At 35.2% G+C, this 72,089-nt stretch overlaps 5 protein-coding genes across 6 annotated transcripts; 1 reads left to right on the top strand and 4 right to left on the bottom strand.

Annotated features, from left to right (window-relative positions):
• Positions 1-13,778: 13,778 nt before the first annotated feature.
• Positions 13,779-37,064, top strand: LOC136226591 (uncharacterized). Of its 2 annotated transcripts, none has more exons than XM_066015169.1 (8): positions 13,779-14,004; positions 17,054-17,176; positions 17,325-17,380; positions 18,039-18,150; positions 18,238-18,344; positions 19,074-19,143; positions 19,239-19,286; positions 36,937-37,064. In XM_066015169.1, exons 2-8 carry the CDS (start codon positions 17,101-17,103, stop codon positions 37,008-37,010), a joined length of 543 nt encoding a protein of 180 aa, XP_065871241.1. In that variant the 5' UTR covers positions 13,779-14,004; positions 17,054-17,100; the 3' UTR covers positions 37,011-37,064. The 2 variants fall into 2 exon arrangements, with proteins under 2 accessions (XP_065871241.1, XP_065871250.1); XM_066015178.1 differs by lacking the exon at positions 36,937-37,064 and adding an exon at positions 20,632-20,910 and having other exon boundaries at positions 13,783-14,004.
• LOC136226585 (21 kDa protein-like) lies at positions 22,631-23,470 on the bottom strand. The gene has a single exon (XM_066015155.1). It carries the CDS (start codon positions 23,439-23,441, stop codon positions 22,836-22,838), a length of 606 nt encoding a protein of 201 aa, XP_065871227.1. The 5' UTR covers positions 23,442-23,470; the 3' UTR covers positions 22,631-22,835.
• LOC136226577 (21 kDa protein-like) lies at positions 27,687-28,530 on the bottom strand. Its single transcript, XM_066015147.1, has one exon. The coding sequence runs from the start codon at positions 28,486-28,488 to the stop codon at positions 27,883-27,885; it is 606 nt and encodes a 201-aa protein (XP_065871219.1). The 5' UTR covers positions 28,489-28,530; the 3' UTR covers positions 27,687-27,882.
• Positions 31,086-32,542, bottom strand: LOC136226568 (21 kDa protein-like). The gene has a single exon (XM_066015136.1). It carries the CDS (start codon positions 32,510-32,512, stop codon positions 31,901-31,903), a length of 612 nt encoding a protein of 203 aa, XP_065871208.1. The 5' UTR covers positions 32,513-32,542; the 3' UTR covers positions 31,086-31,900.
• Positions 37,065-46,127: 9,063 nt separating the features above from the next.
• On the bottom strand, positions 46,128-46,964 carry LOC136226088 (21 kDa protein-like). Its single transcript, XM_066014423.1, has one exon. The coding sequence runs from the start codon at positions 46,919-46,921 to the stop codon at positions 46,310-46,312; it is 612 nt and encodes a 203-aa protein (XP_065870495.1). The 5' UTR covers positions 46,922-46,964; the 3' UTR covers positions 46,128-46,309.
• Positions 46,965-72,089: the final 25,125 nt, after the last annotated feature.

Here is a 72,089-nt window from a genome sequence, read left to right as displayed (position 1 = left end):
TACCTGTACCCAAGGAACCCTGCGTAGATATTTCCATGGATTTTATTGTAGGGTTACCTAGGACAAAGAAAGGTCGCGATTCTATCTTTGTCGTAGTTGATAGGTTTAGTAAGATGGCACATTTCATTCCTTGTCATAAAACCGATGATGCTACTAATGTTGCCGATCTTTTCTTTCGTGAGGTTGTTAAGTTACACGGAGTCCCTAAGACTATAGTATCCGATCGAGATGCCAAATTTTTTAGTCATTTTTGGCGTGTTTTATGGAGTCGACTGTGTACTAAGCTTTTATACTCTACTGCTTGTCATCCCCAAATGGATGGACAGACTGAGGTCGTTAATCTAACCTTTGGTCAAATATTGCGTACGGTAGTCGGTAAAAATCTTAAGAGTTGGGAAAAGTGCTTGCCTATGGTTGAATTTGCATATAATGGTAGCATTCATTCATCTACTTTGTTTTCTCCGTTTGAGATTGTTTACGGACTTAACCCTCTTACTCCTATGGATTTGTTACCTTTACATGTGGATGCAAGGTCTAGTACAAATGGCATTGAAAAGGCTGAGTTAGTGAAATCCATTCATGAGAAGGTTCGGAAGCATATTGAAGAGAAGAATCGACGGGTTGCTTCAAAAGTGAATCGACATCGTAAATGAGTTGTGTTTGCTCCCGGTGATTTAGTGTGGGTGCATTTTCGAAAGGAGTAGGGATGGCAACGGGTAGGGTACCCGCGGGTAGTGCCAATCCCAAACCCTTACCCGTTTATTTTTTAATTACCCGTACCCGTCCCATTACCCTAACAGGTATATTTTTGCATCCCATACCCTTCCCATTTAATTTGCGGGTACCCACGGGTACCCTTACCCATTAAGAATCAATAAATAAAATAAAAAATATTACAAATTTAACAAAGTATAAATTTAATAAATCATTTATCTAAAAATTGAACAAATTGAACCTTAATCAATAAGAATAAGTAGCTTAATATATCTAAAATATTAGAGTAAATTACATCAATGGTACCTGAATTATACCTCAGTTCACACTTTGATACCTAAATTACATTTTGTCTCAAAAATATACCTGAAGTAACAATGACCGGACAATTTAGTGCGTTTAGCGGGTCACTAACTGGTCAACGTGAGTTTGACCATTTTTATTTAAAATTTTGATTAAATTTTATCTTTAATTTTCTATCTTTCTCTTCCATCATCTCCCTCTTCGCATGCTCATTTCCATTAAAAAAACAGGAGCACCATTCTTCTTCTTCCTTTTTCTTTTTTTTTCTTTCTTTCTCTCTCCCATTTCTTTTCTCTCTCTAAAACTTTAACATTCACAAAATCCATTTTCCTTAAACCTCTATTGTAGTTGGATTAATTTCTCAGATCTACCTTAACTTCATAATTTGCTGTAGACAAATCAGAGAAAGTATGAAGCAATCACAAGCTACTTCGACTTTAACACGCAAAAGAAATAATCCAGTCAATCATTAAGGATCTCTATGGTGATGCATATCTTCCACTATAGGTAGAAGAACAATAAAAAAAAATCTTTGCATACCAAAATATGGCATACATAGGAGGATGAAAGTAATCGCATACATATGTTCATCAAAAGGAGCAATGTTGCATATAAATTAAAAAAATTAATCAATTGCCGGTTGAGCATCTATCCAGACTTCTACTCTTTGGAGCGCCGATTTCTCTGTAATTCCACAGCAAAATCAATGCTTGAATTTTCAATCCATTTTTGTTATTAGCTTTAGTTTTCATCTTCAAAATTGCTTCCCTGCTGAAACTGAACATTCATCTCATTTTTCTTATGTTGATATATACCCGTACACGAACTCGAAGAAGACAAAATTATATCATTAAGACTGGGTTTTGCTAGAATTACAGATAAAGCAGAAAACTCTTTTCATCTTGCTAGAATTACAGATTTGAGGAACGAACAGATTTGAGGAGTAAAAAAAAGAGAAATATAGAGAGAGAAACAGATTTGAGGAGAGGGACACAAAGAAAGAAAGAGAAATAAAAAAAGAGAAAGAAACGTAAGAGGGAGAGATAGATTCAAAGGAAAGAGAAAGTGAGTCTTCTTAATTCTTAATTAAAAAGTTTTAAACAAATGGTCAAATAGTGGTCAAATTCGAGTTTACTGGTTATTGCCAGTTAAAAATACTAAATTGTCCGGTCCTCTATATTTGGAGTATATTTTTGAGACAAAATGTAATTTAGGTACCAAAGTGTGAGTTGACGTATATTTTAGGTACCTTTGATGTAATTTACCTAAAATATTACATCTAAAAACAATAATTTTCTTAATATATAAAAGAATTATGACGGGAAACGGGTACCGGGTACCCTGGGGGGTATTCCTATACCCGTCCCATTACCCTAACGGGTAATTATTTTGATCTCATATCCTTCCCATACCCTTTTATACAGGGTACGGGTAGTCCCATTAGGGTCGGGTAGTGCCGGGTACCCGCGGGTACACTACCCATTGCCATCCCTAGAAAGAAGTGATTTCCTGGACTCCGTAAAAATAAGCTCCAACCTCGAGGCGATGGAACATTTCGATTTTTGGAGCGAGTGAATGATAATGCCTACAAAATAGACCTACCTGGTGATTATAATGTTTCTGCTACTTTTAATGTTTCTGATCTATCCTTCTATGATGCAGATAGTGATTCGTGGGCGAATCCTCTTGAGGAGGGAGGGAATGATGAGAATGGAAATCAGAGTTCAAACTTGGGATCTCACAACACTCAATTAAAGCTTCTCGATGGACCCATTACCCGAGCAAGAGCCAACGTTTTTTATTGAAATTAAATTCAGAATTTCTTCTCTTGAGATTCAAGTGAGGGTTTCTCTTGTGTTCTTTGGGCACTACAGCTGAACAATTCGGAATCGAATCCTTATTAGTTAGACTAGGGATTGGGTCTTTGCAACTTCATTTTGCATGGGTTTTCTTCCGTCTTAATTTATCATTCAGATTTTATTCTTGGTTGTTGGAGATTAGGATTGGGTCTTTGCAACTCCGTTTTACAAAGGTTCTTTTCTATCCAACCCTGATTCGTTAGCTTTCTTAGGGATCAAATCTAGTTGTTGGGTTTTCAAGGCACCGTTCCTCGTGGGTTCACATCAGTTTAATCTACGTGGAAAAATTATATTAGAGTTATAATAAAGGGCTTAAGCCAAACACCAAATTAATAATCCATTTTTATTCATCATTGACGATAAGTTTGGCTGTCTTGACCAAGATCCACAATCCATCAACAATCGGCCGAACTTTGGTTCCACCACCGACCATTGACGATTTGGTAGGATGAACCGTCCAATCCTCCACGAGGACTCCTAGTTTGATGGGCTTTGTGACACTTAGCTATCTGTGTTTACGGCATGCTATGAGCTTTTCCTACCCACGTTGAGTCCAATCACCATACACGCGTTAGCCATACTGAAGTATCCTAACCCTCGACGACCCACTAATTACTACCGAATACCTGCTTTGGCACATCATACATTGTAGCACTACTTGGGAGTAAGAGGTGTGAATCTGGAAAGCACTTTTAAACGACTTAATATTTTATTATCCGGAATAATTAAGTGATACGGCTTTAACATATAATTATCAAGGGTGATGATTTGGTGATCGTTGCTACTTATATTTCACGTTTTACTAAACAATTATAAATCAAAATAAATATAGAGACTCTTGTTGAAACACATTTCCACGTGATTTTGATTTGATAAAATTATTTAAATTATATTTAAATTCCCATGATAAAATATTCCAACACATTAAATTTAAATGCTTTGATTTATTCATACTAATGTGTTTGTTCAATGTTGAGTTAATTGATTTATAAGAACTAAATGTTGAAACACATTTCCACATGATTTTGATTTGACAAAATTATTTAAGTTAATCCATGATTAAGGGGCAATTAAATTTAAGTGTTTTGATTTAATTGTACTAATATGTTTGTTCAATGTTGAGTATAAGTATAAATGAAAACAGAATCAAAAAGTAAGACATGACGAAGTCAGCATGAGAACACAACACAAGCTAAGTGGAGTGCAACTCAGCATAACAGAAGAAAAGCCATCTTCAAAACAAATATTTAAAGATGAAGCTGACCAAAGAAACTGAGTGTAACGTAACTCAGTACCAAAGAAGAAAAGTCCTTCTCTAAAATAAAGCTTGCAGACGAAGCTGACCACGGAAGTTGAGTAAGAGTAACTCAGAAACAAAGAACAAAAGCAACGTCAATAAAGTCAAGCTGAGTGTTCGTCAGGACAGCATGAATGATCCGTTTGCTAGAAGACAAGATCCGACAACTGTCTGCACCAATAATAAAAACCTTGGAATTACGCACAGAGTCAATTTCGAGATGCATGGGTCAACTATCCGTTAGATAAAAGACAAATAGTCACTAAAAGACACACCTACGGGAAGAAGACAAGCCTGACGCCTGCGGAATTCAGACGACAGGATTGGCCTGCAAATCTGAAGCTGACCAGAACAATGTTGTAGGAAAGAGCCGTTTGAATACAACGGATAAGTCCGAATTCAAATGATTATGTCTTCAGATTTCAACTATAAAAGGACAAGTTCATTCTTGGATCCCTTGCCGATTTTGCCAAGAAAAATACAAGAGAAAAAGAGAAAAGATACAAAGCACATCCAAACAACAAAAAGATCTTACACCAAACTTGCATTTCTATGTAAAAGCTAGATTGATTTTGTAATCATCTAAAGTGTTCTTCATCTAGAAAGAACAAGTTTGTATCAATTGTAAAATTGAGAGAGTGGTGCTGAGTACTCGGTTTTAAGTACTTAGTGGTAGAGAAATCTAGGTGTTCGGTTATAGCACTTAGTAGGAGTTGAGTAGACGAATAGAGGAAGGTACTCTTGCATATTCAACTGCCTTGTAAACGGTTTGTGCTCTACCTTTAAAGAGCTCAGTATTGGATTGAAAAAGCCCGGAGGGACTCTAGGGACTAGACGTAGGCGGAGAGGCCGAACCAGGATAAGTCATGCTGAGTAATTTCTAACTCTCTCTCAATATATCTATATATGTGTTGTCTGATTAAATTGCTCAGGATATAAATTGTAAAAGTTGACACTGAGTAATCTTGGTGCTGAGTTGGAAGTTGACCTTAAGTGTTAATTCCCAACTCACAAGTAAAACAGTTCTAGTCAGCATCTGACTAAAGCTGTGTTACATTTCTCGGCCGTGCTGACCTAAACTAAGTTAAGTAACTTAAAGAATTAATTAAGTCAGCATTATTTAGCGAAAAAGTTATATTAGTTCCTAACCCCCCTGGAACTAATCACACGGGACCAACACTAAAGTCATTAAAAGATCAAGGCCCAAAAGCCCACAAGAGAAGGTCAAAGCCCAGTCAACAGATACAAGCCTTGCAACCCAGCAGAACAAAGGATCAACCCAGCAGTTAGAAGAATCGAGAAGGACCAAACACGTCTGACACCTGAGAGAATAGGGAACACACTAAATAGGGAAAATCCCTCTATTACCGGTGCAAAAACGCGACCACCACCATGGAAGCTAGGGTTAGGTTGAGGGAGGAAAAGAAACACAAAGAGAAACATGAGAAAAAAGAGGGTTGCAAGGAATGAGAAAGAAACGGGGAAATATTGCATCTCTCTCCCCTAAAAAATCCAACGACATTCTCAATGGGTGCTGAAGGAAAAGAAAAAGTATGATGATGCCCTTACAAATACGACGATGTTTTGGTGAGGGGCTAAGGGCAAACCAAATGACGATGCTACTCTCCAATTGTGAGTGAAATGGAAAAAATTGGAGGTCAAATGTGTAAAAGGGTGGATTGCACGGATTCAAATCCTCTCCCGTACAACTTAAACATGAGAGGTCCTGTTGAATAGATCTTGGCCTTTCATTTAAGATGAAAGGCCAAGATTGAAACTTTATGTTTATTATTTTTTTTTACCAAAATTCCAATTTTTCTTTTTCATCTCCTGTCTTTTTACTCTATCCAGCTGCTCTCTTTATTATCCTTCTTCTTCTTTTTTACTCTATCCAGCTCCTCTTTTTATTATCCATCTTCTTCTTCTTCTCCACTCTCTCTCAACTTTTGTTAATTGAATATGTCAATGATAAAGGGAATATAAGAACAACAGATTCATTACGAACCAAACATGTACCCTACCTCATTTTAAATTATTTTGTCACTTTGTATTAAGTTAAAATTGTACAATTAAGAATTGTTTGGGATTAAAAAAAAATAAAGAACATGAAATCAATACAAAATACCTTTCAACAACTATAGAAAACTGAGAATCATATGGGTTTGATGAACCAATTATTTTATCCCTACAATTGTTCTTGAACTAAACCTTATATCACTAAAATGGAGCAATTTTTTTCATCCCTCTTATTCAATTGATTTCTCTCTAAAAGAATCGAATTCCATCGAGACCATCAGGGCTGGTGATGGAAACTAATTAATGGATTTAGTGAAATAAAGAATGGGAGACAACTTTGATCATCTTTACCTTTCATTCTTTTATCAATCAATTCAATTGTGAGAAAGAGAGAGACAGAATGGATAAGAAGAGTGACATAGAAAGGAAAGTAGTGGGCTTGATGCAGAGAAAAAAAAGGACAGGAGATTTTAGAAAAAAAATTGGATTTCCGGTAAAAGAAAATCTAATAAACATATAAAGTTTCAATCTTGGCCCTTCATCTTAAATGAAGGGAAAACATTTATTCAACAACCTCTCCCGTTTAAGTTGCACGGGAGAAGATTCGAATCCGGATTGCACTCTCCATAATTTTTATATGTATTCTATCTGTCAGATTATTGAAGAAGGTATTTAAAAATAAATAAATTAATTTATGCCTTTAAAAAGAAGTACGTGATGTTTTTGGTGGTTAGAATTGAAAACATTTTCTTAGATTTTTTTTATTGGAACATTGATTTTTTTTATTTAAACACATTAAGTTTTTTTGATTATTTTTCTTTTTATAATATTAAATTATTACTTTTTAAATTGGTTAGTTGTAAATATCTAATTAAATTAAAAAAACGGTTTTGATATATGCAGCCCTTAGGGCTGCATATAAGCATTAAATACAATAGAATATTCTTTTGTATTTTCAAGATGTATATTTATTATGCATTGAACTTCTAAATACACCAAAAATCATTTAATGCAATCATAAATTCTTTTATATTTTGTATATCTGCATTAATTTTTTATTTTTTGAAAAGATATATGCATTTATTATTGTTACCCTAGCAAGTGCACTAGGTCCAAGTAATAAAGTGATAAGTAGATATCATCTCCACGAGGATAGAACAAGCACGCTCTTACTCCCATAAAAGTATGTATAGCCAAGTTTGAAAAGTAACCAAAAGTTTAAGTTGATTTGAAGGTGGTTTGTTACAATATGAAACGTAAAGAAATCAAAGAGTTTAATTGAAATTCAGATGAGAAAACAACAGGTATACAACATACACAAAACGGTCTTAGAATATGCACTCCTCTCCTTGTTCATTAGGTGGGAACAACTTTGGCTTAAAGTATCTTTCACAAAAATCGGTTGAGTCAGGTGTCCCTTGTTCCCAACGTTCTTTAAGAATAATTAAAATAAGTCTCCTTGAGATTAATGTATTCCTAAGCATTAAGAACAGAAAAGCATTTAGTTAGAACAACTAAAACCTTTAACATTCAATTAATTACATCTCCGTGTCATAATTAAATGTGCTCAATGAAAGTTCAGCTTTGCAAAGAAAGTCTCCTCGTGATTGCTTAGCTTAAAAACAGGTTAGCTACTCCTATTTATCGTTAATTACTCATTGAACAGCCAAACCACACACACTTAATGAGTTTAGAGGGGAGTTAACCTGCCCTATTTACATGTTTCTGCTCCGCTGCATACCTGTTTAGTAAATTACTCACTCATAATTGAATGAGATAAAACAAAAGTGTAATGAATAAAACAACAATATATTAAAACACATAAAACAAAGTTACACAACAAGGCTTCAGATCCGAAAATCTGAATGTCTCACATACAAAATGAGGGCTTCTTAAATAGCCCGAAATTGTTCAGAAAAGATTGTTCAAGATATAATAAAATAAAGAAGATATGGTCTAGCAGACTGTTCTGACAGTTAGGAACAGTCTGCAGCACAGCAGTCCGCCCATGCTTGATGATTTCTTCTGTGAGGGATGGTTGTTCTGCCTCCAGCATTAATTCTTCTTCCGGAAAGGTCTCCAATGATTTAAGGATGATTGATCAAGTTCTTCGGGTACAAATTGTTCCCATGAGTTCTTGTTCTCTTCCTTGTTCTTCGGTTGTCCGCACTCCTTTCCTGCTTGTTCACCGTTTGGATTCTGCTACCGAACAGGCAACTGCTTTATCACAAACAATCTGCGAAAACAACGTATTATGAGAACGATATGTTGCATTATTGTTCGTTTATTCCCAAAAGCTGCTACAAAATATTATACACATTTTTCACTTATCAATTATTTCGACAAGTCATTTGTAACCGTGTTAGTAACAAAATAAAAGTTACAAATAACTCGTCGAAATAACACAGTTACGAATAACATGTCGAAATGATAATGTTTAAGTCTGATAGATAAAAGTTACACACAAAAAATTGCATACAATCCGTCAAAATACAATTAACTGCTTTATTTTATCGACGAACTTCTTTGGAATATCTGATGTGATAGTCAAATAACTGTCAAATCAGTAAGTTCAAAATTTCTGTTGTGTAAGGATAAAATTGAATTTACTTGACATTGTTAGGGATAAAATTGCACAAATTCATAGTTACGAGTAAATCTGCACTTTTTAGAAAACGTTAGAAGTTCAATTTATAATAGGGAAAAGTACAAAAATAAACCTTGTGGTTTGGGCCATTTTCAATCATATACTATGTGGTTTAAAAGTTTACAAACTGGTACCATGTACTTCAATCCGTTAGCAAACATAGGCATTTCTATCTAACGGTGTTAAAAATGCTGAGGTGGCAGTCAAAGTCAAAAGGTCTTAAGGGTAATTTTGTCCTTTCAAATACTTTATATTTTACAATTTATTATATTTTAAAAATTTTAAAACCTCCTCCAATCCCCAATTGACAACTCAGCTCTCCTCTTTCTCTCCTCCTGAACCCCTCTTCCTTGTCTTCTCTTTCTCTTCTTCGTCCTCCTGCAACTGTAAAATAGTGAAATTCTTTCTTTCTCTCTTTTTTATTTTTTTTACTAACTCCATACTTGTCATTTGAGGACCTTCCTAATCTCTAATAATACTACTCCATAGCTATAAACATCCGCTCTTCTCTGTTTCCTAATGGTAAAGTAAAAGCTTAAGATAAAGCATAAATATGGGGTTTTCACACATGATTTGAACCATTTAACGAAGGCCTAAGCCGGGAAAGAAAGCAGCAAGCTGTGGGAAACCTGAAAGCTGACCTAAAGGTTCCGAATGGAGGCTAAAAGGTTACGAATGGCGGCCTAATGGTTCTGATCGGTCAAAGGACTGCAAGTCAGTAACAGAAGCAAGAAATAGGCATAGGATAATCATAGTGAGCTGGTACAGGAAAGAACCTGTGTACGTACATAAATAAGAGGCTGGTTATGGCCTTTACTTGAGAGGGCTCCTTCCCATCTATCTTGACCGGGAAAAGAAAGGGGGGGATAGGCGAACGGGAGCCGACCGAGAACCCGAACTGATTGACTGGCTAACCCCTTCATACTCGATTCATTAGGGTCGGAGATGGATGAAACCAATCAGAAGTGCAAATCGCGCAAGCGAAACCGGAAAACGGACCACAGCGCAACGACAACTAACCTTGCAAATTCCCCATGTTTCCGATCTCAGGAGGTATTTCGCCGGAGAAATTATTCACATTCAAGTACAAATCAATAAGCTCCGTCAAATTAGCTAATTCATTGGGTATTTCTCCATGTCAAGTTCTTCAACCCAGAAATTGCAGGAGAAATTAGCTAATTCATTGGGTATTCCTCCATAAAGAGGGTGAAGAGAAACATCATAAAATCCATTTTTTTTATTTGAGCTCAAAAATGGCAGAAATTGCCACTGGTTTTTTGAGATTTTCTTTGTATGTATTTGAATGTTGGGATAGTAGTTTTCTCTCTCTAGCTGTGAGAAAGTTATTTTTTTCTGATTAGGAAGGTCCTCAAATAGCAAGAATGGAGTGGGTAAAAAAATAAAAAAGAAAGAAAGGAAGAATTTCACTACTTTACCATTGCAGGAGGACGAAGAAGAGAAGGCGAGGAGGACGGTTCAGGAGAAGAGAGAGGCGAGAAAGAGCAGAGGTGAGGTGTCAATTGGGGATTGGGGGTTCTAAAATTGTAAACATATAATTAAATTATAAAATATAAAATAAATGAATGGACAAAAATAACCTTTAGATTTTTTGACTTTGACTGCCACCTCAGCTTTTTTAACACCGTTAGTCATTTTATACCCTATTTGCTAACGGAATCAACCTCAAGGTACCAGTTTGTAAACTTTTAAACCACATAGTATATGATTGAAAATGGTCCAAACCACAATGTTTATTTTTATACTTTTCCCTTTATAATAAATGCAGATATCTTTTCAAAAAATATTATCACTTCGACAGGTTATTTGTAACTGTGTTATTTCGACAGGTTATTTGTAACTTTTATTCTATTACTAACACAGTTACAAATAACCTGTCGAAATAATAAATGTAGATATCTTTTTTTTTGAGAAATGCAGATATCTTTTGAAAAATAAAATATAAAAGAATTTATGATTGCATTAAATGATTTTTGGTGTATTTAGAAGTTCAATGCATAATAAATATGCATCTTGAAAATACAAAAGAATATCCTATTGTATTTAATGCTTATATGCATCCCTAAACCCTAAGAGCATCTCCAAGAGATTCTTAGTGAGCTCTCTAAAAATAATATAAATAATTGACTCTTAGTAATTTAAGAGTGACTAAGATATATGATCTCCAACAATTCTCCTTATATTCACTCCTTATTTATTATTTTATTATTAAGATTATTTTTTATTGTTACATTACCAATAGTGTGAGGAGAGAGACACATCATGTTATTCCAAAAAAACCCCCTGTGGTTTCATGTTATTCCAAAAAAACTCTTGTGGTTTGTTAATACAAAAAAAAGGACTGTGGTTTGCGCCATTACCCGAAAAACGGAAAATGGCTTAACACCGTTAAAGTGCTGACGTGGCACAAGGGTAAGGTTGGAAATTCGATTTTTTTTTTATTTTTTTATTTTTTTCCCTCTTTCTCTCTCTCCTCCTTCTTCTTCTTCTTCTTTCCTCCTTCTTCTTCTTCTTCTTCTTCTTCTTCTTCTTCTTCTTCTTCTTCTTCTTCTTCTTTTTCCTTTTTCTTCTTCTTCCTCCTTCTTTCTTCTTCCTTTTTCTTTTTTTTTCCTCTATTCTTTTTTTTTAATTTCGGACACTCTGAAATTTTCCAAAAATCTGGAAAATTCCCAGATTTCTGGAAAATCTAGAAATTTTCCAGATAAGGGATATTTTATTATAACTATCCATGTTATTCGTGCGGGAATTACGTGTACAACAGAGTAGCTGCTAAAAGCAAGTCAGGGGCTTTTTAAAAAAGGCTTACTCGACTTGTTATAAGTGATGATTTACAGGTGCAACCAACAAGTTCAGCAAGCTTTTCATTTCTTTCAGATATTGGAATCATGGACGCTACTGCAAGTGCGCTTGAGGTTAGAGAATTTTATATTGGAAAAGATGATGTAAGTAAAATGATAATAACTCCTTTTTATATGTCAAAATTTGTTTTTATATTTCTGTCTCATAAAGTTATTAACCTATGATATTAATTACTTTGTTGTTTTCAGGTTATAAATTTGCTAAAAAGCTCATTGGTATCAAAGGAAGCATTGACACAAACTTTGCTTAAGAAAAATGAAATTTTGTTTAGGGAGAGTTCAAAATCCTCCTTCAAAAGAAATTATCGACTAGGAGAGTCAGAAAATGGGAAGATTGATGTGAAGATTTTTGTTAGCAAATCGAAGAAAGTAGTATGTTTTGCAGAAGTTGGTGAAGATTTTGTGGATTTGGTGTTCAGCTTCCTTACTATTTTCAGATTGGTGTTCAGATTTCTGAAAAATCCAGAAATCTGGAAATTTTCCAGATTTCTGGAAAATTTCCGTTCCAGATTTTCGGAAACTTAAAAAAAAAAAGAAAAAAGAAGAAGGAAGAATACGGAGGAAGAAGAAGAAAAAGGAAGAAGAAAAAGAAGAAGAAGAAGAAGAAGAAGGAGGAAGAAGAAGAAGGAGGAGAGAAGAAGAAGAAGGAAGAAGAAGAGGAAGAAGAAGAAGTAAGAAGGAAGAAGAAGAAGAAGGAGAGAGAGAGGGAAAAAAATAAAAAAATAAAAAAAAATCGAATTTCCAACCTTACCCCTATGCCACGTCAGCACTTTAACGGTGTTAAGCCATTTTCCATTTTTCGGTTAACGGTGCAAACCACAGTCTTTTTTTTGTATTAACAAACCAAAAGGTTTTTTTTGGAATAACATAAAACCACAGGGTTTTTTTTTGGAATTTACCCTTATTATTTTATTATTAAAATTATTTTTTATTGTTACATTACCAATAGTGTGAGGAGAGAGACACATCAATAATAAATTATTAATAAAAAATGAAGTTAAGAGGCATTAAGAGGTGGAGAGAGACTCTCTATTAATAGAGAGGATGGAGAGGCTCTTAGTGATTTGAGGAGCCACTAAGAGGCTGTTGGAGATGAATTTTCATTCTCCCTCCTCAAATTTTAACTTAAGAGCCAACTTAAGAGGTTGTTGGAGATGCTCTAAACCATATATCAAAACCGAATTAAAAAAGTATTACTCATTTGAAATTATATTTTTACAAGTTTTTACAATTTTGACATTACATATTAAAAAGGGATAAGGTACCAAAATAGGTCTAAGGTTATTGGAAAAGTACCAATTTAGGCTCAACGTTCAAAATAACACCAATATAGGCTTAACGTTTACAACATAATATCAATTTAGGCTTAACGTTTACTATATAGCATCAATTTAGGCCTCACGTACAAAATAGCACCAATATAGACTTAACGTTTACAAAATAATACGAATTTAAACTTAACGTTTACAAAATATATCAAATTTAAGCTAAACGTTACAATTAAATTAACCATATTATATTCTTTCCATATTAACTTTATATGTTGTCTTTTTATTTAGTTCTATATTCTTATTTATTATAATACAATTAATTAGTATTCTTGCCCATTAAGATCTTATATTTGTTTTTCATCAATGATTCAATGACTACGACATGTATCAATATTCAATGATTCAATGACTACGACATGTACCCATCGGGGCCCCGCCCCGTTTTTTGGCAGGGACGGGGTACGGGGCGGGGCCGGGAAGTGGGCGCCGGGAAGTGGTATCCCCGCCCCGCGGGGATCCCCGTACCTGTACCCGTAATGCCCTGACGGGAATTCCCCATTTATTCCCCGTTTAGATATGAAAAACATATACTTAAAATGCGAATGAGGAGAATCAAACCTCTAACCAGTTGATACACCACCAAACATCTTAACCGTCTGAACCGGTTCAATTTCTTATCAACCATTCTCCAAACAATTAAAACATATTAAAAACTTTAAATATTATAATTTTTTCAAAATTAATTCATTTCTTTTGGTAACCTAAAAACAAAACATCACCAACACAACACAACACGATAACGAACGATTCCTCTGCTTTCTCTACCCTGTCCATTATCTTCTCTTCTCTTCTTCTTCCCAAAGAAAACGACTCCATCGCCGCCGCTAACCTCCACATCGCGCACCACCGCACGGCGCCACTCCGACCTCGCACCACCACCCCGACCTCGCACCACCCCGAAATCGCGGCACCACCACCTCCCCGACCTCGCACCACCCCGACCTCGCACCCCGACCTCAAGGTATTAACATAATTTTTTGTATTTATGTTTGAGCTTGATTTTGACTTGCACTGTGCAAATAAAGTATCCAAATATGGTTCTTAATCTTTTATTTGTATATAAAGTTGCACAGAGATTTTTTTCAGTAGCACATTATCTTTTTTTTGTGTACTTTCTAGTTCTACTGTGTTTCTACTCGAATATATGAGTTTTTTTTGTGTACTTTCTGTGTGATTCGGTCATATCTATGTAATTTGTAACTGTCTCTATCTATATCCATAGATGAGGGAAGTAGCCAAATGCTTTGAATGATTTTTCTGGGTTCCTGCTTCTGCTTGTGTACTAAATGGGTAAACGGGGATTCCCCGTACCCGCGGGGATCCCCGTGGGGCGGGGACGGGACAGTTTTTGTCCCCATTTATTTGGCGGGGACGGGGATGGGAAACCAAATCCCCGCCCCGCCCCGTTTACATCCCTACATGTAATCATTGATGAAAAACAAATATAAGATCTTAATGGGCAAGAATACTAATTAATTGTATTATAATAAATAAGAATATAGTACTAAATAAAAAGATAAGCCTAAATTGATGCTATGTTGTAAACATTAAGCCTATATTGGTGCTATTTTGAACGTTGAGCCTAAATTGATACTTCTCCAAAAACCTTAGGCCTATTTTGGGACCTTATACAACAACAACAACAACAAAGCCTTAGTCCCGAAATGATTCGGGGTCGGCTAACATGAACCATCATATAAAACCGTGAAAATCAAGTCGTGTCAGCGACACAGATTCGCTCCCTCCACTCCGTCCTATCCACTACCATATTTTCCTCAATTCCTAATAAACTCATATCACTCTCGATCACCCTCCTCCAAGTTTGCTTAGGTCTTCCCCTACCCCTCACCACTACATCCCTTTGCCACTCTTCGGTTCTCCTAACCGGCGCATCAAGCGCTCTACGTCTCACATGGCCAAACCACCTTAGTCGGGTTTCTCTCATTTTATTCTCAATAGATTATTTCATTACGCACCCGGTCCTTTCTCGTGTGACCACACATCCATCTCAACATACGCATCTCCGCCACCGACATCTTATGGATGTGGCAGTGTTTCACTGCCCAACACTCCGTACCATATAACAATGCTGGTCTAATTGCCGTCCGGTAGAATTTTCCCTTCAATCTATTAGGCATGCCGGGATCACAAAGGAAACCCGTAGCACTCTTCCACTTCGACCAACCAGCTTTAATCCTATGAGCAACATCTCCATCTACTTCTCCATCCGTTTGGATAATAGATCCTAAATACCGGAAGCAATCCGAGGCCTGAACAACTCTCCCATCTAGGGTGATTGTCCCTGCCTCCCTACTCCTACGGCCGCTAAACTTACACTCCAAATATTCTGTCTTACTTCGACTCAACTTAAAGCCTCTAGATTCTAGAGTTTGCCTCCATAGTTCCAACTTCATCTCCACTCCTTCTTTCGTCTCATCAACCAACACAATATCATCTGCAAACAGCATGCACCATGGTATACCATCTTGAAGTGAACTTGTTAGTTCATCCATAACGATGGCAAAAAGAAATGGGCTTAGTGCGGAACCTTGATGCACTCCAATCGTAATAGGAAACTCTTCAGTCTTCCCAACACTAGTACGTACACTCGTGCATACTCCCTCATACATGTCCTTTATGATGTCAATATATTTCCGCGAAATGCCTTTCCTTGTCAAGGCCCACCAAAGTACTTCCCTTGGTACCTTATCATATGCTTTCTCCAAGTCAATGAAAACCATATGCAAGTCTTTCTTCTTATTTCGATAGTGCTCCATTAATTGTCTCATTAGATGGATGGCTTCCATAGTTGATCTTCCCGGCATAAAGCCAAACTGGTTTTCCGAGATCTTCACCGTCCTCCTTGCCTTTGTTCAATCACTCGCTCCCAAAGTTTCATAGTGTGACTCATTAATTTGATTCCCCGATAGTTGGCACAATCTTGGACATCGCCTTTGTTCTTATACAAAGGGATTAAGGTACTTTTCCTCCATTCTGATGGCATCTTATTGTTTCTCCAAATTTTGTTGAAGAACGTCGTCAACCATTCGATTCCTCTTTCTCCCAAACATCTCCAAATCTCAATAGGGATGCCATCAGGTCCTACTGCTTTCTTCAACTTCATCTTACTTAATGTCATTTTGACTTCACCCTTTTGAATTCTCCGCAGGCATTCATGATTTATCATATCGTGATGGATACTTATATCTCCAACATCTTGTTGGCGATCTCCATTAAATAAGTCATCAAAATAGGACCTCCATCGTTCCTTGATATCCTTATCTCCAACTAGGACTTTCTGGTCCACATCCTTCACACATTTAACTTTTCCGAGATCTCGCGTCTTCCTATCTCTCATCCGAGCAATTCTATATATGTCTCTTTCCCCTTCTTTCGTATCCAATCTTGTATACAGATCCCGATTCACCTTTGCTCTAGCATCTCGTATGACCTTCTTTACTTCCCTTTTAGCCTCTTTGTATTTTTCGTAGTTCTCGTCACTCCTACATTTCCCCAATAGTTTATAGGATTCTCTCTTACTCTTTACTGCTTGTCGTACTTCTTCTGTCCACCAAGATGTGTCCTTACCCGGTGGCATGCTACCTTTAGATTCACCTAGAACTTCCTTCGCTACTTCCCTTATACTATGCTCCATCTTATTCCATATCGAATCTATATCTGAATCCATATTGCAAGTCCAAATATCTTTTTTGGTCATCTCATCCACAAATTTTTGTTGATTCTCCCCTTGCAATTTCCACCACTTAATCTTAGTCTCTACTTGAGGTGTTTGTTTTCTTATACATTTCCTACTTCGAAAATCTAGCACCACTACTCTATGTTGGGTTGTCGTATCCCTATTAAAAATTGTTTCCAAATTTTAAAAATAAAAATTTAACTTCAATGTCCACAAATAAAAATATCAAAATCAGTCGCGCTTTTTGGCTTTCTGTTTTTTTTTTATTGAATTTTTGGCTTTCTATTTGGATGCATCTTTATAAACACAAAAGCTAGAGCTGAGACACGAGAAACGGAGGAGAAGGGAACAAAAAGGAATATGCAGCAGAGGAAATTTGGAAGGCCATCTGGAACTGATGGCTCCGATTTTTCGTACCGCATGGTTATTGATTCTCGTAAGCTTCTTCTTACTTCTCTTGAAATCAAACATGCTTATTGTTCTAACATTTTCAATTCAATTGATTTAGGTTACTTTCTGCCCATTCCTCTCTCTCTCTCTCTCTCTCTCTCTCTCTCTTGTATTTTAATTCTGGATATTTGTAGGTTATACCAAGGTAGCTAAAGGGAAGTCTCGTCTCTCTGGACTGATCCTAACTCAGGTATACTGTTTATACAAACATGAAATTTGAACGTACTACCATAGTTAACAATAATTGTTTACAACTGTTATGGTAAATGCTTGTCTATTCTATATGCTTGGGTGTTGTGTTTCGTTAAAAGATGGTGGAAACCAGTCTTTAGATTTGGAGAAGGGGTTAACAACATGGTGTAGAGTACAGAATGTACATATAGGCTTTAGCTTGATTGGTCTTATTGATGGTGGAGTTGCAAAGTTGAGTTTGTGTATTCATTTTTTAATCATGTGCATTCTCTCTGCTCGTTTTCTTTGGTTCAATAATTGCATATCTTTTTCTGCATTATCTATATCACCTTAGAAAATGAAAGAAAAGATTAATCTCTTTTATTTGATTGGATTGATGAGCTTTCCCTATTAAAGTTTGACAGAAAAAAAGGTAATTAAGACTCAAATAGGAAATCAATCAACTTATTACAGATGTCAAGTAAGAATTGAACCTTGTCCAGCTCTTTTTGGTTCAAATTGATCGTGCTCAGATTTATTTTAGTTTCGATTTATATCTTTTGTTTGTAGATACTATAGCTGAAGGTTTCTGCCTGTCAACCTTTGATAAACTTGATTTTGCTATGTTCTGCACTTTTCTTATACTTAATTTTGAAAGGGTTTTCTTTGGAATGCAGGTTGTCATTCATTTGGTGGGACTTGTATATGTTGTTTTGTCAACACCAAAGGACATGCTTGCTATCTCGTCTTATGTTATTGGATTGGTTTCTCTTTTGATTGGGGAATTAGGTATCTGTCCAGAACATTCTTTTCTAACTTTCTTAAATTGGTTTTAATTGCATCTTCTAATTCTATTTTTTTTTTCGCATGTTAAAGGCCGAAAATGGAGTAAAGTTAGTTTCTTGAGAGTTTATATCACCGCATCGTCTGCACCCATATTTTTCTCAATATATTCTACAATTCGCAGCAATTCGATATCAGAGGTGCATTTTTTCACTTACTATCATTTTCCAAGTAGTTCCATTGGGATATTGCTACCTGTTAAAGAATAATTTAGATGTGCATCCAAAGTTCTAGTTTCTCTTTTAACTTGTTGTTTACTGATAGAGAAAGCCCTTGGTACTTTATTGTTTGGTGCTTCAGAGAAAATAAACTTGGTGATCCCCACCCCACAAAAAAAAAAGTTGTAATTTTTTCTTGCCATGCCTCCTCCATGCCCACTTGCCTCCAAAAGCACCCATCTGTTTCTTAAGGTCCTGTGTTTGTCATCTAGATATCAGTTGATCTATTAAATCAGAATTCCGACCAGAAGAAGTTTTCTGGCTTTTCTTTTATGACCTATTGTCACCAATTGAAAAGGAGTTACATGTACTAAGAGGACCATTTGATTGAGACTGAAATTTCCTGGAAAATAAGTTGCTCACTTCTTTCCTTACATTCCCCTTTAAGTAGTTAAATTTTCTTTAGAAAATAACTAACCGATTGCGCATTAAATATAGAAAAAAACTCTTTTTCCTAGGAGACTTGTTAAAGTTGCATATATAACTAAAACATGAAAAGGAATATGACAGAAGCTAAGCCATACAGCACAATAGGCTAAATTTTTGTTGAAGTGACTAATCTTTTGTGATTGGATGTATTGCTGATACACCAGAATATTGGTTCAGTTTCATTGCTCCTTAATTGTTGATCTTAACTGTATGTCTGACTAGGTTACATGGAACCTGAATGACTGGGAAAGCAAGAAATTTGTGGCCATTGAAATTCTTCTGCTTTTACTCGGTAAATCGTGTGCCTGTACATTTTAATTACACTTGGTTTGGCATATTGTTCTTATTACAGTTTTCACAGTTTCATTATGACTTTTGTGTTCTCAGGATTGCTTGTGCAGATATTTACCACCATCACTACAACTTCTCTAATTGGTAATATGTCTCCACCCAAAAAGGCTTCTTAATGATTTCCTCTAATGTCACCTCAATTTTAGAGCAATATGTTTGTCCTGCTTTATTGTTTCAAATTTTGTTTTATCCTCTTTTGTGCATTGCAATTATATATTATATACATCATTTAAGAACAATTGGTGTTTCCATTAGTGAAATTGGACATTATCCTTTTAAATCTTGACATAGAACATAGCGGTTATAATGCAAGTAGGATTTCTTTTTCTTCTACCTTTTCCCTCTGAAATATTACTAACAGGAAAACTTGAACTTATGTTTGTTATTATGTATCACACTATAGGATTTTCCAAATAGAATACATTTATATCTTTTCATTTATATAATTGAAATCAACTATTTCACCTCGCCGTAGGAGTCAGTAGAATTGTTATGTATAATTAGCTCTCCCATGATAATGCGGGCCTTTAGTAGTCAGTCTAGATGAGAAATGCTGAATGGCGCTAATGATTAACTGATGAATTAAAGCAGGCAAGGTTCTAATATTTATTGGAATTGGACCTACTACCATGTTATGGTTCCCTCTGTAAATAACATAATTCAACCATTTTAGTATATATAAAATTATAATAGTCAGTCCGGCTTCTCTCTTCTTCATTGTTCTGCTACTGATTGGTACCTAATATCCATGTTATATAGTTCTCGCTGTATTTGCTGCTCTGAAAGAATACCCGATCCTGAATGGTACCATAGATATGAAAACCTTGACCAGTTATTGGTAATAAGCAACTATAGAAGTTTGTTATACAAAGATATCATGGAACCATTTGAACCAAAAACTTAAGCTGATAGTAATAGCTTTTATTATAATGTCTGACACACTCCTGCACGTGGATGTCCCTTGATAGTAATAGCTTTTATTATAATGTCGATGTCCCTTGGGCTTGAATTGTGTAAAACACAGGCTCATCCTACCGTGTGTTGAAATTCCACTGATAAATAGAGTTGTCAGGATTTGAACTCTTGACCATTTGATCTAGGAGGATCTGATGATAAATAGAGTTGTCAGGATTTGAACCCTTGACCATTTGATCTAGGAGGATCTGATGATAAATAGAGTTGTCAGGATTTGAATCCTTGACCACTTGATCTAGGATGATCTGATGATAAATAGAGTTGTCAGGATTTGAACCCTTGACCACTTGATCTAGGAGGCTCTGATAACATATTAAAAAGTCGTTTGAACCAAAAGTTTAAGCTGATAGTTAAAGATCAATACTAGTTTCTATTATAATCTCTGACAAAGGTGTTTCTGTGTGTATTTGACATGGAAAACACTGAAATGGATTTTTTACCATCTTACTTACAGAATGAGCTGATGTTTTGGTGGCCGAGACAGCAGTTTACTTTTGTACTTTGTTAGGTAGTTGGGAAACAACTCACGTGGAATTGGCAGTACACTTCAATTATGTTGCACAATATCACGAGAGCTGTAGTGGAAATGATTTTTCTGTAGATAACGTCCAATCATTCTAATCTTTGCACCATCATCCAATTATTCTAATCTTTGCACCATCATCCAAAACTTCGCCGCTAATATGCTGCTATATTTCAACCTTCGCTGTCTTAATTAGCTTTTGCTTATCTATCACCAAGCAAATTTTTGTGGTGGGTTTTGTTCTTAATTAACCTTTGTGGTGGGTATACAATCTGCCAATTTTGGGTTATACCCAAATAAATGTTTTCAGGTTTCAAGGTTTTGAGAACACAGAATTAAAGACAAAAAAAGGAAAAGAAAAATAGAGATTTGGCTTCTTTATTTTTGAACCCAGTTTATGTTTTAGTTAATTCTCATCCTACAATTTAAATAGGATTTATAATCTACCTTTATACTTGGGTGTAAATACTTGTCCCCTATTTTCCAAGAAAGTAGGATGATATCCACATCGATTGTTGATGCTTCCGCTCTATCAATGATCAAGCGCATGCTTGAAATCTTACTTGAGTTAGAGAACCAATTATCTAGCTAGTTTATGTTCAGTAATCAGACCGACGGACACAAAATAGCACAAAAAAATTTAATAAGTAAATAGGATAAAAAGAAAAAACAAGTTAGAAAGCGAAGTATCTTATTGTTAATTATACTTGCAATTCGTTGTTCTTATTTATAGTCATAAATTTTACCCCCTTTTCCCATCTATATGATTTCAAAAAACTTAAATGTGCTTCTTTTGTTGTTTTTGCAAATGCTATCTACTCTTAACCATCTTCTTAAACTAGCTGGAAAAGAGGTTGTTGCTTCTTCATACCATACAACATGCTAGTGTGGGGTCAAGGTTATAGGAAATTGCTTGAGACAAGAAGCTCTTTTAACAGTCTCTATTCTTATTTGGTATTTTATTTAGGCTAAATGCATTTTGAGGTTCTTGAACTCTTCAAGGGACGGGCTTGACATTTAACTATCTTGTTCAAGCCCAACCCACATTATATTCACATCGAACTCGGGCCGAGTTGGGCTAGGCTAGGGAAACTAATTCCCAAGTCTAGCCCAGTCCTTGTAGTAGTGTATTTATATTCATAAAATAAATTAAAATTAAACTATGATTATGAACAATAAAAATGCATCAAATTAGAATTTAGTTAATTAATTTAACAAAAGTCGACAAACATAATCTGAAATAAACAAAAAGATGTTTAATAAAATAGTACAAAATTGAATCTAAGGTTTTAAGACAAATTCCAAGTCAAGCTATTTTATGTGCGGGCTTATGTAGGTCCAACCTGAGCTGAGCCAAATGTTAAATATGTATGTCAAAGTTAACCCATGAAGGGCGGGCCTATGAATAGGTCTAAGCTTTATGCATAAACGCTTGATCAATTATTTTATCACATTGAGCCTAGGACCGTTTATCAATTATTTTAATTGTGCTCCACATTCTGTCAAATGTGAATGAACAATATTTTGAGTTATCGTTAGTAGAGCACCAAAAGTACTTGTTATATTATTTATGGATTGTTTTTCAATATTAACAACCTCTTCACTAACAGTTCAGCTCCAATTGTGACACGTGCTTTTGACGAAATATAGAGCATGATTGTGATGAAATTTTTAGTAAAAGGCTAATTAATGTGAAAAATCAATTGTGAGGGGCTAAATATGATAAATAACTAATCATAGTTTAGGCCCTAGGATGTGTTTTACCTTTATTTATTTTGCTTTGCCTATTTTCTGGTCCATACACACTTTTTCTTATCTGCCGTGAAAGCGCAAACTGATTTTGTCCTTTATTTCTGTGTATGTAAGCACATATTGTGTCTTGGACTCACTTCCCAATTGCCCTTTCTTTTTTGTCTATTTGGAAAGAAAATAAATAGAAATTGCTATTTTAATTTTCACACCAAGCCATATAATACTTTGTATATGCACTTAACCCTCAGCACTCTCTTATGCTCCCCTACTTATACAAAAAACGATACATATCACACAGCATACATGTATGCGTCCAAATGACTGATTATATACTATCTATATATTAGCCATAACTATCCGATGATTAAGCTATTTCAGTACTTCTAACCATGAAGAGTGGCATAATTGTTGACCAAGGACAAAGCATTGCTAGTCAAGTGAGCAATATTCACAATCTGTCCTCTAACATTACTCTTCAACTTCCCATCCATCATCTGCCCGGAAAAGCCGTCACTGCAAGTAGTTTCATCTGTCAAGGCAGCACTAACCCATGTCTGTATATCGCCAATCATCAGCTGAAAATTGGAACCGTTGGCCTTCCCCATTTCATTAATTGATTTAGAAAGCTCGTCTACAGCGTCATTTAGCTCTTCTACACAATCTTGCATAGCTCCTACTTCCCTTGGCTTCATCCCATGTCTCTTAGAGAGTTTTAGCATACTGTTTGAAGTTGATTTAGCAGACAGTAATGTTACATTTAGGGCAGCATTGACTAGAAGTTCTGGGCTGGCATTAATTTTGGTGGCATGGACAGAGAGAGAACTATAGCAAAGTTCTGGATAAGTAGTTGCACTGCAAGATGATCTAATAAACTCTCTGTTTGTTTTTCTGTTAAGATTTCTAGCAGCTAATATGGAATTTAGGTGGAAGCTGATGGAAATAAGAACGACAAGGAATTTGGCTAAACAATTGGAAGAAAAAGCTGCCATTTTTTCTTCAATTTGAGCTTCTTAATAGTTAAGAGCTAATGGGTTGATGATGAATGTGGGAGGAAGGTATTCAATTTATAGGACCAAAAATAATAGCTTGTTGAAGAAAGGGTAATTATGGAATTTGATATTGATATTATATCAAGTAGGAAAGTATTAGTAGGGTCCAAAATTCAAATTATTGTGTACAGAAAGAGATTCCAATCTAGTCCTAAAAGATTGCTAAAGTTGTAGTTATAGTTAAGGCCAATATTATAATGCTTGCATAAACAGTTCGAGTTTGAAGTAGGCGTACTCTGAGACAAAATCTATAGTTTATGCCCATTTAACAGCCGTATACTTTAATTTCTCAAAAAAAAAAAAAAAAACAGCCGTATACTTTTTTTTTCCTATGAAAATGCTTATATAAAAAAGTACAAATATAATCTCATACAGTTACATGTTAAAATTAACACAAGATCCACTAGGGGAATAACAAAGACTACAAAAGAGCAATAAAAGCCATGAAAGATATAACCAACACAAATGAATTATAAGTGATATACTTCTTGTAAATCTAAATTCGCAGAAAAACAGTTGCAATTCAATCTTCATCATTTAAGTTCTTCCGAACGTTCGGATTTGAATCATTTCTTTTATAACAACGTAGACAGTGGTGGAGCCTGGAGAGAATGTTCAGGGAGCTCTATTATGCAAAGAAAAAAATTTGAATAACCATTTAAGGTTTTAATTCCTGCTGAACAGTTGCGTACACATGAACCCTGATGACCACGTAAATTTGGTCATTCACCGTTAGATCTGGGCGGATTAAATATATAAGCCTTAGGATGTTTTGAATCTCAACCTTAGGATTTTAATCCGCCTAGATCTAACGGTGAATGACCAAATTTACGTGGTCATCAAGGTCCATGTGAACGCAACTGTCCTATTGAAAATGTGCTTATATACAAAAGCTGTTCTAATTTTTTTTTTTGGTACATTCATTGTTCAATAATAATTGCTTGAACTAAAATCTTAAAAAATTCAGGTCAAATTTGAATAAATAATATATTAATTCTTACATAGCACATTGTTTAGTTCTCGTATTTTAATAATATACTTTTTAGTTCTTAATTTTTATTATATCAACAGTATAGTCCCTCAAATACGAGGATTAAACAATATGTTATTAAAATACGAGGGCTAAACAATATGTTATTAAAAATGTATTGACTAATAAATTATTTACCCATTTTAAATTATCAATAAAAATTTCTCATAACTATAAATAAAATTAAACACCAAATTAACAAATTTAATTAAAATTTATTAACTAATTTAATTGAAATTCTATCAATAATACAAGTTGAAAACAAATAATAATTACAAGTGAAATGAAAACAAATAAAAATAATAAGAAAACTTAAAACTAAGAAAACTAAAGAAACTAAAAACAAATGATTGAAAATGTATTGATAGTGGAGTCTATGAACTTCTTTGAAAACAAAATAAAAATAATAATTAAATAATTTCTGTTTTTTCCTCCTCTTTTTCGTCCCTCTCTCCATCGCCTATCAGGAACAAATTCAAATCTAAGATTTTGGATCAAATTTAACTCAGTAATCAAATATTGTTGGAGGCTTGCAATTAGAAGTGAGATTAATTGATTAAATCTACTATTTTTGAAAACAAAATAGAAGAAGATGCATCTTCTTCTCCGTTGGCCATGGCTGGAGGGGCTTCCGGCCATGGCTAACACAGGGGTGGAGTTCAGCAGCCAGCCCCACTTAGGGGTTTTCCGGAGGGCCAGGGGTCAGCTGACCCTCCTGGACCCTCCCTTTGCACGTAGATTTAGTGATCTACAGACAAGATTAATTGTTTCAGTTCTTGTTAAATTCGAAATAGGTATAAATGAAAGAATTATAAGTAACAGGTGCAATCAGACAGAAATTCCACAAACAAAGAAAAAGCAAGTATGGAGATAAACACATATTTGGAAGTTCTTTCTTTCTCCTCCAGTTAGATCTACTTAATGCTAGGTTTGGATTAACAGCTCGTCTACTTAATTACTTTCTTGTTTTTCTTTTTATACATTTGAACTACTAGAAAACAAAAGGCTTACTAGCTAGAGTCAGTTTTAGTATACTTCAAACTGTGACATAAAAATCACTAAAGCTTGAGGCTCTTTACTTTTATAAGGAGTCATTATATTCGAGTGAATGACTTTTATGTTAAGTTTTTAAGTTGAGAGACCATATAACATAAAAGGTAACATCTCGAGTGACTTTTATGTTAAGTTTTTAAGTTGAGAGACCATAATGTTAATAAGAATAAAGTGGTGTAATTTACCCGGAAATAAAGTGGGTTGTGTTCCAAGAGAAGGGTTCGATTGTTCAAAGATATTTCATATTTCTGGGAGCCGACAAAAAAAAAATCAAAAAACTATATATTCATTAAATGAACGAAATTAGCATCTGAATGTTTTGAACCCAATATAGACATGCAACTTGGTAATTTGTTCTTTAAAAGATGGCTTGAAATAGAAAAAAATTAGCTTGAATGCATGTGGGTAGGGTCTCTAAACGTAACCATCAGAGAAAGGGACGAGGGGCTTCCTTCTAACAATTAATCACTCTTAATTAGCTCCACAACAATTAAAACTTCATTTGAGCCATAATATCATCTTAATTAAGGTGGCAGCCACAACACGCAATATTTTCCATCTTAATTAAGTATCGTCTTTTTGCTGCTATTGATTGTTAGAGTAATAACTTGTTGCCTTGAAGAAGGGGTCAATTATGCCTATGGTATACAACTTTTAGTCCATTTCATATTTTGATATATAACTTTTAATTTTGCACATAAAAATATCCAAATTTAATTTACTGGTGATCTACTGTGGCTGTTGTACATATGATCGGTTGGTGACTGGTCAACGAGCCACAACATCAGGTTGACCTTCCTAGAGCTTAAAAAACAACCCTTCACATGAAAATACCTTTTTATCCATAAATTTTTAGAGAGATGGGAGGATCGCTGGAGCAAGGGAGCTATCGTGGCGTGGTGTTAATAGACGCGTGGGGGAGAGATGTTTAGAGCTAAGCAGAAGGAATCTGAAGCAGAACCACAAAGTTTACAACCTTTTCGAACCAGTACAAACTCCAGCAAGTTATAGAAGAATATGAGAAAGAATTGGAATTGATTGCATAACAAACTCAAATAACATAAAATCTAGGTATATATAATACCTAGAGTAACTACTACACCAAAATAATAGCTAATAGCTAGGGCAATTACTACTTCTAAATAATAGCAAATTAGCTAAGAAATAACAGCAACATAACTAAAATAACACAAAGTCAATCCATTATGAAGTCGTTGTGCCACCCAAGAACTCGCCTGGAACGGCTTGGCTAATCCCTGCCATTGTCTTGCACGTTCCCAAGCTCGACATTAGTCCTTTGACTACATCAGCTAGTGTAACACTCCCCTCCCCTTCGAAATTCACCTTGTCCTCAAGGTGGAATAAACCGATTTGAACTCTTGCAACTACTTGCATTTTCCGGTTGACTCCCAACACACCAAGACCTGCTCTGCTAACTTTCCGTTGCGCATCACAAATGGCCAGGGGCTGCTCTTCCAGCCGTCCCTGCTTCAACTCCATGGGTACTTCGCTAACAACATACACGTCCTAACCAACTTAAAGTTTTATAAGTAACACATGAAAAACCGAAGGAATATGGCTCGACAGTGGTAAATCCAACCTATACGCCACAACATCTATTCGCTCCATCATAGTAAATGGTCTACAAAACTGCTTGGTCGGCTTGGTCAGCTTGTGAGAAAGTCGAGAAGCCACTGATATGTGATAATATTACAAACTCAACTTCTCTGCACTTGAGATTAGCCAATATCTCATTATGTTTTCTTGAAATGTTTCGTACAAGTTTCCAATAGTTTCGGTTTCGAAACAGATGCAAAAACATGATATCTTCTGTACAAGATAATATTACAGTAGACACAACAGGCTTTAGGATGCGTTTTACCTTTTATTTACTTTGCTTTGCCTGTTTTCTGGACACAACATGATACACACTTTTTGCTATCCACTTTCATATAATTAATGAAAGCGCAAACTGATTTTGTCCTTTATTTGAGTATTGGACTCACTTGCCAATTGCCATTCTTTTTTCTCTTTCCGAACATGATAATGCTCTAAATTTGAACAGGAATATAATCATCAATTGAAAGAAAAACAATAGAATATTGCCGTTTTAATTTCACACCGTTTCCTGTAATACTTTGTATATACACTTAACCATAAACACTCTCCTTTGCTTCCTTATATCATAAACAATATATATCACACTGCATATACGTATGCTTCCAAATGATTACATACTATATATATATTGGCCATAACTACCCAATGATTAAGCTATTTCAGTAATTATCTCTACTTCTAACCATGAAGAGTGGCATAATTATTGACCAAGGACAAAGCATTGCTAGTCAAGTGAGCAATATTCACAATCTGTCCTCTAACATTACTCTTCAACTTCCCATCCATCATCTTCCCTGAAAAGCCGTCACTGCAAGTAGTTTCATCTGTCAAGGCAGCACTAACCCATGTCTGTATATCGTTAATCATTAGCTGAAAATTTGAACCTTTGGCCTTTCCCATTTCATTAATTGATTTAGAAAGCTCATCTACGGTGTCACTTAGCTCTTCTACGCAATCTTGCATAGCTCCTACTTCCCTTGGCTTCATCCCATGTCTATGTGAGAGCTTTAGCATACTGTTTGAAGTTGATTTAGCAGACAATAATGTTACATTTAGAGCAGCATTGGCTAGAAGTTTTGGGCTGGCATTGATTTTGGTGGCGTGGATAGAGAGGGAACTATAGCAAAGTTGTGGATAAGTAGTTGAACTGCATGATGATCTTATAAACTCCGTGTTTGTTTTTGAGTTAAGATTTCTAGCAGCTGATATGGAATTTAGGTGGAAGCTGATGGCCATAAGGATAACAAGGAATTTGCCTAAAGAATTGGAAGAAAAAGCTGCCATTTTTTCTTTAATTTCAGCTTCTTAATTAGTTAAGAGCTAGTGATGGTTTGATGATGAATATGGGAGGAAGGTCCTCAATTTATAGGACCAAAACTACTAGCTTATAGTACCAAGGGCAATTATGGAATTTTACATTATATAATATCAAGTGGGAAGAAAGTATTAGTAGGGTCCAAAATTATTGTGTGAAGACAGATTCCAATCTAGTCCAAAAATATTACTAAAGTTGTAGATATAGTTGAGGCCAATATTGTGATGCTTGCATATGAATCTATCCTAAAACAGTTTTCGAGTTTCAAGTAGGTGTACTCGGGACAAAACTTATAGTTATGCCTATTTAACAGCCGCCTACTCAATTATTTCATTTCTTGTGTCTTTTATACATTTGAAGTTAGAACTACTAGAAAACGAAAGACTACTGGCTAAACTAGAGTCAGTTTTAGTATGCTAAAATATTATATTCTTCTAAATTATTAAATAAAAATAAAAGATACTTTTACAGATAGGTAAATTACACCATGTTCATTTAACTTTTCCCTTACTAATATTATACACATTCAACTTCAAAATCTAACATAAAAATCATTTAACGCTACCCTTTAGAGCATTTCCAATAGGATGACATGACTCTCTAAATTGTCAAATTTACTTAGCTATTTAGAGAGTGAAGCACTCAAACACAGTGACATGGCTCACTAAAATATTGAACTAGCCATTTCCACTAGCTAAATTTGGCTAACTATGTGTATTTTTTTTATTCATATTTATAATGGCTAAATATTGAACTAGCCATTCTCACTAGCTAAATTACATCCATAACCACTCAACTTCATCTTTACACTCAACTCAACTTTATTTTAAGTTTTGAAGTTGAGTGTCCACAATGTCCACAATGTTAGTAAAGATGAAGTTGAGTGGTTATGGATGTAATTTACCTGGGAATAAAATGGGTGGTGGGATCAATAGTAGGGTTCGGTTGTTTAAGATATTGCTGGGAGCCGAAAAAGAAGAAAAAAGAAATCTAAAAACTATGTATTCATTAAGTGAACAAAATTAGACTTGCAACTTGTATGTTTAAAACCCAAATCAAGTGGGATAATATAGACATGCAACTTGATAATTTGTCAGTTTGAAAAGATGCATACATACATATGGATAATTTGATTTGAAAACATTAGCTTGAATGCATGTCGGTAGGGTCTCTAAACTATAACCATAAAAAAAAAGTTGTCTTTGAAAATTAACTATTTGGTTATGCTTTTGTTTTAAATGGTTCCTTGACGTATTCCTTTCATTCTACTATATGTGTTGCGACTTTATAGATTTTTAATAAAATTTTTGTTTTTTTCAATTTTCAATTTTATCCTTGTTTATTCATTTAGTAGAATAAGGAAAGTGTTTCTTGGATTCTAGAACACGTATTTAATCTGTCATTTAGAATTAATAATTAGTTTTAAATTTATGGATTAAGTAAATTATGAATCTTTATAAAATAAAGGTAATTTCATCTTAACCACTAAATTAGCTTTCAAATATAATTTTATTTAATACTCCTACCTGTCTAATTTTAATGAAAGTAATAAAAAGGATAGATACAATAAAATGGAGGGATTAATTATTATGGGTAAAGTACTATATTGGGTGAATAAATAAAATAGTGTCTTGTTGAGAAGCTATCGATAGACACTAGTACTATTATTTTAGATATTTTTAGAAATTTTAGAAATACATAGATATTTTATGTACCGAGCTAAAATATCTATCCAGCAGTAATGGAACCATAATGTATTTCTAAAGGGAGCCTATCTAGGAGCATTTTCATCGATTTCTCTTGAAAATAAAATTTTATTTTACATAAAAGGGGCCAATTATATTATTTAGGTATACTATTACTATCATAAAAAAGTAGTTATGTATAAATATAATATTAATTTAGGGTAATTATATAAATAAATATTGTAGTTTTATGTATTTATAAAATTATTCTCGTAATTTAAAAGTTTACAAACTTGTGGGATTTTCTGCAAAAAGATGAATGCATATGGTAATTTGTCTTCAAGCATTAGCTTCAATGCATGTGGGTAGGGTCTCTAACCATAACCATAAGAAAAGGATGTCTTCTTTCTAACAATTAGACACCAAGTTGGATACTAATATTATCTGTTTGCTATTAATGACTTGTTGGGTTAAGGAGTGTTTTTAACTGTCTCAAAGGGCGGCCCGGTGCATTACGCGTCCCGCCTTCCCCTGCCAATTTTTTTGGCAAGAGGCCGCTCCTAAGACTCGAACCCGTGTCCTCTCGGTCACACGACAACAACGTTTATCGTTGCGCCAAGGCTGACCCTCTGTTTTTAACTGTCTCACATTGGATATTTATAAGCATGATTATAAGTTTACATAAAGAAGAATGATACGATCTAAACAGTTGATCTAACCCACACTCTTCGAGCGAGTGCAAACTCCAGCAAGTTGTAGAAGATATGAGAAAGAATGACAGAATGATTATTCACCAAAATAATAGCAAAATGGCTAGGGAAATTACTGCTCCTAAATAATAGCAAATTAGCTAAATAAGGCATAACAGCAACATAACTAAAATAACATAAAGTCAATGCATTTTGAAGTATTTGTGCCACCCCGGAACTCGCCTGGAATGCCTTGGCCGAATGCTGCCACTAGCTTGCACTCCGCAAGCTCGACATCAGTCCCCTTGACCACATCAGCTAGTGTGACACTCCCCTCTCCTCAATTCACCTTTTCTTTAAGGTGGTAATGAGGATATACTGATTTAAATTCCTACAACCCCTCCTAAGTTGCATATTTAGGTGGACTGTCGATCACGTAACCAAGACCTGCTTCCCTAATTTTCTGGTGCGCAATACTTGTCGCGCATCGCAAATGACCTGCGGCTGCTATTCCGGTTGCCCCCAACGATAACTTAAAACATGACACAACAGGGTTTAGCATGCGTTTTACCTTTTATTTATTTATTTTGCTTTGCCTGCTTTCTGGACCATATACACACTTTCTCCTATCATTTTGTCTTTTACTTCTCTGCGTGCATGTAAGCACAGCACATCTTCTGTCTTGCACTCACTTGCAAATTGCCCTTTTTTATGCCATGAACATCATAATGCTCCAAATTTGAACAGGAATTTGGAAAGAAAAACAATAGAAAATTTCCATTATAATTCCACACCAATTCATATAATACTTTCTATATACACATAACCCTCAACATTTTATCAACAACAAAAAAAAAAAAAAAAAAAAAAAACCCTTCAACACTCTCTCCTATGCTCCCATACTTGTATAAAAAGCAATATATATCACACTGCATATATGCCTTCTACATGACTGATCATACTATCTAATATCTACATATTAGCCAGAACTATTTCAGTAATTATCTCTACTTGGAACCATGAAGAGTGGCATAATTGTTGACCAAGGATAAAGCATTGCTAGTCAAATGAGCAATATTCACAATCTGTCCTCTAACATTATTCTTCAACTTACCATCCATCATCTGCTCGGAAAAGCCGTCACTGCAAGTAGTTTCATCTGTCAAGGCAGCACTAACCCATGTCTGTATGTCGTTAATCATTAGCTGAAAATTGGAACCTTTGGCCTTCCCCATTTCATTAATTGATTTAGAAAGCTCATATACGGCGTCACTTAGCTCTTCTACACAGTCTTGCATAGCTCCTACTTCCCTTGGCTTCATCCCATGGCTGTGAGAGAGTTTTAGCATACTGTTTGAAGTTGATTTAGCAGAAAGTAATGTTACATTTAGGGCAGCATTGGCTAGAAGTTTAGGACTGGCATTGATTTTGGTGGCCTGGACAGAGAGGGAACTATAGCAAAGTTGTGGATAAGTCGTTGAACTGCAAGATGATCTTATAAACTCTGTGTTTGTTTTTGGGTTAAGATTTCTAGCAGCTGATATGGAATTTAGGTGGAAGCTGAGGGCAATAAGAATGAGAAGGAATTTGCCTAAAGAATTGGTTGAAAAAGCTGCCATTTTTACTTCAATTTCAGCTTCTTAATTAGTTAAGAGCTAATGGGTTGATGATGAATGTGGAAGGAAGGTCCTCAATTTATAGGACAAAAAATAATAGCTTTGTTGTAGGAAGAAAGGGTAATTGTGTAATTTGATATTTATATAATATCAAGTGGGAATGTACTAGTAGGGTCCAAAATAAAAATTATTGTATGAAGAAAGTGATACATGCTAGTCCAAAAAGATTGCTAAAGGTTTAGTTATTAGTTAAAGTTAAGGCCAATATTATAATGCTCGTATATCAAGAAGGGGTACACTGGGGTAAACTCTATAGTTATGCACATTTAACAGCCGACTAGAAAACGAAAGGCTTACTAGCTAGAGTCAGTTTTAGTATGTTAAGATATTAATTGTAATCGAGATACTTTTAAATAAATAAATAAAAGTTGTAATTAGTAGGAAAACATTAATCACTATGATATTAACCCAACAATGCTATATAATAAAAATTTATATCTTTAATATATCAAATAGTATAGGAAAGAACTTGACCAACAACCTAAGTACACATGTATAAATACACCAACAACTATTACTACTGTGATAATTATGCTGAAAAAACCAGTGAGATAAGGAATTTAGAACAAACTTCTTTTTTCCCATCAATTTAGGATAATTTAATTGCACATCTACTCTGGATATCAGTTTAACTATTTTCTTAAACTAATTCTTTTGTATGGTATCAAGGTCTCTTAGACCTAGTAGTCAAGAGTTCGAATCTAAAAACCCCATTAATTGTGAAATTCAATTACATGGTACGATGAGCTTGTGTTGTACATGGTTAAAGCAGAAGATGTTCACCGCGAAGATGTGTCAGAGATAAATACAAAAGCTATTATTGAACTTTAACTATTAGCTTAATCTTTTGGTTAATTGGGTTTTTGAGAAAAGCAAATGAATTAATTAATAGCAGAAACTTCATTACAGACAATACTCTAGACAGTAGAAGAACAATCCTCCATCAAGATAATCGGAGTTAATAGGTCCTTAGCCCAACTAGCGATATTATGTGCAACCCTATTATAATCTCTACTTGCAAAAATAATTGAACAACAAGGCAACTGACAGACTAGAGTTGCAATATCAACATAAAGATTATAAAGGACCGTAGAGAAAATCATAAACGACCGTAGAGGGGAAAGAGCCCGATGTAATAATATCCACCGCAATCTTCGCATAGAACTCAATCAGAATGGCATGGGCTTCTCCTGCCTCCACTGTAGCACAAGGACCGATTGGAATACCTGTAGACTTAGAGACCGAAGAAACGCACATTATAATAAATCGGGTTAAGGTGTAAAAATACCCCTAACGTTTTGGACGAGGAGCAATTTTACCCCTAACGTCTAAAATGGTGCAATTTTACCCCTAACGTTGGAAGCCAAGAGCAATTTTACCCCTAACGTTAATAAATTGAGTCAATTTGAGAAATAATTCATCAAACTTTCTTCTCGGTCATGATTCTTGTCATCTACACTTCATACGTGTGTCATTTTATCAGTAACAAATTATAAACATACGTTGAGATGTGAAAATAAAAATAAAAAATAAAAAAATATACTGTCTTTTTGTACAAATTAGACAATAAATTCAAAAAATTCACCAAATTTATAAATATTAATATCAAATTCTATTATTAAATTATAAAAACATGAAATCCTTTTTTTAGAACAAATTGTTATGCAATTGGTGCTGAATAAGGAACAAAAATATCTGTGTTTTATAATAGTGTCTGAAATTGATCCAATTTATTAACGTTGGGGTAAAATTGCTCTTGACTTCCAACGTTAGGGGCAAAATTGCACCATTTTAGACGTTAGGGGTAAAATTGCTCCTGATCCAAAACGTTAGGGGTATTTTTGCACCTTAACCCTAATAAATCGAACTAAATGAATTGGAAACTGCACTTAGTAAGGGTTCTTTGACAGATTCGAACAAAATTTTCAATATTATGGGGTTATGGGTTTAATTTTTATAATATCTGTGAAGTTAGTCAAAGTGCTCCAAATTTGTAAAAAAAAAAAAAAAATTAAAGATACAAAAAACACCCTATAGTTTATTATTTAGTTTTTAATATTTAACGGTAAATGTATCAGTGGATATATTCATAAAAATTATGTAAAACTAAAATGTGATTTAGAATGTACTATATAGTATAAATAATTAAAGGGTAAAATAAGAGTATACCCTATTTATTGTTATTGTGATCCTGATTAGGAAGAGTTTAACACAATATTGTAAAATCCTTATTGCATTATTTGAAGAGTGACATAGTTGAATAAAGTGAGTGTGGTGGGATCAAGAGAAGAGAAGGGTTGGATTGTTGAAGATATTTCGGCTGGGAACCAAAAATGAAACAAATCTAAAATATTATATATACAGTCATTAAATGAACGAAAACAATATCTAAACATTAGTTTGAATGCATGTGGGTAGGGTCTCTAACTGTAACTATACAAAAAAATCTAACAATTAGACATCAAGTTGGTTACGAACTAATTAGATTTAAATTGAGGGAAAAGTATCAAAAAAATGTGGGTGTTTTGCCAATTTTATAAACAGATACCTATCGGTTGTATGTTTCCTTTTGTATGTTTCCTTTACAAATAAAGTATTTTAAATTATATTGTTAAGTTATATTATAACTAGGAGCAATGTTGTAAAAAAACGCTAAACGCGAATCGGTCGGATAGGGCCCTCGAGGATTAATCGGGGACTAGTCGGAGATTAATCGGATTTCTATTTTTTATTTTTTTGTTTATTAATCAACAAATTATTGTATAAATTCGATTAAAATATGTATTATACTATGTAAAAATAATAATATAAAATTATTTAATATAGAAAAACACGTAGATTTGTAACATATAGGGAATAGTACAAAAATAATATCTGTTTCCGACTGCAGGCTTATGGTTTAAAAATTTACAAAATGGTACCTTGACATTCATTCCGTTAGCAAACACATACCAAATTGACTAACGGTGTTAAAAATCGAAGGGAAAAGAGTTAATTTGGTTTTTATACTTATTTATTTTACAAATTAAACCCTCTTATTATCTAATATCACAAACAAATTCCAAAATAAAAAATAAAAATCAAATACATCTTCTCCATATCTCTATTTTTTTTTTTTTTTCTTTTAATTTCTCATTTTTGCTAACGAAATAAACGATGAAATTATAAAAGGAAAAATACGAAAAAATGCTCATAACTTTTACAACTAGGAATAATTTTACTCTTAATGTCTAAAATGGTTCAATTTTACCCATAACGCTGGTAGCTAAGAGCAATTTTACCCCTAACATTGACAAGTTGGGTCGATGGTATCTCCAATTATAGCCCCTCTGGTTTATTTCTTATTATACACCAATTGCACATACCAATGGTTCTAAAAAAGAGATTTCATATTTTTTGTGATTTAATAATAAAATTAAAAATTAATATTTATTAAATTGATGAAATATTGGAAATTTTTTTGTCCAACTCGTGCAAAAGACAATATATTTTTTTATTTTCTTAAAAAAAAAATTCACGTCTAATAATATGTTTGTGATCTGTAACTAACGATGATAAAATCGTGCACATGTGAAGTGTAGATGACAATATTCATGACCAAGAAGACAGTTTGGTAGATTATTTCTCAAATTGACCCAATTTGTCAATGTTATAAAATTGCTTTTAACTGCCAAAATTAGGGGTATAATTGCACTATTTTAGACATTAAAGGTAAAATTGTTCCTCGCTATAAATGTTGGGAGTATTTTTGCACCTTATTCTATTATAAAATAAAAAATGTGTTACACAAATTAATAAAAATAATCTATATAAAAAATAAAAAATTTATTGAACGCAACAAAACCTTGTTTTTCCGGTAATTATGTTGTAGAAATATAAATAATGTTAAAGAACAAACATATTTTGTGGAAATAAGAAGGATAATTCTGTCAATAACAACTAACTACAAACAGCTGTTTATGAAAAGCTCCAAATAGGAGCTTTTCGTGAAACGCTCCAAAACGCTGCAGTTTCCAGAGAAAATGTTAAACGCTGCGGTTAGATAAACATAACTAAATGCTATATTTCCTGCGGTTTGGAGTGAAACGCTAAACGCTCCTTCAAAAAGCTGAAACAAACACCCACATAGTATCATCGTATGTTATTGATCATATTTTATGGTACCAATTACTAATGAATTTCGTTAAAGATTTTTTTTTTTAGCTCTGTAAGCGGAGACAATTTTAACACATATTTGTAAGCTTTTGAACCTCCAATATATTTTTACAAATGTTTAAAATCATAAGATGACTATTAAGGTACGTCTTGTGGTATATACCAAATTCTCTGGCTGCCCGTATCCTAAAAGCCCGCTACTTCCCCACCAGGGACTTCCTTAGTGCAGAAATCGGACACAGCCCATCCTTTGTATGGTGTAGCATTCATGCCTGTCAGCAATTAATTACACAAGGTATGCGGAGGAAAATTGGACGCGGACTATCCACACAGATTTGGGGAGACGCATGGCTCCCGGATGTGGTTAACCCCTGCATTACCAGCCCCGTCGACATCAATCTCCCTACCGGAAAGGTATGTGATCTCATGCTATCTAATGGAAAATGGAACAGACCTTTGATTAGCACGCTGTTTAACTCAAGGGACCTAAAGCTAATCTTATCAATTCCAAGACGTGAAGTCGAGGAGGAAGATAGTTGGATGTGGGGTCTGGACAGATCGGGGATGTATACGGTGAAATCCGGGTACCATATACTAATTAACTCATGCTACCCCTCACAAGTAGCCGCCACTGCAGAGTGGAAAGCACTATGGCTGCTACAGATCCCTCCAAAAATCAAAAATTTCCTATGGCGAGTATTATCTGGCTGCCTCCCAGTCATGAGTAATTTAATTGCAAGACACAGTAATCTTTCCCCAATCTGTTCACTGTGTAATTCAGCCAACGAGAACGAGGATCATGCTATAATCCATTGTCCGACGGTATTACAGGTTTGGCAGCTCTTCTATAACGACTTCCGTATGGGATTGGTTCCAAATTTTATTACCTGGGTTAAAGAGCTAATAATGAGCCCAGATCAGCAGAATCGGGATAGGGCGATATTCCTAATCTGGTGGATTTGGAAGAACAGGAACAAACAGGTCTGGACACAGGGCCGTAACGCCCCATCTGAGCTGGTTCGGCTAGCCACCGCGGACTACCTAGAATGGCGTGAGGTCTGCTTCATGCGAGCAGTAGCAGTTCCGCCTATACAGATCACGAGCAGGTGGGTACAACCGGCGGAGGGCAGTTTGGCGTGTAATGTTGACGCCGGGCTATTCCATGAGGCGGGTTATTGCTCCTTTGGCTTTTTGGTGCGTAATCGCTCGGGTGTTTGTCTGTACGCTCAACATGGAGCAATGGAGGGGTATTTCGAACCAGTATTGGCGGAAGCTATGGCGGTTAAAGAAGCCCTCTCATGGCTCAAGGATAATGGTTATAGGAATATTGAACTGCGCACAGACTGTTTAACGGTGGTGCAGGCAATCAAGCAACAAACCCAAAATGGGCCATATTTTTCTAGTATTATTAGCAGTGTTTTGAAAACCGGACCGGACCGGCCGGTCGAACTGCGAACCAGTAAAGTGTCCGGTCCGATTTTAGCTATACAGGTTCAACTATATTAAACCGCATCAAACCGGGGTTGAACCGCGAACCGGTGTTGAACCAGTGAACCGGATTGACCCTGGTTTTTTGCCATTTTTTGAAAAACATATTGAATTAAGGGAAAAATTTAAAAATTAGGTAGAGAACAACCTCTTTAATAATTGGTGTTAATTAATTTAATTTTAATCTTAATATTGTGTTAAACTATGAGTTTGATTTTAGATGTGTGAATTTTTAATTAATGTGTTAAATTAAGGATTGGTTACCGATGTGTGAATTTTTATATTATCTATATGAATTTTTAATTTTTAATTAATATGTTAACTTAAGAATTGTTTATTATATGTATGAAATTTTTAATTTTATGTTCAATGAAACATTATTTTATTTTTTTTATATATATTTATTTACTTTTTTATCCGGTTGAACCATTCCGGTTGAACTGGTTGAACCTATTGAACCTTGAACCAGTTGTCTCACCGGTTCAACGTCCGGTTCGGTTTTCAAAACATTGATTATTAGTGACTGTATAGCTTTGTTTTAAGAGATTGATAATGTGTCTATCTCTTTTATTAAACGGTCAGCGAACTGTACGGCTCATAGTTTAGCTATAGCGGTCAGTTCTTCGTCTGTCCGTAGCGAGTGGTTTTACACTTCGCCTTTATTGTCTTCTATTCTTTCGACTGAGCTTTTAATAAAGTATTCTTTTATTAAAAAAAAAAAAATCATAAGATTTATTTTTTATTTATCCCTTCTTTTTATTTAGGAGTTAGGGACTTTATTCACCCACAACCTAATCCCTTATTATCTCCACGATAACGTTGATGATAAAATTTTACAATTTCTTATATTTGGGATATTTATACTTTTTTTTTATATAATAATTGGTGTTGAGGATAAAGTTTTAAAACTTATTATATTGGGGATATTTGTATTGGAATTTTTTTTTTCTTTTTTCTTTAATTGGTATGCTGAGATCAAGTGGAACAGAGGATGCCCTACCATGAGTTTGTAAATCAAGCTTTTGCCGACAATTATCTAAGATTGTATTTGCATTCAAACTTTATTTCTCAGCTAATTAACTTTTAGGGTACGTTTTGTTCACAATAGGTAAGGGAAAAGGAATCAAGAAATAGAAACTAAAAAAAATGAAAGGAATAAGCATTAATTTCTCTATGTGTTTGGATATGTTTAGAAAAGGTCCAATTTCCTACTGGGCCTGCGGTAATGGGCTTAACCTAAAGTGGGGTAAACCCATAATCTAAAATGGGTAAAGGGAATTGGTTTTTTTTTTAAACAAACAAAAACAAAGGGAATGAAACCCTCTCATTCACATTCCCATTCCTAAAGACTCCGAACCAAACGCCCCCTTAATATATTATTTGTGCTTGAATTTATTTAAAAAGTTTGATTGGAATTTTAAAGTGTTATGGTAGTTTTTCAACTTTTTAAAATATATTGGTAGCTTTTACAACTTGCTTAAAATATAGTTAATTAATCACTCGGTTGTAAGAAAACAAGTTGCATATATAAAGAGTTTTGCACGCACTTTAAAATATTATTACATAATTCACACAATAGATTAAAACATATTAAAAATGAAATTCTTACTTTCTCAATTCTAAAACCTTTTTTATTTTGATCGTTTTACTTTTTCAAGGCGTATGCAATCCACCTTTCATGTGCAGCTTATTGCTTTATCACCGAGTGATTTTTTTACTACATTTTAAACGAGTTGAGAAGCTATCATTAGACTTTAAAATTTTAGAGGGTCAATCAAATTTTTTTTGGACAACTTCAGAAAGAAAGCAGCGATGATGTATTAAGGCTCTAATTAATTATGATATTGAATGGCACATGCATGTCTTAATTATCTACTAACATATCTATTGAAATGACTAAAACTTGTGCAAATTAAGTTAGAAAGATAATTAATGTTTATTATGTACGTGTTTTCTTTTCCCATATCCATTATTAGATTTAGATATATGTATAACACAGCACGTGATATTTCACTTTCTATAACTCTCTTTACGAAAGCGAAGCTGCTAGGAATAGGATATCAATTCTCTATTATACTCTCTCCCCGTTCTGTTTTTCTTCTGTCGTTTTTGAGAAAAATTCAGATTTCATTTTATTTTATGTGGTTTCAGATTTCCAATGATATTTATTGTTGTTTTTCCAATTGTATCCTCACTTTTGTTATTTTCATTAAGATAAAGGTTTAATACGTCATTTGCAGGGCTGATTCTGACTTTTTGTAGGCCCGGGGCGAGATAATAAATTTGGGTCCCTTCACACATAAATTTTAAATTTTTTTTCTTAAAAGTTGAAGGTTAGAACTTAGATGAAATAGAGGTTGTCGGACATCCCAACTAGATTGGCACCCCTAACGAACTCCCTACACCTAAGTCGGATGAAAAAGAACAAAACAGTTAAGAATACAACTTCAAAAGGTTCTAAACAAAATCAAAATTGTTCTAAATCACTAAAGATCTCTCTATAATGAGATTCTTCGTTTTCTAACTTTTTTCCAACCCTTCAAGATCATCTCTAATTACCCACAAAACAAAATATGTAAATAATCAAATGATCCACATTAGTTGCACCTTTCCCACTTTGACTTTCATGATAATCTTTCTTTTTAATTATGATTTTATCAATAGCTCATTGTTGCGATTTTACTAAAGCATCTAATCGTTTTCTCCTATTTCTTTTTTCACTTCCAGACAAATGTATTTTAGGAGGCATATTATAATTTATAAACAATAACAACAAATACGAATAAAAGTTAATAATCACTTAATCAATCAAAATATAAAAGGAGTTATAACACCTAGATTATGCACGTTTTAATCAATCTTCATTTAGATTATGCGTGTTTTAATCAATCTCTAATTAGACTATAACATGTAATTGTAAATGAAGAGTGAGTATCTAAATGAAGAGTAAAACTTATAATATATAAGGAGTTGAATTAAATTGAAATATTTGAGGAAATATGAAAAACTTAGGATGATGTGATAATGGTAACCAGCTAGACACTAAATATAAATTACGATTCCTATTAAAAATATAAAATTTCTATGAACCTGTTAATACCGTATGATCTTCATATTTAATGAATAGATATTGTAATAAATATGAAGATCATTCATACCATAATCCAATTAAAAATATAAAATTGCTATGAGCCTAACATAATATAGGATCCAAATAAACAATTGCTCACCTGATTTCTATGAAATTAGTAATTGATGTATGTTAAGAGATTTCTTACCAAGTAGCAATAAAAATAGACCCAAATCACAGTAGCATAAGAACATAAAAATTCAAAATAAAAAAAAAGGTTAGGTTAAGAGATTTTTTACCAATAAAAAAAAATCAAAATCATAGCACTAAGACAAAAGATCACAAACAAGTAGAGAAGGAGGAAGAAAAACGGAGAGTAGAGCCTAAGAAAAACAACTCGAAGTCGGAAAAGAAAGATGAAGAAAATAGAGAGAAAACGCAGACGGTAGAAGAAAGAAACCTAAAAAAAGAATGACAAATTTCTAATAAACCCATGCTGCTCTCATTATATATATATATATGAAAAATATTTTTTTGGGCCCCTAAATTCTTGGGCCCTGGGCAGGCGCCCCATAAAACAGGCCTCAGGACCGGCCCTGATCATTTGTCCTTAAACTTGTCTAAAAAAAAGTTGTTTGACCCTCTGAACATTCAAAGTATCCCGATACGTCCCTCAACTTGCATAAAAGTAAAACAATCAAGATAGGAGTATGCGGTTCTAATATTAGAGAAGATAAGTTTTATAGTTGAACAAGTACTAACTTCTTTTTTAATCTATTTTTGAATTATGTAATAACATTCTAAGATGCGTGTAATACATCTTCCTCATTTAACTTACTCTTTTACAACCGAGTGATCAATTGATTACATTTTACGCAAGTTCAGGAGGCTAACTGAATATTTTATGCAAGATGAGGGGACTATCGGAACAATTTGAAAATTCATGGAGCCAATCAAACTTTTTGGACAAATTCAGGGACAAATGATATATTAAGCCAAAGATAAATGAGCGTTAACTAGTCTTAGACGTAGGATAAAATTAAATTATTAAAACTAAAATATATCAAGCTTACATGCAATACGAGTTCGAGGAGCCTATATGAACAAAGGTCATATTGTTAATCCATTGCGCCAAAAAGGAGCACCGATTTAGAACTATCAATGAACCCCCTGCTTATAAAGGCTTTAATACAGTTAAAATCTCCAACAACAAATCACATGTCCGCTACATGATCTTTCAAGGATAATAAATCAGACATAAATAGATGCCTAAAAGATAACTACAGACGACATAAACAAAAAAAGTAGGCAGAATGGAGGACCTATGGAGCGAACTCCTAATAAAAGAAGCACATGTGTGAAGAAAGTGCCTATTTCTATCAAGCATGGTAATATTCACTTATCCATATTCCAAAACAACCAAATTCCCCCATTGAAACCGTCAGTATCAACAACCCCCACATGAGTAAAATAAAACATTATTCTCATCTCCTCCGCACAGGAAGAAGGGAGACGAGTTTCTACAAGAGCAAGAATATTGCTTTATGCAACGAGAGAAAATGTTGAAGAGTCCGATGAAACTCATTACCACTGGCTCCAAAACAGTTCCAATACATGGTTATCATAAAGATAAAGACAAAAAAAGGACCAAACAACAACAGGGGAAAAAGCTATTGATTATCATGGATATAAGTCTGCCCTTGTTCAATGCTCACTATATTCAAATCACCAGGCCCGAGAGAGTCTTTATTAACGAGGCATACACGATTTCTCTTATTCCGGCTAGAGGAGTTCACAAAAATCATTACATTTTCCTTATCACGGTGAGCACAATCAACATTTATAGAAGCATCAATAACATTATCCATTAGGTCCCCAAACAATCCAAGTGAGAGCTAAGGTCATAGAAGCTAAGGAGCCTCATAAGGATGGTCTCGGAGTAGCAAAGCCACTGGACTTGGAAGCAGTGAAGGTAAAACCACTAGCATTCGCACTAGGGCCGTAAACATTGCTCTTTACCTTTGGGTCGCGAGAATTGGTATTCTTTTTATAAACAAACTGCTTTGCAGGACCACTCTTAACAGGTTCATGCAAAATTTTCTTATCAAGAGATGTATCGGTTTTTTTTCTTTTTTAACTCAATAGGAATATTTTGCGGAACAATCATCCACGCTCCATAAATATCATTTGTCGTTTTTTCACTTGGCCCCCCTAGGCATTATTCGAAACTGGTGAGATATTCTCCTCGGTCGAAACTGGTGACTCACGTGCAACTAAATTATGTCTGTTAGTATCAATTGTATCAGGAAAGATTGAGATATCAACTTCTGTTCGCTTTAAGGCACCAGGATTAGAGCATCCCTCTCTAGAACGACCATAGTGACCACAATTATTACATGCAACGTAAAGCCCATCATATTCAATATGGTACTATTTTCCATTTAATCGAAATTGAGCAACCGGAGATTTGGATAGATTGATCTCAACACCAACTCTAGCAAATTTACCTTGCAACTTAGCATCTATATTTTTATCAACTCGAATAGACCTCCCAAAAGAATTCCCAATAAGCAAAAAGGCATCAGTAACTATGAAAACCTAGCCTAGACAAGAGTGAAATCAACACTTGCAGCCAAATGATTTTAATAAACCTCGATCTAACGGTGATCGACCAAATTCACATAGTCAATCACTGACCAGGTGAAAACCACCTATCTACAGGATTATCAAATTTCACAAGATGGAGCCGTACCCTAGGTCCATCATATCAAACTTTCCTTTCGGCTTTCAAATTTCCAGAGCTCGGTTTCTGAGGGGAATAAAGCCCACATTACGACCTAAAATCTTAACAATCAGGGCAGGCCTAAGGCCCAAGGCGGCTGGAGGGGGCCCAAATTTTGTGTGTGTGTGTTATATGTATATATGAAAGTTACTAAGGTGGTTTGGTCATGTAAGACGAAGAGCGCTTGATGCGCCGGTTAGGAGGACTGGAGAGTGGCAAAGGGATGTAGTGGTGAGGGGTAGGGGTAGACCTAAGCAAATTTGAAGGAGGGTGATCGAGAGTGATATGAGTTAATTAGGGATTGAGGAGAATATGGTAGTGGATAGGACAAAGTGGAGGGAGAGAATCTGTGTCGCTGACACGACTTGATTGCACGGTTTCATATGATGGTTCATCTTAGCCGACCTCGAATCATTTCGGGATTAAGGCTTTGTTGTTGTTGTTGTTATATGTATATATGAAAGTTACTTTTTTTCTTAATATATATAGTGATAAAATCATACAGGGCCTAATTCTTTATGAAAAGAAAGGTTGTTGATAAAAAAAAAATTAAAGGACATACCAATCTTTACACTTTAATTAGTAAATTTTATATTAAAAGGGCTTTCATTGTTTATTTTGCCTAGGATCCTTAAATTGTCAGGACTGGTCCGGTTAACAATCAAAGCATCTCACCAAGACTGCGACCATTCATCGACTAGAGTAGTTGAGGTAGCAATAGTGATATATGGGAATAGGGGGTTGTCATCAATGAAGGCAATTTCGCCCATATCAACTGGGTTCCTCAAGCATAGGTTCATCTATCTAACACAGTGTCTCTATATGATCGACGCGAGGGAGGACGAGCAGAAAGCTCAGGGCTACCACTATACAGCGGGATAGCGATGGCAGAATAATAGGGGGAAGAGTCGGGGGCAGCGAAGTCGTGGACATTAAGGCATCAGTTAACATTATGCTTAGAGCATCCCTAATGCTAGTTACAAACTCTTTATGCCACCTAGATATAGATTACTCTTAAAATTACATTCCACTGGAGTGTTTGTCACTTAGTAATTTTGAGAGGGTAAAATAAAAAATTAAATTAAACAAAAGAGTTAAAAATGAAATTTGTCTGACATAAATAGTAAAACTTGATGAGGGACCCACATGTTTTTGTTTTTTCATTATGATGCATTTTTGGTCCGTGTGCCTCACCTCTCTATATATATCTAGACAAATTTGGTGTGTATCTCACCTCTCATATGTTGGTGCTTTTATGTTTTTAAATGTCTTACATTAGCCCTCATTGGTAGATAATCTGTAAATTCTACAATAAATTCTTATTGAGGTGTTTATCCTGACCTTAGGAATGGGTAGACCTACCCTTACCTAAACTTTTTGTAACAAAAAAAATTTATATTAACAAACTAAATAAAGTTACAAGTCTCTAGTGGGTGATTATTACTGAACGGAAGAAAGTAACAAAAAGATTGTACTCACGAGAGATGCTCTTACTACCTTTTATATAAATAAAATTCAGGCGACCTAGCCGTTGGCCTTTCAAAACTATAGGTCAGCTTGTTGAGAAAGATAAGAAGTAGGTCGGCTTGTTGAGAAAGATAAGAAGTACGACAAATTCAACTTCTATGCACTTGTGATTAGCCAACATCTCATTATGTTTTCTTGAAACATCTCGTACCAGTTTCCAAAAGTTTCGGTTTTCAAAACATATATAAAAACATGATAAGAAAGTTTCTGTACAAGATATATTACACAAGACATGCTTTACCTTTAAATTATATTTACCTATAAAAACATGATAAGAAAGTTTCTGTACAAGATATATTACACACGACATGCTTTAGGATGTGCTTTACCTTTAAATTATTTTGCTTTACCTGTTTTCTGGACCATACACATCTTTTCCTATCCACTTTCATATAATTAATGTAAGTGCAAACTGATGTTGTCCTTTATTTCTATGTTCACATGTTGTGTCTTGGCCTCACTTGCCAATTGCAATTCTTTTCAATCTTTCCCCCATCATGAACATCATAATGCTCTAAATTTGAACAGGAATGTAATGAAAAAAAATAGAAAATTGCCCTTTTAATTTCACACCATTTCATATAATTAATACTTTGTATATACACTTAACCCTCAACACTCTCCTATGCTCCCATACTTATATAAAAAAAAAAATACATATCACACATCATAATATCTATATATTAGCCATAACTATTCGATGATTAAGCTAGCTATTTCAGTAACCATGAAGAGTGGCATAATTATTGACCAAGGACAAAGCGTTACTAGTCAAGTGAGCAATTTTCACAATTTGTCTTCTAACATTAGTCTTCAATTTCCCATTCATCATCTGCCCGGAAAAGCCCTCAGTGCAAGTAGTTTCATCTGTCATGGCAGCACTAACCCACGTCTGTATATTGTTAATCATTAGCTGAAAATTGGAACCTTTGGCCTTTCCCATTTCATTAATTGAGTTAGAAAGCTCATATACAGCGTCACTTAGCACTTCTACACAGTCTTGCATAGCTCCTACTTCCCTTGGTTTCATCCCATGCCTGTGAGAGAGTTTTAGCATACTTTTCGAAGTTGATTTAGCAGACAATAATGTTACATTTAAGGCAGCATTGGCTAGAAGTTCTGGGCTGGCATTGATTTTGGTGGCATGGATATAGAGGGAACTATAGCAAAGTTGTGGATAAATAGTTGAACTGCAAGATGATCTTATAAACTCTCTGTTTGTTTTTGGGTTAAGATTTCTAGCAGCTGATATGGAATTTAGGTGGGAGCTGATGCCAATAAGAATAACAAGGAATTTTCCTAAAGAATAATTGGAAGAAAAAGCTGCCATTTTTTCTTTAATTAGTTAAGAGTTAGGGATGGTTTGATGATAAATATGGGAGGAAGGTGCTCAATTTATAGGACCAAAAATACTAGTTTGTTGTAGAAAGAAAGTGTAATTATGTAATTTGATATTTATATAATATCTGTTGAAATAATATTAATAGCTAACACACCCACCCCCACACGCAAATGCCCATTGGGCTTGCAGCGTGCACAACACAGGCCCATCCCGCCATGTGTTTTATTAATTCCACAAATTAATGAGGTTGCCGGGACTCGAACCCTCGACCGTTTGGTCCTAGAGGCTCTGATACCATGTCAAGGAACCGATTGAACTAAAAGCTCGATAGTGAAGGGAAGGCTTAGGAGCGGCCTCTTGTCAATTAAATTGGCAAGGGAAGGCTTGCCCCCAATACACCCTTGTGGTGGGACCCCTCCCCGGACCCTCGCTCAGCGGGGACGCGTAATGCGACCGGGCTGCCCTTTTTTTTATCTGTTGAAATAATAAATTTATAATTAATAGTCTTTATTTAACTTGTAACTATTAGAGTTATATAAGTTACTTTAGAATAACTTATAAGAAGTTATGTGATGTTAAGTTAAATGCTTAACCTTTGTTTGGGAGTTTGGAGGTTAATGGAGGTGAGAGTTAAATGGGGTAATGGAAAGGGAAGGAAAGTTAAAAATTAACATTGTTTGGGAGTTTATAGGATGTAAATGAGGTTAAATGTTTAACCTTGTTTGAGAATTTAAATATGGAGGGAAATGAAGGTTAAATTTACTTTGTAGAGACAAGAAATTTTAAAAAAGTTTACGTTACTCCCATTAACCTCCAATTTGGAGGTTAGAGTTTGGAAGTTAGAGGAAGTAAACATTTAACCCCATTAACCTTCATTTACTCTCAAAAAATAACTCTCAAACAAAGTTATACTTAACGTTCCATTACTCTCATTAACCTCCTCCCAAACAAGAGCTTAATTAGTTATTAAGAGTCGTTGAGTTTATTTATTAGATTTGTAATAGTTACTTTGTTTTTGACAAAGTAAGTTTTACTTTGTATGTTTTCACCATTAGATGGATTTTATACTCCATCATCCAATAATAAAAATAACAAAGTAACGCTTATTTTGTAAAAAACAAAGTAACTATAGAAGGCACCTAAATAGTTATATTGTATAAGTTATCAAGTGGGAAAGTAGTAATAGGGTCCAAAATTAGTCCAAAAAGATTGCTAAAGTTGTAATTATAGTTAAGGCCAATATAATATATTTATGAATTTATCCTAAAAATGATTGTTTAGAGTTTGTAGGCGTACTTTCAGACAAAATCTATAGTTATGTCCATTTAACATCTAGAGTCAGTTTTGGTATGCTAAAATATGAATTCTAATCGACATCTTTGTAGAAGATATTAATCACTACTATAGCAACTCAAGTACACATGTATCAAATATAGTGAAAGAACTTGAGCAACAACCCAAGTACACATGTATAAATACACCAACAACTATTACTACTATGATAATTATGCACAGCGAGATAAGGAATTTAGAACAAACTTCTTTGGAATTTAGAACCCAATAAAATATGTTGGATCCCATATTCTTCAAACAATTTCTATTAGGTTATAAAAAGTAACTACCCATATATTTATATATTTTTATAATTAATTTTTTTTATTAGTTTATGGTTAATGGTTTTCATAATTTATTTATCTATTAAAATTTAAGAAATTTTGATTTTGTCCCATTTCGATTTTGATAATTCTGATTCCAATTTCGAAATTTGAACCAAACACTCTTAAAAGTAATTGGATTCCGATTCCGGATTAAACCAAACAAAAAAAATAAATAGTCATTCCGATTCTGATTCCGTAACATTCTAATTCTGATTCCGTAACATTCCGATTCTGAAATTTGAACCAAACGCCCCCTTATATTGTTGTTGAAATCTTGATGTTCGCACATTTTTAAGATATATGCTACAAATATATGTATTTTTCTATATTAAATAATTTTATATTATTATTTTTAGATAGTATAATACATATTTTAATTAAATTTATATAACAACTTGTTTATTAACAAACACAAAATAAAAAGTACAAATCCGACTAATTCCTGATTAATTCCGACTAATCCCCGATTAATCTTTGAGGGCCATGTCCGTCCGACTAGCGTCTAACGTTTTTTACAACCTTGTTATTGTACATGTTTTTGTAGGTAGATGTTTTCTAGGGTACAAAGAGGGATGTAATTTTGTTTTCGATGTTATTACAAAGAGGGAATAAATTGGCAAAAAAAACAACGATTGCACCTGTTTTTGGTTCGACCTCTGGTCACTGGTTCAACCCCAGTTCATATCGGTTTGTAGAAGGTTCAATAAATCGGCGCAGTTTGGATCAGACTCTTTGCCAGTTCCCGATTGAATCGGTGGGACCTATCAGTCTGATTCAAATTTTATAACATTGAATAAAGTTGCCTTTGAAATAAAATAATTAAAACATAAATAACAAAATTTTCTTTTTTATTATTTATTTATTTATAATACACGCAAGGTTTTTGAAGAACACACCCTCTACTTCACGACACGTCACATGAATAGCGTCCTTGTTCTTTTCCGCAACACTTCTTCAAAATCCAACATTCAGAAAGAGATTATTAATGTTTAAATTTAGACACCCTCCAAAACTGAATACCATTCCTTTCTTTCACTCTAAGGATTAGACAAACATTTAAATTTAGTACCACTAGAGATTATCCTAAAACCAAAAATCAAGTGGGATAATATAGACATGCAACTTGATAATTTGACCTCTAAAAGATGCATACATATATCATACCGATTCCATGAATTTGGGTTGAAATTAAAACGAGATATTTCAAGACAAGGGTTGGATTGGATTGTTGAAGTCAGATATTTCAGCTGGGACCAAAAAAAAAAATCTAAATATTTGTTTTTTTGAGAAAAAAAATCTAAATATTATCCGTTTATTAAATGAACGAAAATAATATCTTAATGTTTAAATAATAAAAACCAAAATGAAGTGGGATTCATAATATAGACATGCAATTCATAATTTATAATGTTTAAAAGATGCATACATATAATAGTGGGAAAATTATACAGAAATTCATATTTTAATAAATATTTACAACTATCAAATCATAATTTTGAATTAGGTTAAACTAGTAAAATCAGTAATTTTAATATATTTTAAAGATTAGAATTTGTAAATTATAAGTCTAGATAACTAAGTCATATTAGTTAAACTTAATTCTTAATATATCATTATTCACTGTATATCATAATATACAATGAATAATGATATATTAAGAATTAAATTTAATAATATGATTTAGTTACAATTTTGTACTTAATTATGTATTCATGTATTTGACCTAATAATAATCCCGCTTCCAATTGAAAAGCATGCATGTGGGTAGGGTGGATGGGCTTCCTCATAGCAATTAGCCACCAAGTTGGATACTAATCATTCTTAATTAGCTTCGCATATTATTTTATGTATTTGTGATATTCATTTATGCCTTTCATTCTACCATACCTATCGTGTTTGAGAAAAATTCAAATTCCATTTATCGATTTTTTTTTTTTGATAATTTTTATTACTAAAAAAAATACACCATTAATATCAACAACTTAGAAAATACAAGGAGGATGATCTCACATACTAGAAAAACTAAAAAATTTCTTTCTTAAAGAACCCAAGACACCATTAACCGCACGTTTGATATGCGGTAGATAAAACTCAAATAAGACTTTCTCTAACCTTAGATACATCAGCCTCCTTACGAAAGAAGTCATCCACCACGTCTTTGGTGTCCATTTCCATATTAATATTATTCATACCTAATCTAGGACCCAATTGAGAGTATCTTAAAGACTAAATGCTTCATTAGCCAAATGCGACTAGCAACTTGGGATAAAATTCGTACGACATGCCAGAACTCTACCCAACAAGTCACATAATACTGCACCTACTCCCACTCTAGAGTTATCAAAGTCAATACCGAACATTAATATTTACTTTCACAAACCCTATCTTTGGCAAAACCCAAGAAGCAGTAGACATTACCTGGGAACTGCCGTTCGGGACTACTGGAGAAAATCGATAGTAGCGAGAACAGTAGCCCGAGAAGGAATTAATTTTTGATTCCAGACTATATTGTTCCACTACCCCTAACCAACCCATAAAACCATCCAAAAAAGTTTCTTCTCGACATCGATAGTCTAGATTAAAGTCGACACCCGATTGCACCATATCCATTCCAAATTGTAACTCGACCAAGCTCCAACACTCCTCGCTTGTTTGCAATCCATGAAGAGATGAACATTGTGTTCTCCTATATCTCCATAAATAGAATTTCATTTGTGACATGAATTCCTTTAAGATAAAGCTTCTCCTTATTGGGAAGAAAATCACTACACGTGCCACATGAAGCTTTTAATTTTAGGAGGAATCTTTAAGCTCCACATTTTCGTTCATTCACCTGCCTCTACTGCCACCTTATCTCCAAACATACATTGAAACACTACATGGTACCTCGATCTCACTAAATAGTTACATTGGTTTTCATAATGCCAAATCAGTCTGTCCTCCGTCTCCTTATTACTAGCATTACTAACATGAAGAGTAAGGATATTGCGAACATCCACTAGGTTAAGAACTTTTTCGAGCAAGGTCACATCCCACACATACCTGTCTTGTCTACGTAATTTGTCAACAGTAAGCTCCTCCCACCCTGGTTTATAGGCGTAAGCTTTCGCTAAGACCAAGCTAAGGACTATGCCAACACTGACATCCCTTGTCAAGAATGATCCAAGATTCGAATATTCTCATCCAAACTAGGCTTGGTTATGACCCAGACTAGCCATAAAAAAAAATGATCCCCTATGATAATATTTACCTTTGATGATTTTACACATAAGCGCATTTTTTTTATCAAAAACTAGGTTCCATGCATGTTTTCCAAGTTGTGCAAGATTGAAAGATTCCAGATGACGAAAACCTAACCCATCACACTAATTGCTTAAATACAACTGGTCCCGAGTAGCCCAACAAATCGTCCTTTTTCATCACTCTTCGAACCCCACCACAAGGAATTCATTATTTTTTGGAAGTCATCACAAACAGAGACATGAAGCATAAAAAAGACTTATACAATATTAAGGGGGCACTGACATTTTAAGAGAGATACTATGATAACACCATGTAGAGAAACAAACCACAACCACCCATAGAGTGACAAACCACAACTACCTATATATGGTGAAATAAGAACTAAAAAAATTATATGGTGAAATAAGAACAGAAAAACTTCAAATAAAAGAGAAATTATAGAACCTACTATAATAATAGATTGATAAAAAATATTTAATAAAGAAAAACCAAAGAAAAATAAAGGAGGGGCTTATCTTCCGACTAAAATCCGAAGAAAACTCCAAAACCTGAATGAAGAATTTGAAAGTTTTCTTGACAGTTAAAATTATTCACTTTCATTTTAACTAGATCTACTTAGAGGAGCTCCTCCCGTCTATATTTTAGGGTTAGTTTTAACTTCACATTTGCATTTTCTTTGCTTGTAGCTTTTAGTTGGTTTGTGTTGGCTATATGTTTGAAATATCTCAATTCTCAACCTTGATATGCGAGTGTGAAGATTAAAAATGGTAAGAATAATGCGGGTGTGCCAGAGAAGCTAGTTCTCGAAGGGTAAAATGATAACAGAATAAAATAAATGCGCCTAATGACTTGATTTTTAATGAGACGATTGGACGAGAGCTACAAGGACTGAAAATAAAAACAGCTCTCTTAGGTCCTCGATGTCGCTTGACAGGTCAATTAGAAAACAATTCTTTAAAATATGGTACCAAAAATAAAAGCAATAAAACCAACACAAAGATATAAATTTTAAATTTTTCTTTTAAATTTTTATTGATTTCATAATTTTTCAATGTTTTTGGATTACAAATATGAGTATAAGGCTTGAAGGTTACAACTGGGAAATAATACTTTAAAGCTGGAAATATAAACAAATCATGAAAAAAAAATATGTACGGGGTTAAAACGAACATAAAAAAATCTTGTTGACGTCATTGGAGTAGCCACGGGTGAGGCTTGGAACATCATGAAACTTGGATCAAAAGATCGTCGCGTCGTTTGGGTAATTCTGGACAAATATGGAGCGATTTAAAAACTTCAGGGACCAAACCATCAATTTACATTAAGTTGAATAAACAACACCAATATCTGGAAAAAAAATTATAGGACTTTAGGACTCGATTTCGAAGGCTGTAGAGATCGGATTTTAGCGAAATGAAAGCTAGGACTTGAAGTTCGTATGTAATAGAAGGGTTTGTAATTGGAATCTCGGAAAAAGGTTGAGTAATGAGCTCGGAATAAATTTTTGAAAATAGCTATAACAGAATAGTTGTTTGATGGTTAGAAACCAAAAGTTTGATGATGTGTTGTAGAGACTACTTGATGTGGGGCATCTCCTTCTGGGATCGGTCCCGTACGAAGAAAGTCGGAGGAAGAACCAAGCACGAGCAACAAGCGAGTAAGGAGGCCAAAACAGTGCCACGCAACAGCTCAGGCACGCTCCGAGTAGTTTATAGCACGCTCCGCGTAAAGTTTGGTTTGATCCGGAGAAGAGTTCAGCAGCCAACCTACGCTCCGCGTAGATTTGGGCACGCTCCGCGTAGAATGAGTACTGATCTGGAGAAGAGTTCAACAGCCAACCTACGCTCTGCGTAGAATTAGGCACGCTCCGCGTACCTTCACTTTAAGGAACTTGCTCCTTACTCCAGCTTCCTCTTTATTTACAATCCTGCCACTCCTTATTTACACCTTTGCCACTCCCTTATTACAACCCTACCACTCCTCTATTTACACTCATGCCACCATTTTATCATTACCCCATTTTACCTCCTGACCTTACTCTTTAATTAATTATGTATGTTAGCCTTTTATGTAATTTTGTTTTAGGATTTTAGATGATATAAATTCATCTCTTTGTCATTGTAATAGTTCTCTTTTATCAATACAAAATATATCTTCTTCTTCATTGAAGCTTGTTAAGGTTTGAATCCTTCAGCAATGGGGAATCATTGATTTCCTACGGATTTAGTCCGTAAAACCCGGGATTCACTCCTTCTAGTTTAGCTAGAGAAGAACATCTTTGTTAGTTTACGATTAAAACTAACACATCCCAAAATCGATCTGTATCGGTTGGTATCAGAGTCGATCGTTATCCTAACGGAGACTTCTTTCGACAATGATTCAACCGAGTTTTTCAGAAGCCTTAAAGGAACGTCTTGAAGCCGAGACAAGGGAGATGGAGCTCCAATATGCTGAGATGATGAGAAAGACAATAGAGAACTTGGAGCAAGAAGAGATGGAGAGACTCCAACGAGGAACCCGAAGTAGCCGGAGACGACAACGTCGAGCCCAACATAAAAGAGATGGTGAAACCATTATCTCACCTCCTAAGGATTCATCCAAAATCTGTCCTCTATTGCGCAAGGAAAAGGTAAATCCAAAGCTTTCCATTCTTGATATGGAAGTTGTGGGTATGCCTACTCTTAGTGAGGATTTGGTTGTTTGTGGTGTTGTTAGTAATTTAAATTCTCATTGTGGAGTTGTTGATAATGAATTTGTGAATGAGGATTTAAATGTATGTGTGTATAAGGAGGAAGGGATGCTTGTGTGTGAGAATATGGGGAAGGTTGAATTTGTGTGTGGTCATAATGAGGAAACCCATGTTGCAAGAGATACTCCCCAAGTGTTTGATGAAATGCCCCTTAGGCCTAGCTATATAAGTATGCTTAAGGAAATTAATGGCATATGTCTTGAAGAGGGGGTAAAGGAGTTTGGGCTTATTAATCTCTTTGAGGAGCATGATGAAATTAGCTTATGTGTGGAGATTGATGACTATGGAGATGGGAGAGATGTTGGTGGTTCTACCATGTTGGGTTGTAGTATGTCTTTTGAGTCGGGCGACTTGGCACGTGAATTAGTCGATTCGAATTATGAAGAGGAGTGGGAGGAAACAAAAGGTCATGGGAAAAGACGGATCGTGGATGAAGATGGAAATGAATTTGAATACAACCATGAAGAAGAGGAGTTAGAAGAGGAAATTGATGAAGAGAAGGACCAATTCGAGAATGAGCTAGAAAGAAATGAGGAACGTGGTTATTATGAAGGCGAATTCGAGGATGAGGTTGAAGAGAGAGAGCACGCTTCCGAAGATGAAATATGTGAGGATGGTGAACTTTGTCATAGTGCATATGAGTTTGATTATGATAAAGATGGTAGAGTTTACCATGAGGAGGATGAATGTCGAAGGATTGGGTGGAACCAATATGGGGCCGCTTATGAGGAAGACGAAGATAGAGTCTACTATGATGAGAGTGAGCGTCGGTGTGTTGAGCGGGATCGACACGGGGCTCCCTATGAAGATAATGAAGGTATATTCTATTGTGATGATGAGTTGGAGGATGTTGAACGGAACTACAACGAAGATATCTATGAGTATGATGGAGGTAGGTTCCATCATGATGATGAGTTGGGACATGTAGAGTGGGGCCGAAATGAAGATACTTATGAGCATGATGATGGTCGGTTCCGAGATGACTATGAGTTGGGAAATATTGGGTGGAACCGAAATGAAGATACTTATGATGATGAAGGAAATCGGTTCCAAGATGAGGATGAGTCGGGAAGTGTTGAGTGGAGCCAAGATAAAGACAACTATGAAGTTCATGATGATGGAAATGAGCACAATGTGTATTTGGTGACGAGGGTACCAATGCCTAGTGAAGAGGAGCATAGCCAACGTCATCGATTATTTAGAACTCGATGCTTAGTTCTTAGGAAGAAGTGTGAGGTGGTGATCGACGGAGGAAGCCAAGTGAATATCATTAGTCGGTTCGCCATGAGCAAGTTTGGGTTGGTTCCCGAGCCACATCCTAGACCTAACCACCTTGCTTGAGTCAACGAGGTGGAAAAACTTCAAGTTACTTATTGGTGTAAAGTTCCTTTCACTATTGGAGCTTATGGGGATGAAGCTATGTGTGATGTTGTGGAGATGGGTGCTTGTGATGTGCTACTTGGTAGGCCATGGCAATTTGATTGTGATGCCTCACATGCGGGAAGAAGCAACACCTACACCATACGCAAAGGCGGAATCCGATATGTCCTGCGAGAAGAAGCAACACCTACACCATACGCAAAGGCGGAATCCGATATGTCCTTACACCTTTGAAGAGTTCTCCTAGTAAGAAAACGGAGACCACTTTGGAAGATTGTCCAACTCGGGAGTTAAATGTGAATGGGTGCATTGGTGGAACGGGTGAGACATTGAATCATCTTGACTTGAGTTCCATGGATGAGTTAGCTAGCCACTCTCTTAGTGAAACTACCAAAAAAGGGTTTGTTGTGGCGAAAATTTTCATCAGAACATATATGTATTTCGTCAAAATATACATGTGGTGACTAAATATTTTATCATAAATTTCGTTGCAATAAGCTCGTCTTAATAAGTTTATTGTGACAAAATTTATAGTTTGTCTCTATTCTTAAGATTATGTTGTGACGAAATTTCACTAGTCACATGTATTATATTTGGTTGCTATTAATTTATGTTGGTCACAAAATATTAGCTAGTTTGACAAACATTTGATACTTATTTAGACAAATAATATTCGTTACAATTAATTTATTATTATAGTGTGATGAATATAATATTTATTGTAATTAATTTAATATGAAATAATATTTTGACAAATTGGTTTGCCACAATATTTAATTTATTGCGACTAAAGCATTGATATAAAATTTGCAAAAGTAGCACTACAACATTTTTAAAACAAAAAATGAATTAATATCATATCGTAATCCAATATTACATAATCCAACATTACATGAATCACAATAGAAATATAAATCATTCCAAGAAAAAAAAACTAAACTACTAATACACGAACATATGAAATTGAGTTTGACAAATATTTATATAGCTATTTCTCAAATTAATAATTAAAATCAACGATCATCTTCTTCAACATTTGCTCTGAAAAGCTTCTTTATCAAGGGCCTGCATTAGAAAAAAATGTCATAATTTAAATCAACTAGCTATCATGGCTTTCAACTTTGATTAAAACCAACTAGTTAATTCAATCCTAAATTCCATAATGCTCAGGAAGTTACAAATTTTAAGTCTATACACAGTAGCTAAAATTTGAGCCAAACATAGAAGCTCCAATACCATCATCGGGCACCAACATCACCCCAATTCTAAATTATGAAATGAATAGACATATCACCTTGCAAGATAGCCCACTAGAGTGTAATCTTGTGGTCATTGCAGACGCCCAATTTTCAAAGGCAATTTCCATAGGCACCACCTGCATACCAGCATTCAAATTACATCAATGTTTGACAAGTAAGCTTAAGAATATAATAATATCAAACAGATGTTAGTTCCTTTTAGGATTAATTGTTCATCGTGGTTTCACTACTGACATTGCATAGGATCAATTCATGGAAACAAAAGAATTTCACAAAATTCATTAATTGGCAATGCACTAGATGTAAAAACACCTTTATGAGAAGCCTGTCCAGAATGTTGTGCAGAGAAGCTGGATTTATATTGAGAAGAAAACGTTCTTTCACTTAAGATCGATAAGATCCATAATAAAATGTGAGTTCTGATGTGATGAGCTCCCTCCTATATGTTGTTTAAAACTCTGAAAAGACAAGGAATCATTTGTCAAGAAAACCATAAATTATCCATCTGAGATAATCTAATCCACTATATATCAATCTTAAAATTACAATAGAAAATCTACCGCCTTTATTCTCTAATAGCACAACTTCATATACTTAAGTGTGTGGCTGTTAAAGGCACAGTGCAAAATGCACAAGGCTGTGTACCTTAACATCCTCTCAAAGGCAAGAGGTGCACCTTTGTGCGCATATACATGGTGATAAGTGTCTATATCTTCATTAATTCATAATATAATATGTTCATAGACACTTGAAAATAAATAAATGAAGGATCCAAAATTTGGATCTCTCATCAGTGCCTGTCCTGCTCCTGGTATAAGTAACTATCATGCTCTCTAATTGGTAAACTTTGTTTGCAACTTCAATTATATCCACCTACAAAAATCACAAAGCTCCATTAACAGCAAAATAAGCAAACACTTTGTCTGCATCTACAGGACCTTTACTTTCAAGCAATGGCTCCAGCATCACATTCTAGAAAAACACCGAATCTGCTAGATTGTCAACACCAACCCCATAAATCCAATATCAATAACAAGGGCTAACATTGAAGATAAAATTTTATTTGCTAAAAAAAGGTAAATATATGTAAGAAATTCTAAAACTCATAGGATTAATAGCAGAATTAAAAAAGTAGACAACCAAGCAAGCAAATTGAGACTTGCTTATAGCTTAATGTAAAAAGACATCAATAGGATAAAATTGGAACCAACAGGGGAGATCTAAAGTTAATAATACTCAAAACAATAATAGGAAAGAAATACTCAAAACAATAAAAAGAAAGAAATATCGAGAGTAGATTAAGCATGTACAAATATTTCCTGTGAGGAAGAACCACAAGAGATGTTGATCTTGGTAGAGGCCCCACTGACGCCACCGAGTTCTATTCGTTTCAAAGGTCAGATTTGAGGAAGAAGTGTTTAAAGCAGAGATCGAGAGGGATGGAGGAGAAAGTAGCGGCGACAGTAAGCCAACAACACCGCTAGGAGAGACGGCCAGAGATGATCAAGTGGAAAGGAACGAGTAGATTAAGGGTTTTGATTTAGCCCTTGTTTGGGAGGGGGTTAATGAGAGTAAATGGGAGTAATGGAAGGTTAAGTATTAAGTTAATCTTGTTTGGGAGTTATTTTTTGGGAGTAAATGGAGGTTAATGGGGTTAAATCTTTACTTGCTCTAACCTCCAAACTCTAACCTCCAAATTGGGGGTTAATGGGAGTAACGTAAACTTTTTTAAAATTTCTTGTCTCTGGAGAGTAAATTTAACCTTTCTTCCCCTCCATATTTAAACTCCCAAACAAGGTTAAACATTTAACCTCATTTACATCCTATAAACTTCCAAACAAGGTTAATTTTTAACTTTCCATTCCATTCCATCACTTCCCTTCCCTTTCCATTACCTCCTTTAACTCTCACCTCCATTAACCTCCAAACTCCCAAACAAAGGCTTAGGTCGCAGTCCAATAGAAAAGGGGGGAGAAATAAAAAATGAAAAGATAAAAAAAGATTCCTCCCGCTGTAAATGGTTAGTTTTTTTTTTTTGTTATTGATAAGTTTAAAAAATGGGATAAGGTACCAAAATAGGTGTTTGAGAAAGTATCAATTTAGGCCTCACGTACAAAATAGTACTAATATAGGTTTAACGTTTAAAAAATGATATCAATTTAGGCCTCGAGAACGGATTGTACACGTCATTCCTATTACTCCGGTAAGTTCTGATTTCTACCTCCACGTATAATTGACAGAACTTAACGGAATAATATCAATGACATGTCTTATTTCGTTACTAATGCCTAAATTGGTATCTTTTTTAAACGTTAAGTCTATATTGATGCTATTTTATACCTGGAGCCTAAATTGATACTTTTCCCAAAAATCATAGACCTATTTGGTACCTTATCCCTTTAAAAAATATATCAAAAATAAAACTTATAAAAAAGTAGAGAAAATAACTAATATATTTTTGTTATCAAAATTAATAACTTTAAAAAGAAATTATTGAAAAATACTGATGATTTGTAAATAACTTTGACTATAATGAATATAGTTTAATTTACCTCTAAAATTTATTTCTTGAATATACACGATGTACAGTGAACTAGCCTTCATTTCGGAGCTAAAAAGAAATTTACAATTACCATAATATTTTGGATCCAAAAATTTGTATGACAAAATGTCCCACAAAATTATAATATTGAGACATAAAGATAAAATAAATTTTTTTGTCACAACAAAAACGTTATAATGACAAACAATCATTATAATAACTTATAATTTCAATCCTTTGTGGTGACTAAACACCAACTGAAAGCCCATATTTTATAGTAAATATTTACTAGTAATCCCAAATCCTCTTTTTTTTTTTATTCTGGCTTTACGGCTTTGTTACCATATCCACTAATATAACAAATTAAAACCTTTGCAAGTATCTTATTTTGACAAAAACATTTGTCACAAAAGTATTCATTTTTTAGACAAAATTTTGGTCTCCATATGTATGAAATTTTATGCTAAAATTTCTCGTCCTATATATAGCTACGAAGAATAGTGACAAACTTGTCCCAATATATATACCTTTCGTGACAAAATTTAGTCAGAATAAGTATTTCAACACAACCTTCTGTATCTAGTGTGACTATTGTGACAAATATTTTATTCTATCACAATAACCATATTTATTGTGACAAAAATATTTTTATCACAAAAGAATTAGTCACAATATCAAATTTTTTTTGTAGTATCCAAAGAGGAGAATAAGATTGAGAAGGGGGGTAGCAAAGTTGGAAGTGAGGAAGTAGAGCCAATGTTCAAGAGTGACAAGCACGTGTCTTTCAATGAGCAACCTAAAGGGCGTCCTAAAGGGCTTCCACCTTTGAGGAAGCTACCACGAGACATAGCTTGGGATCCGGAAGATAGTGCACCTAGCTCTATATATGGTGAATTGAGCTCTAGAGAGGAGGAGGAAGGTTTCTCTGTGAAACCTATTGATAGCACCGAGATGCCTAGCACATGCCATATGCAAGAGAATCGAGTCACTCATTTGGTAAAATATGAACTTATTATTTTGTGCTTTGTTGAGATATTTGTGTTGGAATCTTGGGTGTGTATGTTGAGGGAGAACCTTCTCTATGATGAGCCCATGAGAGGTGATCTTGTAGTGAGGAATGTGGACTCTATGTTGCGGGAGAACTTTCCCTATGATGGAACCATGAGGGGTGGTCTTGTTGTGGGCCTTGGTGATTGTTATTTGAAGGGGAATGGCTTCCCAGGGAATATAGAAAAGATGGAAGGAAGTCAAGACTTGGTAAACTCGGAACTCATTACCTTGTGCTTTATTGAAATGTATATGTTGGGGTATGTGTTATGCTATTTGAGGGAACCTCAACTCTATGAGGGGTCAATAAGAAGTGATCTTGTAGTGAAGAGAGTGGGTTTTATGAAGTCTTTGATGAATGGGGGTAGCCGCCCGAGAGATGTTGAGAAGATAGCCGAAATTCAAGACTTGGGGAATAATGGCCAAGTTAGTAAAGTGACAAGTCTTGAAGTTCCGGGATTGTTAACCCAAGGTGAGGGAGGAGCTAATCTAAGTGTGCTTGAGTTCACTATGAAGTGGGTTGATAAATGTCGCCGAGATATTCCGTTTGATGTGGGCCATGGGCAATGAGAGATTGAGCATTGTAGCCGGGTTAGTGGAATGAGTGATAGCAAAGTCCGGGCATATTCAAGTCAAAATCATGTTTGGGTTGTGAAGAGTACTCAAGGGATCGCTCCAATTTGGGTTAATATATGGCGTCGGGACATGTCATTTGAGGTTGGCTATGAACGAGTGGAGGTTGAGCCTAGCATCCGGGTTGATGCGTGAGGTATATTGAGGTCCGGGCACATGCGACTCAAGGCCATATTGGGGTTATGAAGAGTGCTTATGGGATTGATCCTAGTTGGGTTGATACGTGTCGTTGGGACATTCCATTCGAGGTAGGCCATGAGCGGAAGAAGATTGTGTTGATTCCTCAAGTTCGTCATGGGGAGGCCATCCACGCATTTATTGGGACGTGGTTTGACAAGCTTCGCCAAGACATACCATTCGATGTTGGTAGGGCCTTCGATATTGGTGGACATTGGGAGATGAGTAGCACGGAAGATGAAGTCCGGGGTGAGGCACTTGTGGAGATATGGGGAAAAGCTCGTGAGGAGAAGGTGAGTCCGATAATATTTGGAGTGGACTCCTTGAATTCATCTCGAACAACACCTTGGTTCGATTTTAGGACTTGGGTCCGTTCACAACGAATACGTCTCATCAATATGTGGCAAGCAACTTGGGGTTAAGTTCTTTTTAAGAGAGAGTGTATGATGCGGGGCATCTCCTTCTGGGATCGGGTCCGTACGAAGGAAGTCGGAGGAAGAACCAAGCACGAGCAACAAGCGAGTAAGGAGGCCAAAACAGTGCCACACAACAGCTCATGCACGCTCCGGGTAGTTTATAGCACGCTTCGCGTAAAGTTTGGTTTGATCTAGAGGAGAGTTCAGCAGCCAACCTACGCTCCACGTAGAATGAGTACTGATCCGGAGAAGAGTTCAACAGCCAACCTACACTCCGCGTAGATTTGGGCATGCTCCGCGTAGAATGAGTACTGATCCGGAGAAGAGTTCAACAGCCAACCTACGCTCCGCGTAGAATTAGGCATGCTCCGCGTACCTTCACTTTAAGGAACTTGCTCCTTACTCCAACTTCCTCCTTATTTACAATCCTGCCACTCCTTATTTACACCTTTGCCACTCCCTTATTACAACCCTACCACTCCTTTATTGACACCCATGCCACCATCTTATTATTACCCCATTTTACCCCCTAACCTTACTCTTTAATTAATTATGTATGTTAGCCTTTTATGTAATTTTGTTTTAGGATTTTAGATGATATAAATTCATCTCTTTGTCATTGTAATAGTTAACTTTTATCAATACAAAATATATCTTCTTCTTCATTGAAGCTTGTTAAGGTTTGAAACCTTCAACAATGGGGAATCATTGATTTCCTACGGATTTAGTCCGTAAAACCCGGGATTCACTCTTTCTAGTTTAGCTAGAGAAGAACATCTTTGTTAGTTTACGATTAAAGCTAACACGTCCCGAAACCGATCTGTATCACTACTTCAATGACTTTGAATGTTATAGAAGGCCATTTTTTTACGAAATAAAAACTGAGATGTCGATATTTGATGTCAATAAAGGGATTAAAATTAATTTGGGACGAAATAAAAGAGTGAGGAGTCTGGAATAAATTTTGGAAAAGTGATCTCCAGAAAGGTTGTTTGATGAATTCTCAAGAATGAAAATTCAAAAGCTTGTTTCCGTGTCTTTTTAGTTGATGTAAAATCAATAAAAAAGTCTCTAAATATAATTTAGAAAGAGTGTGTAAACTAAGAACGGCTTGAAAATGAGATTTCGAGGATCTCGGTTTCATGAAAATTGCTTGAAAGCTTTGAGAAAGACGATAATTGTGGATTCTGATCTAGACTAAGAGAGTTTGAATTGATTCATGGGCAATGTTGGTAACGATTAAAAGAGATAATAAGAATCCAATCGGGATTTGTCTGATTAAACTAAGAGAATTTAGAACCTGAAGTTTTTGAAATTTGGAAGTTGTATTGAAGAACCTGAAATTCTGATTTGTGAAAATAGGCTAGGATTAACTAAATTTAAGCTAAGAGGACGAATTTGAGAGACTAAAGATTGATAATCTATGTTGGAATGCTCCGGAGTAAGATTGATTTGATAAAAATTGATTTGTTTGATGTTTGATTTGAGTTGACTCGGGATTGAGAATTAAAGAATTGAACTTATAAACTTTTGAGCAACTTATTTCCTGTAAATGATCCTTAAAATTCTACTCCATGATTTTCATTTTCATATCAGTTAAGGGAGATCATGAGTGAGTTAGGAGTTAGGAGTTAGAAAAGTAGAGTTGAAACCATTAAAAACGTTTGTTAATAAGGTTGTGGAACAGTTCAACCCGTTTTTTAACACCATTGAACTTTGAAAAATTCCACATGCTTCGTTCCAGCTCCGTTTTTGACATTCTGAAAAGCTAACATTCCGAACTTTTTGAGAAAAATACTGGCCGTCCAAAATTTCACTGTTTCGGGATCTGTTCTTATCATCGAAGTCGCTGGAGGAGTTACTGAAAAAATGGTGCGAATTTGTCCCTGATTTTTTACTATTTTTTTTCTTTTTTATTTCTGTTTTTGTTATAATAATTTTTTATATTATTTTTTATTTTTATCACATTTTTTATTTTGTTGGAAGATGAATTTAATTAAAACAAATTAACTCTAAACTAAAATTATAACCTATGCTAAAAATAAAAAAAATTAAATTACCCACAACAGGTTGAAATCTATATACCTTATAGTATTTCTTTTTCTGTTAGATCTATATTTGTTAGCTGTTTTTTTTCATTTATATTTGTTCGGTTTTAGCAAGAGCGGAAAATATTTATATTGTTCATAGATCTACAGATTTCCGTGGTTGCAGCAAAAGAAAAGACCTAGATCAACATATCCAAGAGAGACTAAATGATAAAGAATGAGTTGCAACGGTTTTTCAAAGGGATTCGACTAACGAGAAGTATATGATTTATATTTTTTGTGTTAGTTTTACCTTTTACGATTTTTATTGTTTTTTGTAGTTATTTTTCTTTTATTTGTGGATTTTGTACTCGCTTTATATGAGGTTTTATTCCTCCTAATTTTCGTGTTGTTTTCGTCTAAGTAAATGATATAAGACATTTTATAAAAATAAAATAAAATAAATATTGGGTGATCTCAAATTATTGAACAAGAAAAGAATCAACTTTTCATTAAAGGAAGAAAAATTCGTTAATACAGAAAAGATGAAAAATACAGAGTAAATAAATATATGGGGTTTGTATTTTGGGTTCAAGTACGTATGGGTTAGGCATTACCGCAAGGTAGTATTCGAAATGGACTATTTGGTAGTAATTCGGCTTGTTAGTCATGAGGTGGTTCGACGACATCGTTTTTCTTGGTTTATTATGGCGTGTCGTGATCTATATGATAGAGATTGAGAGGTGCGGCTTGTTCATATCCTATGGAAAGGGAACAGAGCAGCTGATTTGATGACAAACTATGCATGGAGTTTGAGTTTAGATCTTCACGAGTGTGATGCGCCTCCTGTAGGTATCCAAGACATTTTTTTCTGATTTTTGTAGGTCTAAGTTTTCCAAAATGACCTGTTTTAAAGATGGATTTGTTTTTTTTTTAATGTTTTCTTTGAATTAACCCTTCCATTGTCAAAAAAAAAAAAAAAAAAAGTAAATAAGAAACTCTAAGTTGCTTTATATAGCTAACCTATCAACTACAATGCCTAACAACTTAACAGAAAGTAACTAAAAACACTAACTAATATTTTACCCTTATAACTATAAAGGTAACTATGATAAACTGGTATTTCTACAGGTGAAGAAATAAAATATTGTCTTGATGAGCAGCTATTGGTAGAAATTAGTACTATTATTTTAGATATTTTAGAAATTTTAGAAATACAGATATTTTTTGTACCGACCTAAAATATCTATCCAGTCCATGGAACCATAGAGGGGCCTATCTAGGAGCATTTTAATCATTTTCTCTTAGAAACAAAATTTATTCAAAATAAAAGGGGCCAATTATATTATTTAGGTATACTATCATACAAAAAACCACAGAAGTATTTAGGGTAAATTCTAAAAAAAACCCCTGTGGTTTGATGTTGTTCCAAATAAACCCTTTTGGTTTGGTTTTACAAAAAAAAGGACCGTGGTTTCGCCGTTACCCGAAAAACGGAAATTGACTTAACACCGTTAAAAATGCTGACGTGGCAAGGGGCAGAGTTGGAAATTCGATTTTTTTTTTTAATTTTTTTTTTCTTTTTCTTTTTCTTTTCATCTCCCTTCTTCTTCTTCTTCTTCTTCTTCTTCTTCTTCTTCTTCTTCTTCTTCTTCTTCTTCTTCTTCTTCTTCTTCTTCTTCTTCTTCTTCTTCTTCTTCCCTCCTCCATTCTTCTTCTTCTTCATACCTCTTCTTCTTCCTTTATTTTTTTTTTAAGTTTTGGAAATTTCCAGATTTTCGAAAATTTCCAGATTTCTTCGGAAATCTGGAAATTTCCAGAAATCTGGAAATTTTCCAGATTTCCGACGGAAATCGGAAATCGGAAATCTGGAAAATTTCCAGATTTCCGAAGAAATCTGGAATTTTCCCGAAATCTGGAAATTCCAGATTTCGGAAAAATTCCAAATTTCTTCGAGTAAGGGAATTTAAAAAAAAAAGAATAGAAAAAAAGAAGAAGAAGGAGGAAGAAGAAAAAGGAAGAAGAAGGAAGAAGAAGAAGGAGGAGGAGAGAAGGAAGAAGGAGGAGGAGAGAAGGAAGAAGAAGGGAAAGAAAAAGAAAAAGAAAAATTAAAAAAAATAAAATTTCAGAAATTTAAAAAAAAAAAAGAAGAAGAAGAAGAAGAAGAAGAAGAAGAAGAAGAAGAAGAAGAAGAAGAAGAAGAAGAGAAGGAAAAATGAGGAGGAGAGAAGGAAGAAGAAGGGAGAGGAAAAGAAAAAGAAAAAGGAAAAGAAAAAGAAAAAAAAAAAAGAAAAAAAAAATTAAAAAAAAAAAATCGAATTTCCAACTCTGCCCCTTACCACGTCAGCATTTTTAACAGTGTTAAGTCAATTTCCGTTTTTCGGATAACGGCGAAACCACGGTCCTTTTTTTTTGTAAAACCAAACCGCTAGGGTTTATTTGGAACAACATCAAACCACATGGGTTTTTTTTAGAATTTACCCAAGTACTTATGTATACATATAATATCAATTTAGGATAACCATAAAAATAACTCGTATTTATAAAAATTCTGTGATTTAAAAGTTGATAACACACAAATTTGAGATTTTTTTGCATTTGTACAAATATTTATTTTTTACTAAAACCATCCAAATTTGTTTATATAACAAAGGTTTAATACCTTTTGTTTAGCCCTCCTTACTTAACCGTCAATCTATCAATCTTTTAACTCAAAATTTGTCATATATTTTGCTCATTTTTATGCCTAAATAGCACTAAATACACCTCCCACGACACATTGGATAGTCTGATGTGGACCTTTTTTTTTTTTTGAACATGCATGATAACTTAAAGAAGATGAAATGTTACATGAGTTGATTAATAGGATGTACACAATGAATTGAGGGGCTAATCAATGTCATTGAAGCATATAAAGAGACACCAAGTATTATATATATTTTTTTTAGTTAAATGGGCTGATAGGTTAACTACTAATTAAAAGAGGCTAAGTGATAAAATGGAACAAATTGAGTAGACGGTGAATATATTAGTTAAAAATACTATTGAAGATCCACTTGAAAGTGCATATTTGAGGAAACAGAATAAAACAACACAAAAGATAATTGATGATGAACATCTGCTATTGATGACTTGAATTAACTGGACAATTTTAATTTGTGAATCTATTTTGAAGAGGAAGAGGGAAGTTTGTCTTCCTTCTTCCTCCTCCCGCTCGGTTAGATTTACTGTGTGTAACGCCCGTAAAAAAAATATTATTTCATACATGTAAATCTTTATATCTGAAGAAGGCGGTTTTAAAGCCGTCAAAATACGGCAGGATATTTATAATGAAAGGCTCAATCTTTGTAAGCATTTTATTATCGGCCGCATCACTCTTGCTAAAGGGGAATCTCCTTGGAAGCAGCCAGACTTGAAGGCCAAACTTTCATCTATTTGGGGTTGTTCTCCTGATTGGAAATTGATTTCTTTGGGTAGAGGTTTTTACCACATCATTCTTTCGTCCGCAGAGGCTCTCCAATCTGTTTGGAGTCGTGGTGCCATTGCTCTTAGACCTGGGATTATACGTTTCATTCCTTGGAGCCCGGGATTTAATCCAGACTCTCACAAATCCATATCTGCTCAAGTCTGGGTCCGATTCTATAATCTTCCTTGGGAATTCTAGGATAAACGGATCATGGCAAGCATTGCAAGGGCGATTGGGGTGCCCCTTCGTTTTGACAAGAATACCGTGGAGGGTGAAATGGGCCATTATGCTCGTATCTTGATTGATGTGGAGCTTTCTAAGGAAATTCAATACAAACTAAGGGTGGATACTGACACCTCAATGCATTGGATTTCCCTTGAATATGAAAGGCTTCCCGACTTATGCTCTATTTGCCATTCTGTTGGTCATTCAGCTGGAACTTGTAGGAGGAACCTTCGTCGTGAAGATCATGTTGACATAAAGCAAAGAAATGGGAAGCAAAAGATGGGATCTCCCGAGCCCCGAGGTAGGTCTGTTACTCGGATTTGGAAACAAAAGCCAGGAGTTCACATTGATATTGGTGAATCCTCTAAAGGAGCTCCTGCCAAAGGAGAGTCTGACAAACCTAATAACTGTGACTTGCAGATGGTTCTTCACAATTCAGTCAAGATTAGTGAGTTGGTTCTTGACTCTGATTCTGGAACGGCCCCTGCTTCTCCTTCTCTTGGCTTTCCTTCTTATCAACTTGATAAAGAGTTGGGAATCTTGGGTTGGCAAACCTCTCACCCCAATCCTCCGGTTTCTGAAATTCCTAATTTGCAAATCATTGAGCATTCAGAAAACTGTGACAGTTTGCAGGTGGTGAATGATTCTGAGGAAAAGACTTGGTCTAAAGTCCAGAAAAGGAAGAAACACAAAGATAACATCATTCCCCTTGAGGTCAGTGGTAAACGGCATAGCAAGCCGCCTGTGCGGTTTCAATGATTGTGTTATTTTGGAATTGTAGGGGCATCGGTAATGATCGCACTCAACGAGCCCTTAAGCTTCTGTGCCAACAACATCGTCCTGATTTTTTGTGTCTTGCAGAACCTCTTGTTTGTTTTAGTGACACTTCTGATCGGTTTTGGAGATCTTTGGGTCTTTCTCTCTTTGCCTGGAATGACAAGGATTCGTCGACTCTTTGGCTTCTTTCTAGGGATGCTTCTTCTCTTTCTCTTCATTCTTCTCATGTCCAGCATGTTACTGTTCAACACCAGATGGGTGGTAAGTCTTTTCTCCTTTCTTTTGTCTATGGTAGTAACATGGCTTCGGAAAGAAGGGAGTTGTGGTCTTCTCTCTATAGTTGTGCCTTTCCTCATAATAATTGGTTGGTGTTTGGGGATTTTAATGCTATTACGGGCTCTCATGAGAAGCTTGGTTCCCCTCCCGTTGCTAGATCTTGTAGGGAATTCAGGAATTTTATTGATGATTGTGATCTTATTGATATTGATACTTTGGGTCAGAGGTTTACTTGGTCCAATGGTCGGTATGGGGCGGCTCATGTTGAATGTCGTCTGGATAGAGCTTTGGTGTCTGAGGGAGATTCTTGGGACTCTATCTCTTGCACAGCTTTGGCAAGGTATAGTTCGGATCATTGCCCGTTGCTCCTTCATTGCAGAATTGGGGAACCGAGGATGGCTAGATTCAAATTCCATGCTATGTGGACCACTAATGATTCTTTAAAGGGGGTAATTGCTAACCACTGGACAACATCCCACATCTCTCTCCCTCCTTCACAACTATTATGTCATAAACTTCGCACTCTTAGGCCTATTCTCAGGGATTGGAATAAAAACGTGTTTGGCAGAATTGATTTTAATATCCACCTAGCTGAAGTTCATCTTGCAGATATTCAAAAGCAAATTTCAGAACAAGGAGATTCTCTGGAGCTGAGTAGTGCTGCTTCTGCTGCCTGCTCCAACCTTGATTTACAACTTCTTCGGCAGGAGATGATGTACAAAGAGCAAAGCCGTGTTAAGTGGCTTAAAGAGGGGGATCAGAACACTAGTTTTTTCCAAAGGTCTGCTAGAGTTAGAAAGACATGGGCCGGCATTCATCATTTGAGGATCGGAGATGAGGGTCCCACTTCTGACACGGTTAGACTGTCTGATCATGTAATTGAGTATTTCTCTAATCTCTTTCATAGTTCTAGAGAACATATTGATTTTTCTCCAATTAATGAGGTAATTCCCAACCTAATAACTTCTTTGAAAAATGAGGAATTGACTTCTAAACCTTCCATTGAAACTATTAAAGACACGGTATTTTCCATGGATCCTGACAGTGCCCCTGGCCCTGATGGTTTTGGGGGAATTTTTTATCGTTTCTTTTGGGATATTGTAGGGAATGATGTTTGCAATATGGTCCAGGCTTTCTTTGATCATGGGGGCATCCTGCCTGGTTTAAACTCTAGTATTATGGCTCTAATTCCTAAAGTTGCTGAAGCTGACAGAATTGAGAACTTTCGCCCAATTGTAATGAGTAACTTTGGTTTTAAAATCATCTAAAAAATTCTTGCAGATCGCCTCACAGTTATTGCTGCAAGAATTGTCTCTCCAAACCAGTATGGTTTCCTTAAAGGTAGAAGCATTCATCAGTGCATTGCCTTAGCTTCTGAAGGAGTTAATATGCTTGACAGAAAACGTTTTGGTGGACACATGGCCTTAAAAATTGATATTCGTAAGGCTTTTGATACTTTAGATTGGAACTTTCTCTTAGCTGTGTTGGATTCCTTTGGTTTTTCTCTCACTTTCAGGGATTGGATCCTAAACATTCTGGCATCTTCTCGCATTTCTGTGATGATTAATGGTTCTCCAAAGGGTTACTTTTCTTGTTCTAGAGGGATTCGACAAGGGGACCCCCTCTCTCCTCTTCTGTTTGACATTGCTGAGGATTTTTTCTCTCGTTGGCTTGCTAAGATGGTAAGGGAGGGTACTTATTCTCCCATGTATTATTCTGGAGGAAATTCTTTTCCCTCTCATCTTCTTTTTGCTGATGACATGCTCATTTTTGGAGTGGCATCCTTGAGCAACTTCCATGCACTCAAGGATTTCTTCCTGCTCTATGGACAGATCTCCGGTCAGCAGGTTAGTTGGGATAAATCTGCTATCTTTTTTGGTTCTCAGGTGAGTTCTCCGAGGAGGGTTCGTCTTGCTCACTGTCTCGGCATCCGTTTGGAGTCTCTCCCTTTCAATTACTTAGGAGTCCCTCTATTCAAAGGAGCTCCAAGGGCTCGTCATCTCAGCAGTCTTACTGATAAATTTCTCTCTCAATTTAGCAAGTGGAAAGGTAGCTCTCTCTCCTTTGCAGGGCGTTTAACTCTTATTAAGTCTGCTATTACTGGTTCTCTGGTTCACTCATTCTTGATCTATAAGTGGCCAGTGGGATTGTTGAATAAGCTCAATAGAAGCGTTAGGAACTTCCTTTGGACGGGTTGTATTGATCAGAGAAAGCTAATCACGGTTCCCTGGAAGACGTGTTGCAAAAGTTTGGAAGGTGGAGGTTTGGGCATTAAGGACTTTAGGATCTTTAACCATGCTCTCTTGGGTAAGATGTGTTGGGAATTGATTCAAGGCACCAGTCTTGCTCTTTCTCTGATGAAGTCTAGATTTATGGCTGTCTCTGGTTTGCCTAAAGCTACCATTGCTCCTTCCTCGATTTGGTCCTCTTGTAAGTTTGTTTATTCTTCCATTTGGGACCAGACGTTTTGGTGGATTGGCCAATCTTCATCGCTCAATTTCTGGACAGATAGGTGGATCGTACCATCGGTGGCGGACAGACTGGGTCTTGATCATCAGGATAAGCGTTCTCGCTATAATTCTGTTGATGATTTTTTGGTAAATTCGGAGTGGCTTGGCTTAGGTACTCTACCTTCGGTTGTTCAAGACAGTATTCGTTCTATTCACCGGGGTAGAGAGGATATTGATTTTTGCGCTTGGCAACCTTCTACGAAGGGTATTTTCTCTGCCAAAGAGTACTATTCAGTTCTCAGTCCTAGTTCTTCCTCGGTGGACTGGTATAAATTTGTTTGGAATGCTCACACTCCCCCTTCTCGTTCCTTCACTTTCTGGAGAGTTTTGCATGGACGAGTTCCAACTCATGACCTCCTGCAGCGTCTAGGATTCTCCATTGCCTCTCGTTGTGCTCTATGTGGTAGGGATGCTGAGTCCATTAACCACCTATTCATTAGTTGTTCTTTTGCCGATTCTCTTTGGAGGGCCATTGAGATTCATTTTGACTGCTCTTTACCTCGTCATTCCCAATTCATCCACTTCTTCAGCTCTCTTCGTAGCATCCATTTTAGCTCTCAGGTCTCGATGATCTGGCGTGTTGCCGCTGTCACTTGCATCTGGTTAATCTGGCATTGCAGGAATGAAGCAATCTTTAAGGAAGTTTCTCCTTCTATTCAGCACTCGAAGATCACCCTCTTTCGAATGATTCGGGAGTCTTTGGCCACTTCTAAAGGTTTTTGCTCTTCTCGGAGAGATGCTGCTATCTTATCCCGCCTTCTAGCTTCTCCT

This window comes from Euphorbia lathyris, chromosome 1 (genome assembly GCF_963576675.1).
Source record: "Euphorbia lathyris chromosome 1, ddEupLath1.1, whole genome shotgun sequence".
Taxonomy (NCBI): Eukaryota; Viridiplantae; Streptophyta; class Magnoliopsida; order Malpighiales; family Euphorbiaceae; genus Euphorbia; species Euphorbia lathyris.
The sequence above is the reverse complement of the archived record's forward strand: the minus strand, read 5'-3'. Positions and strand labels throughout refer to the sequence as shown.

Coding starts and splice junctions, on each gene's coding strand:
- LOC136226577 (XM_066015147.1), bottom strand. CDS start 28,488: ATGGCAGCTTTTTCTTCCAATTCTTTAGGCAAATTCCTTGTTATCCTT.
- LOC136226591 (XM_066015169.1), top strand. CDS start 17,101: ATGCAGCAGAGGAAATTTGGAAGGCCATCTGGAACTGATGGCTCCGAT. Junction 17,381..18,038: donor CTGGACTGATCCTAACTCAG/GTATACTGTTTA, acceptor TTTGGAATGCAG/GTTGTCATTCATTTGGTGGG. Junction 18,345..19,073: donor GCAGCAATTCGATATCAGAG/GTGCATTTTTTC, acceptor ATGTCTGACTAG/GTTACATGGAACCTGAATGA.
- LOC136226568 (XM_066015136.1), bottom strand. CDS start 32,512: ATGGCAGCTTTTTCAACCAATTCTTTAGGCAAATTCCTTCTCATTCTT.
- LOC136226088 (XM_066014423.1), bottom strand. CDS start 46,921: ATGGCAGCTTTTTCTTCCAATTATTCTTTAGGAAAATTCCTTGTTATT.
- LOC136226585 (XM_066015155.1), bottom strand. CDS start 23,441: ATGGCAGCTTTTTCTTCCAATTGTTTAGCCAAATTCCTTGTCGTTCTT.